This window comes from Nelumbo nucifera, chromosome 1 (assembly GCF_055504915.1).
Source record: "Nelumbo nucifera cultivar China Antique chromosome 1, China Antique-T2T, whole genome shotgun sequence".
In the NCBI taxonomy this organism is placed as follows: Eukaryota; Viridiplantae; Streptophyta; class Magnoliopsida; order Proteales; family Nelumbonaceae; genus Nelumbo; species Nelumbo nucifera.
Genome location: NC_142649.1, coordinates 80,793,885 through 80,865,973, shown reverse-complemented (window position 1 = coordinate 80,865,973; position 72,089 = coordinate 80,793,885). Strand labels below are relative to the sequence as shown.

General features: G+C 41.8%; 1 protein-coding gene and 1 pseudogene across 2 annotated transcripts; both read right to left on the bottom strand.

The window, feature by feature from the left end:
- Positions 1 to 13,262: 13,262 nt before the first annotated feature.
- On the bottom strand, positions 13,263 to 19,884 carry LOC104587174 (uncharacterized). Its single transcript, XM_010244667.3, has 3 exons — positions 19,186 to 19,884; positions 14,177 to 14,330; positions 13,263 to 14,025 (listed from the first exon to the last, which is right to left on the bottom strand). Exons 1-3 carry the CDS (start codon positions 19,677 to 19,679, stop codon positions 13,555 to 13,557), a joined length of 1,119 nt encoding a protein of 372 aa, XP_010242969.1. The 5' UTR covers positions 19,680 to 19,884; the 3' UTR covers positions 13,263 to 13,554.
- Positions 19,885 to 21,256: 1,372 nt separating this feature from the next.
- On the bottom strand, positions 21,257 to 71,311 carry LOC104588904 (RNA polymerase II C-terminal domain phosphatase-like 1; annotated as a pseudogene). Its single transcript, XR_016081145.1, has 14 exons — positions 70,460 to 71,311; positions 68,766 to 69,242; positions 63,003 to 63,259; positions 62,903 to 62,918; positions 62,733 to 62,803; positions 62,316 to 62,418; positions 61,827 to 61,909; positions 60,852 to 61,423; positions 52,922 to 53,050; positions 52,556 to 52,609; positions 42,954 to 43,167; positions 22,018 to 22,065; positions 21,849 to 21,922; positions 21,257 to 21,320 (listed from the first exon to the last, which is right to left on the bottom strand). The product of XR_016081145.1 is annotated as an RNA polymerase II C-terminal domain phosphatase-like 1 (transcript).
- Between the last annotated feature and the right edge of the window lie 778 nt (positions 71,312 to 72,089).

Sequence of the window (72,089 nt, the reverse complement as noted above, 5' to 3'; positions counted from 1 at the left end):
GCTCACATCATGGAACAGGAGATTAACAACAAAACATAAGAAGAGGTGGTAAAACTCAAAATACAAGTTAGTGCATTTGCTCAAGAGTTAAGATCACTACATTGTCATTATGAAACTAAAGATACCTATTACAATACAAATTTTCCTATTCATTTCTTTTCATCATCAAGGCAAATAACCAAATCGACTATAATTGTGGGTGATGACAAAAAATGATAGGAAACGAGTTTCAAGATTGAGATCCTGGAATTTCATAATGTTCTTCCATTCGTTCTTTATCATCATCAAGGCAAACAATCAAATTGGCTATACTTGCAGGTAGTGAATAAAGACAATGGGAAGTAGGTCTTAAAATTGAGTTCCTAGGGTTTTACGAAGTATAACTCCAAAAGAATTCATGGACTAAAATTTCATGGAGAAATTACCAATACAGAGTTTAAAGATAAAATCAAATCCGATGACTTTATTATTTGGTTTAATATTGTCAAGGGTTGCAACAAAAATTTTATATGGCTATTCTCCTCAACAACATATTTAAAGAAAAATATATTGATAGAATTAGTCCTTCAATCTTTGATGAATATCCATTGCTCAAGAGGAATATTTTATCATTCATAAGAAATTTCGAAATAATGGAAACAATATTCATCATATTGGGGATTTTGATCACATTGTCTTTATAGTGCATATAAGCTTACAATGATCCTTTTTTGCAAGCATTTCTACAAAATTTTAAATGGCCGATAAAGGAATAATTGATTTATTTGAAGTGCAAGAAATATATTTAAAAAGTAGAGATGTAATAAATATGCTTCAATTCGAACTCAATGCCACAAACCAACCAGAACTCAACACCTCAACCTAAACCAACCATATGTCATTAAACATTGATCGTGGGATTAAAAAACTTGGGCTGGGTTAGAATTGCCCTCATATTGACTTAACCAAGGCTAACTTGCACCCCTAATTTGTTCTCACTTTTTTTTTTTTTTTTTTTTCGATCGGTACCTAATTTGCATGCACTTGAGAGGCTTACGGCGTTACAAAAGTGTGCCCATGTGGCTTCTACTCTAAATACGCAAGATCTCAACCATAAAAACTGACGGAGGATGATTTGACCCGACCTCAAAGGCAATGACACGTGGATCTCACTCAGCACGAGCAACAACTTAGCGCCACAACCTGACTGCGACTAAGTAACGAGCCTGCAGAACACCTCGCTACGTCATAGCTCGCTACAACGCGAGCTCGAGGTCCCCCGAGCTACTGAAAGGGAATACTCCAAGACTATCCCAACTCGTGAGCTAGGGTAACCAGCTCGCTCCAACACTTAGGCAGAAAGACTGCCCCAAAGACAATCTCGATGAGGATCACCTCGAAGTACCCTTGGGAGCTCGCTACGAAGTAGCTCGCGACTAAGCGACGCGATGCTCTCAGGAAGCTTATATCTGACAAGACCATACCCGTCAGATTGCGCCACGTCTCTTGATTGACGGTGCAGTTCCTGCCCATTCGACAGACTGTACCCACATCTCTCGACAGATGGTCGTGTGCCTGTCCTCCCGGAACGTGTCACCCATCCAGTTGGGTAGTACCCTGCAACGGTCACCTACGCAGCCCTGGCAGGTAACGGCTGCGACAGAAGCCCAATGGCGGTTACGCCCGATTTGACAAGAATGCCCCTATAAAAGCCCCTTTGTCGAAGGGGAGAGGGATCTCTGATTGAATCTGATTTTGAGTCATCTTACTTACTCTCGAGCTAATCTTGAGAACTCAGTGATCTAGCGTGACCTACACTCTTAGCCTCTTTACACTCTTTACTTTCTCCCCCAGCGTTCTAACTTAAGCTTCGGAGTATTTCTGTCGGGCGAATCCCCCGGGAATCCTTCACCTTCCTCTTCTCAGGTCCCACCCCTTTCCAGCTAGGAGCCAGTCAGCAACCAGCTAGGAGTGCCCGGATCGTGACACATCATTTGGCGCCGTCTGTGGGAAACGCTTCAAGAAGCCTTACTCTAAGCTTTTACAGTTTCCTTTTCTGAAAACTCAACATTCATGGCTTCCTCCAGCAACGCCGGACGTGGTGCCAGCCAGAATGCTTCTGGGGAGCAGCCCCAACTTCCTACTGTATGTATTGGGCAGTTCACCGTCCCCCTCTCCGTGGACGGAGTTCCCAGTTTGAACGTGCCTCTCACAATGGCACCCACGGTTGCTCCACTCCCTTCCACAGTTGGAGCAACTTTTGCTGAACCCTCGGCTGTAACCCCAGCGGTCAACCCGAACCAGTTGGAGGATTTAATGTAGTGCATGCGAGCCATGCAAGCTCAAATGCAACAATTTCAGCAATTCCAACTCTATCAACAACACGTGCTGCACCAGGTTTCCCAATACCAGTATCAGCAGTAGTTTCCCTCTCTGCCTCAGGCCCAGCAGTCGCTTCCCCCTCGGCATCCGGCCACGAAGAAGACCAAGCCCTCCCACCGGAGTGAACGACCTCGCCGGGGAGAGGCCTCCCAGGCCCAGGATCCCGCCAAGAGCCAATCCTCTTCCCATAGCCAGAAGGAGAGGCCAGCCACCCTCGCCTCGCAGCTTGTGGGCAAGTCGGGGGCCTCCCATCCAACCAAGCCCGTATTGCCTAGGCCTTCGCGGTTCGAGTTTCCGCTCGCAGAGAATCCGTTCGAGGTTTTGGCCGCAGACTATATGCAAGGCCCTTCGGTTCAGAGCCACCACCACCAGTCTGAGCCCGTCGAGCTCGGCAACACTGAAGCATTAAGCACCAACACTGAGCCAGCAAAGCAGCAGCGAAGACGCTGGCGAGCTCGCCAAACTGCTACCCGAGTCTCTCCCGAGCTCAAAGGAAAAGAGGAGGTATGCTCAGGTGAAGTGAAAGCTACCCCTCTCCTCTCAGTTTCTTCCCCATTATCTCCAGAACTCGTTGTTGTCCCCATGCCAAGGGACTTCAAGCTCCCTCCACTGGACAAGTATGACGGATCCTTCGATCCAAATGATCATGTAGACGCCTTCTAGTCCCAGATGCACCTGGTAAGAGCGAGTGAATCCTACATGTGTGTGGCCTTTTCCACCACCTTCAAAGGGGTAGCCCGCACATGGTACCGTAACCTCGCGCCTAGTTCGATAAGAAGCTGGGCGCAGTTCGTGTAGGTTTTCACCTCCCACTTCGTCACCAGCAAAAGGTTCCCGAGAACTCAGGAAAGCCTCCTCGACATAGTTCAAAAGGAAGGGGAGTCCATTCGGAGTTACATCAAGTGGTTCAACGACGTTTGTTTACAGATACCCGACCTGGATCCCGCAGTTCGCCTCACCACAGCCAAGTGAGGTATCACCCACAAAGAGTTCAAGTGGCACGTAGTTGTCAATCAACCCAAGACCGTGACCGAGTTCCTCAAGCTCGCGGATCGGTTCATAAGGACGGAGGAGGAAATCAACCAGAAGGGCGAGCAGACCCTTGAGAAAAGGAAGAGGGAACCAAAGCCCCCAGCTCAGAGCGACAGCAGGAAGAAGAAGGACCAAGCTCGGGGGGCAAAGCCAAATCAGCCATTCTGAGCTCCAGCAGTAGAAAGGGACTATACACCCCTCAATGCGAAGCGGGCCGAGATCCTCATGGCGATCAAGGACGCCCCGTACGTGAAGTGGCCACCTCGACTAAAGGTGGACCCTAATGTTAGAAATAAAAATATGTACTGTAGCTTTCATAAAGATCGCGGTCATAGCATCGAAAGTTATAAGAACCTCCGCGATAAGATAGAAGAACTCATCCGTCGCGGATATCTAAGAAATTTTGTACAAAGTAATAATAATAATAAAGCAGGTCGGCAAGGGGAGCAGAGTAGGGACACTCCCGAGTCCAGCAAGCAAGCGGAACAGCCACAGAAGCAGCCCCCCAAAGAGAGACCAATTCGGGGGACCATCCACGTCATAGTTGGAGGCTCGATTGTGGTGGGCTATACCTCAGCTGCAGCTCGCGAAGCCGCAAGGGAAGAGCAAAACCCCCCAAAGCGGCCAAGGTTGGAAGATCCCATCTTCTTCACAGGAGATGACACGCGCGGGGTCCACTATCGCCATGATGACGCGCTCGTCATAAAGGTGAAGATCAACAACTTTGAAGTCAGGCGCATCCTCATCGACTCAGGCAGTTCAACGGACATCCTCTTCAAAGCAGCCTTCGACCAACTGCAGCTCCAGGAGAGTGACCTAAAGCCCGCGAACACTCCTCTGGTAGGCTTCAGCGGGGAGGAAGTCAGACCCCTGGGAAGGATTACAGTACCCGTGGAAGTCGACACTTGGCCTAGCACAGTGAGGCTCAACCACGATTTCTTAGTGGTCGCAACCCCCTCCCCATATAACGCCATAGTAGGTCGGCCGATTACCCATGCCTTACGGGCTGTGGTGTCCACCTACTACTTGGCCATGAAGTTCCCCACGGACTTCAGAATCGGGATAGCGCGAGGTGACCAGCTTGAGTCTCGCAAATGCTACATCGCCGTCCTCAAGGGAAAAGCCAAGGTGGCCGATGACCTCGAGCTGGAGCGACCTATGGAGCAAAGCGAGGAGCGAGCTGCGCCCACAAAAGAGAACGTCTCCATCCCAGCATCGGAGGAGGACCCAACCCAGACACTTCAAGATCGGTGCTTCCATCGAGGAGCCTCTGCGATCTAAACTGGTACGCTTTTTACTTGAGAATTTAGATGTTTTTGCCTGGTCCGCGATAGAAATGCCCGATATAGACCCTAGCATCATAACTCATAAGCTTAATACTGATCCTGTAGTTAGGCCCGTTAGACAAAAGAAACACAACCTAGCCCCAAAGCGATGGAGGGCAGTCGACGAGGAGGTCGGGAAGCTCCTTGCAGTCAATTTTATCAGGGAAGTCCATTACCCGAGCTGGGTAGCCAACCCCATTCAGATGAAAAAGGCTAACAATAAATGGCGCATGTGCGTTGACTACACCGACCTGAACTGAGCTTGCCCAAAGGACTGCTTCCCACTCCCCAGGATCGACCGTCTGGTGGACGTGACCTCAGGGCACGAGTTGTTGAGCTTTCTAGACGCCTATTTGGGCTACAACCAAATCAGGATGGACCCGTCAGGTGAAGAAAAGACTACCTTCATAACCGAGCTTGGCCTGTACTGCTACAAGGTCATGCCCTTTGGGCTAAGAAATGCTGGGGCGACCTTTCAAAGACTTGTAAATAAACTATTTGAACCATTGATTGGCCAAAAAGTAGAATGTTATGTAGACGACATGGTCGTCAGTGTGACTTAATACAAGACTTGCATTCAGTTTTTGAAATTTTGCGTAGATTTAATATGAAGCTAAACCCAAATAAGTGTGTCTTTGGCGTCACCTCGGGTAAATTCCTATGATACATTGTTAACCGGCACGGCATTGAAGCCAACCCGGACAAAATAAATGCCATCCTAGATATGAGACCACCCCGAAAAGTGAAGGAGGTTCAGAGGCTGAATGGTCGAATAGCCACTCTGAGCCGCTTCATGTCCAAGTCGGTAGATCGTTGCCTACCTTTCTTTAAAGCAATTAAAAGCAAAGGGTTTGAATGGACCCAAGATTGTCAGCTCCCGTTTGACGAACTCAAAAAGTACCTCACCAGCATACCGGTCTTAACCCGGCCCGAAGAGGGCGATGTTTTAAAGTTGTACCTCTAGGCAAGTGACGAAGTGGTCAGCTCGGTACTAATAAAAGAAGTTGATCAGGTCCAACGACCTATCTACTATGTTAGTAAATTGTTGCAAGGAGTAGAGACAAGATATCCGGAGATAGAAAAATTGGCCTATGCACTGGTTATTGCAGCCCGAAAGCTCCGTTCGTACTTTCAAGCTCATGCTGTTATCGTCCTTACCAACAAACCTCTGAGGCAAGTCCTACTCAAGCCCGAGGTCTCTGGTCGACTGACGAAGTGGGCCGTTGAGCTCAGCTAGTACGATCTCCAATACAAGCCACGAACTACTACTAAGGCCCAAGCCTTAGCAGACTTCATCGCGGAGTGCACTTTCAGCTCCGAAGTCCCCAGGCCGGTTGAGCACGAGGCCCCTAGTTCGGGCAAGCCCGGAGCTCCCAGGCCAATTGAGTCCAAGCATCGTGAGGTAGCAGCTAGTGCGACATCTCTTCTAGTTAGGCCAAGAGCAAGCTGGGATGAGGAGCCCTGGATCCTTCACGTGGATGGCTCCTCGAACCAGTAGGGCAGTGGAGCCGAGATAGTTCTGCACGGCTTAAGTGGCACGAAACTGGAGTACGCACTACGCTTCGAGTACGTGGCATCCAACAATGAAGCAGAGTACGAAGCGTTGATAGCCGGGCTAGCTCTAGCCAAAGAAATGAAAGCCAAGCACATTATCATCTGCAACGATTCCCAGCTCGTGGTCAATCAGGTCATAGGAGAATACGAAGCTCGCGAACCGACTATGATTGCTTACTTAGCCTAAGTAAGAGAGGCTCTGCTCGATTTCCAGTCACACTTCATCAGGCAAGTCCCGAGGTTGGAGAACACTGAGGCTGACGCCCTGTCCCGGTTAGCCAGCACCAGTGATAACACCATGAGAATCGTGTACATAGAGAACCTACCTTAGCCTAGCATTCTCAAGGGGGCAGAGGAGGTCACTCCTATCGTTCAAGCAGAGCCGAGCTGGATTGACCCGCTCGCGAGCTTCCTGCTACACAGGACCCTCCCTGCGGATCGCAATGCTGCTAGAAGGGTAGAGCATCAGGCGGCCAAATACGTCATGATAGACGAACGGCTGTACCGAAGATCCTACACGCTCCCCTACCTGCACTGCTTGCGACCTTCCGAAGCCGAGCTTGTACTCCACGACACTCATGAGGGCCTGTGCGGCGAACACTTGGGGGGCAGGGCCCTCACTCAGAAAGCACTATGACAGGGATACTACTGACCAACAATGAAAGCAAACGCTATTGAGCTCGAAAGAAAGTGTGACAAGTGCTAGAAGCATGCCAATATCCACTATCAGCCCGCTGCCGATCTCAAGTATCTCACCAGCCCGTGGTCTTTCGCGCAATGGGGCATCGATATACTTGGATTGTTTCCACCAGCGACAAGCCAGCGAAAGTTTTTAGTGATAGCAGTGGATTATTTCACCAAGTGGGTAGAAGCTAAACCTCTTGTAACGATCACAGCCAGAAACGTCCAGAACTTCTTTTGGAAGAACATAGTGTGCCGCTTCGGGTTACCTCAGGTATTGATTTCTGATAACGGTAAGCAGTTCGAGGACATCAAATTCCAGAACCGGTGCCAAGACATGGGGATCTGACAGAACTTCACTTCGGTCGCACACCCTCAAGCAAACAGTCAAGTAGAGGTCACGAACAGAGCTATCCTCCACGGACTGAAGGCATGGTTAGACCGAGCTAAAGGACTATGGGCAAACGAGCTACCCAGTGTTCTGTGGGCTTACCGAACCACCGAGAAGACCGCCACAGGAGAGATTCCCTTTAACCTCACCTATGGCATCGAGGCATTCATCCTAGCTGAGATCGAGGTTCCCTCGCTACGACTGGAAGCATATGATGACAAAGCAAATGAAGACGAGCTACGTACCAACCTCGACCTACTCGACGAGGTAAGGGACCTCGCATATATCAGGACCGCAACTTACCAGCAAAGAGTAGCTCGGTACTATAACGCCAGGGTCAAGAAGCAGAATCTCCGCGTCGGCGACCTGGTCCTTCGTAAAGTTATGGTACCAGAGCCCGGCATTGGCAAGCTCGGACCGAATTGGGAATGACCCTACCAAGTGAAACGGGTGCTCGGGGAAGGAACATACGAGCTCGAAACCCTTGAAGGGAAACAAGTACCTCGGGCATGGAATATTGTCAACTTAAGGCAGTATTACCTGTAACTATTGAGTAGACCATGCGTCACTCTCAGAACCTAAGGGTCGAAATGCTGAGCTAACACGACCTCTTCGCAATAAGACCTAGTCGCCTCTATGGCATGGGCGAACTATTGAGTAGACCATGCGTCACACTCAGAGCTTAAGGGCCGAAATGCCGAGCTAACACGACCTCGACGCAATGAGACCCAGTCGCCTCCATGGCATGGGCGGACTCCAAGGGTAGACTATAAGTCACCCCCTCAGCCTAAGGGCTAAAAACACCGAGCTAATCTCGGCACGATGAAATACTTAGCCGCTTTGCTAGCGAAGGCAAAGTATAAAGTATCAGAGGCATAAGCAGTTCGGGTCTGAACCGTACGAAGCATAGCTCGTCTCAATACATCGGTTGGACCGGATAAGGTACAACCTACAAACATACAGTTCGGGCATACACGGTAACTACTTCACAGTATACTATAAAAATGCCTCAAAACACTAAGGGATAGCTCGGGGTAATAATTACCGAAAAATCCTATTTCGGGTATGTATCTCTAATAGCTCTAATTTCGGGTATGTAGCTCTAATACTTAGCAGAAAAAGAAAATTTTCATTACTAATAAATAAAAACGAGCTAAAAAAGCTCGGGAAAGTTCAACAAGAAGTAAAAAAATGGGCACAACTGCCTAAGAAGAAGATTTTTGAAAACTGGGTTTTGGCACCAGGGAACCACTAGAAATCAGTCAGAAAAGCAGAAAAACAGAGCCGCCAGCCTCAAGGGTCCACCTCCTCCACCTCGTCCTCGTCCTCCGGGGAGTCAGGCTCCTCCTCCTCCGCCTGGTCCGTCGTCTCGGGAGCCAGGTCTATTGTGATGTCGTTGAGGTTGAGCCTAGAGAACTTCTTTCGGACTAACCAGCGGCAGAGCTTGAACCTGGAGCGGTACGAGCTCGAGCCATACTCCACTTGGAGGTTGTGATACTCCTGGGAGTCCTTGAAGTCCCAGACTTCCTTAGCCCGCTTGGCCTCCACCATGGTGTCGAAGTTCCGAGTTCAGTCCAGAAGTGTAGACTCCAAGTCCCGAACCTGCTGGCGAAGGAGCTCTCTCTCCGCTGCCACCCTCAACGACTCCTCCCTGTAGCGTGCGCTCTTCTCAGAAAGCCTGGCGATCTGCGCCTCCTGGTCACGGGCGAGCAGCTCTTGGGCCTCGCTCCCTTTGCGAGTCTAAAGGAGCTCACCTCGAGCCTGGTCGATCTCGCTCTGGAGCTTCTGAATGAGGACCCTCTGATTACGAGCGTCGTCGGAGTAGATGTTGGTCTGGAGGGTCATGGCATGGATGGCGGAGTTCACCTGCCAAACAAGGGACTAAGGTCAGAAAACAACAAAAGAAAGGAAAGAATGAGAAGAAAAGAAGAAGGACCACTTACCACCATACAGTGAGAGGTGGCGAGCGCGGCGAGCAACCTGGGCTCCATCTCCCCCCACTTAGCGACCTCCTCGTGGCAGATCGCCCTTCGGCTCTTCCGCCCAGCCACAAGGTGGTCATTGACACCCTCCTAGTCTCCCACTGCGAGCTGCGGGTAGGGGAATGGGCGGGAAGGACCAGGAGGAATCACCCCTTGCCTCGGGAGCTCGCCCTCCTCGAGGCCACCCTCTCTGGCACCTCCTTCAGACGGGGCCGGTGGAACTTCAGGCGGTGGAGAAACAAAGTCTGGCTCAATAGACTCGAACTCAGTGCCCCCAGAAGTAGGAGTTTGGTCAGGACGCGACCTCTTCACCTTACGCTTCTGGTTACTGGAAAAAAGGCGGCGCGCGTCAACACTAGACATGACGGCTGCCACAAAAACCACAAGGTATTAGTCCAGTAAAAAAGAAAATATATACACATATGATATATTTTTACAAGGCACTACGCGACCTAAAAGGCAACCTACCCAGACTCAGGCTAGCCTGCGCGAGCTTCTCCTCGGTCAAGTAATCTGAACAGAGAAGGCCTACAGCTGCCTAGGACAATAGTGTTTTCCGAGTTTCAAGTCCAACTCAACCTCGGGGTCCTGGATGGCGCCCCTCCAAGAGGTTGGGAAGGGCCACCCCTCGGGGTTACAGACCACAAAATAGTCCCACTTCCAGGCTTGAACCCTATTCGGTAGGTTGTGCAGGAGCTTAAAGCCACAGCGGGAAAAAAAGTAATAAGAACGCCTTTCTAGAGGCACTCTGGGAGTGGCATTCTTAATGTAGAGAATAGAAGAAAAAATATCGAGATCAAGGGGAAGATAATACTCATAGCACAGGGAAATGGTCCCAACTACATTCCGGATGGCGTTGGGATGGAGCTGGTCAATGGTGACATTAAAATGATTCAACACCTCCACTATTAGGGGGTGTAGGGGAAGACGCAGGCCAACCTCAAGTTGTTCCTGGAAAATTACTATGTCATTGGAACCATGCTCCCAGGGAAAGTTACCAGAGGGGAGACCGTAGATAAGGTCCCCAAGAAGGTGAAAGTAGTGGACTAGAGATCTGAGTCTCTCCATCGTCATAGAGGAGGGACCGAAGGTGTCAGGCTCTCTACCCCGAGAAGTAGAAGCCACATCGCCGAAGGCCTCCCAAGCCTCCGGAGCCTACTCCCAAGCTCTCCCTGAGCTCGAGGGGGCGTCGTCGTCCTGGTTACCGTCCCGGGGATAAACGTGGTGCGAATACCCAGACATGATTGACAAAATGAATAAGACTCACCGGAAAGATGAAACGGTGTGAGCAGAAGAGCTCGGGCAGACTAGATGGATGCGCGACCTTAGAATCCGAACATAGCAAGTTAGCGTGAAAGAAAATGAGGCCTGGGGGCCCTCCTATTTATAGCCATTGTGCCCCTAGATCAACGGTCCAGATTGAGACAAATCTGACGGTTTGCAATCAAGCTAACCGCACGTCTTCTGAAACTGAAATGCGATTGGCTGCACGTCTCCCATGATTGAGGTAATGACGGTTGCACGACATCCAGAGTTAAGAGCCGCTTCGACGCGTTTCTCAGCATTTGAAACATCAGAAATCCCTTGACTTCTGCGTACGCATTTAATGCGAGCAGTCAATCAAGTTTGAACTTCGGTCAAATCCACCCGTCGCACTTCATGAACTCCTCACGCTAAGGTAGCATTCTTAGCCCGAGGAGTGGGGGGCAATTGATGGAGGTTGATTTGACCCGACCCCTTGAGACAATGACACATGGACCTGACTCAGCACGAGCAACAGCTTAGCGCCACAGCCTGACTGCGACTAAGTAACGAGCCTGTAGGTCAGCTCACTACGTCATAGCTCACTATAGGGGGATCTCGCTACAACGCGATCTCGAGGTCCCCCGAGCTACTGAAAGGGAATACTCCAAGACTATCCCAACTCACGAGCTAGGGTAACCAACTCACTCCAACACTTAGGCAGAAAGACTGCCCCAAAGACAATCTCGATGAGGATCACCTCGAAGTACCCCTGGGAGCTCGCTACGAAGTAGCTCGTGACAAGATAGCTCGCTGCGTGTAGGGTATCTTGCGACTAAGCGACGTGATGCTCTCAGGAAGCTTCTATCTGACAAGACCGTACCCGTCAGACTGCGCTACGTCTCTTGACTGACGGCGCAGTCCCTGCCCATTCGATAGACTGTACCCACATCTCTCGACAGATGGTGGCGTGCCTATCCTCCCGGGACGTGTCACCCATCCAATTGGGTAGTACCCTGCAACGGTCACCTGCGCAGCCCTAGCAAGTAACAGTTGCAACAGAAGCCCAATGGCGGTTACGCCCGATTTGACAAGAACGCCCCTATAAAAGCCCCTTTGTCGAAGGGGAGAAGGATCTCTGATTGAATCTGATTTTGAGTCATCTTACTTGCTCTCGAGCTAATCTTGAGAACTCAGTGATTTAGCGTGACCTACACTCTTAGCCTCTTTACACTCTTTACTTTCTCCCCCAGCGTTCTAACTTAAGCTTTGGAGTATTTCCGCCGGGCGAATCCCCTGGGAATCCTTCACCTTCCTCTTCTTAGGTCGCGTCCGTTGCCAGATAGGAGCCAGTCAGTAGCCAGCTAGGAGTGCCCAGATCGTGACACATCAAAAACCATGAATGCTTGTATGGAAATGGATGCGGTCCAATATGCATCGATATGGAAATGTATCAATGCCTAGTTTGACAAAACTATATATTAGCTTTTAGATTGTTTTTGAACTTTAATAAAAATTGAAAATTATAATTATATAAATTTGGAATAAATGATTCAAATTTTAATTTTCTCCAAAATTTTAATAAAAACTAAAAATTATAAAAATAGTTAATTTTATTTACCTTAAATGGTTTATATGCTTTGTTAACATATAAATTATATGTTAAAAATGAAAACATATTTTTTGTTTAAAAAAATAGATCAATTATTCATATAAGACAATAAATAATTTTTTTTAACAAAATTAATAAAAATTAAAATATAGTGATAATTATTGTATAATGTGTACATGTTCTATAATCCCGATATTGCTTATTGTAATATTTCTCTTTATATACCTATTAAAGTGAGAATTTCTCATCTGTTTACACCTTATTCATAGATAATTCAACTTTAGATTTAGTGTTATTAATGTATTTATGTGATTTGTATACATTTCCCTATTATATCCAAGTTGTCCTTATCCATTCGTTTCAAAAGTGTATATGCATCCATATCCATACGAGTTATTTGATATAACACTTGATGCCAATACTTTAATCCTTAATTCAATCGTCCAAGTCACAATAAAAAAAAAAAAAAAAAAAGAAAACAGATCAAGCCAGTCAACTTTTTTTCGGCTATATGATGGGTTAAAGGTTAACCCAAACTAGGGGGCATTCTACAACATGAATTTTTTGTTTTCATTTGTTTTTGAAATTGCCACATCAGGAAAATAAAACAAAAAACATGTTTTTGAACTCAATTTTTGTTTTGTTTCAAAAAAAAAAAAACAATACATGTTTTTAGAATCAACAAAATAATAGTTTTTAAAACAAAAACAAATCTTTTAACATAGAAATTATATGATTTATGGAATATGATGTTAAATAATCAAATGGAAACATGTTTTTTATTTTAGTTTTGAAAACAAAACAAACACAACCATTCATGTTCATTGTGTTTTTGTTTTAAGAAACAATCTATTTTCAAATCAGATGGTTTTGATTTGTTTTTGCCTTTTTGGAACCGGCAACAAGAAAAATCATTCACATTAGAACACCCCTGGATTTGTGACCAGACCAGCAATCCAACTGGCCGGGTTAACAGTGGGTTGAAAACTTGAAAATACTGCAGTAGGTCAGCAATGGATGGATAGACTAGAGAGGCTTACAAAATAAATAGAAAGAAAATAAACATGCAAAAAACTGCATCATAAACAAACCTGAGTCTCTGATTTTAATATTAAATGAATTCCTGCCAAGATAATGAAATTCTAAAAAACACAACTGTAGCACCGTAAACCCACCAAATCCTAGACCTAAAAGCACAATGAGGTTCTCTACAGTTCCATGCCGCAGAGAGCGTAAACTAGATATCTGTTCTTATTCTCAGTAATGAATGACGTGGTCAGAAAGTATGCAAAGTCGATCCAATCCATGGAAAGGCAAAGACAAATGTAACTATAAAAAAAAAAAGAAGAAATAACTTGTTGTATGCCATCATCATCACGCAGCAATAACTGGCTCAGGCTCTGTAGCTGGTTGGTCCTCTGCTGCAGTAGGAGCGTCTACCTTGGAGTCTGGGATACCATTCACAACAGCATCTTTGGCAGCTCCTGTTGCTGCTCCGGCTGCAGCTGGTGCAGCATCCTTGGCATCCTTCCCATCCTTGGCGTCCTTGGCATCCTTCCCATCCTTAGTTTCCTTACCATCCTTGGCAGGTGGAGAGGGTGGTGGGATCATGTGGGGGGGAGGTGTGTGCTTCAGCTTCAGGAGTATCTGCCGCATCCTAGAAAGATCAGTGGGCTTCCCAGGCTTCGGGCCCTGGATAACTACAATGGATGGCTTCTTTTCTTGTTCCTTTTTTCCTCTCTTCTTCTCAAGATTAGGGACCTCATATGGAATGAGCTCTGCTATTGCCTTCCAGTATTGTTTGTCCGCATTTTTGTGGAACTTCTCTTGGTTAGCCAAGTATAGCTGCCCAAATAGAAGATTACTTGCATTAGGAATAAAACTAAATAATTAATTTAATTTGTTTTGTTAACCAAAAAATAAAATAAATTAAGAAAATCCAAAAGCGCAAAACTAGAAAGGAAAGGTAGAAGCAAAAGACTTAGGGCAACTCAACCTTTTCCCTTTCTCTGTTCTGTGCCTTGTTAGTCTCACAGTTGACTTTTCTTTTCTCATAGAAAGTTCGTTTGTATTCTTCAGCTTCTTCAATAATCTGGTTGCGCATCTCCTTCTCCCTCTTCTCCTTCTCTTCAAGATGGATAGCATTTTGGCTGCACCAATCCATAGACAAAGCACAATTTTTATGAGAGGTAAACCTCCACAATAACAAAGTAAATATCTAATCAGCCTGATGGATCTCAGGAAAGAATTTCTTGGCAGAAGTACTTGTCCAAGATTAGCCAGTCGGCTATCCACTAAGGATTGGGTAGACTCTCTGCTGGGCTCTTTAACTAGCTTTTCTATTTGAACTTTGCTGAACAAATTAGAAAGTTTAGCTAAGTTTTTAGCTGAATTGGATAGTGGCAAACAATCCATTGTTAGATCTTTATTCTTTAGCTTTTTTAGTTAATTCTTTGTTCTCCTATGACCTGATTGTCATATATTAGCATTTAGCAAGAGAAAAATATAAGACATACCAACAAAAGAATCAATATCTTTGACTCATACTTCGGGCTGAAAATAAAGGCATGTGCTTGCTCCATTCTGAATGACCACAGAAGTTTCTGCTTCTAATCAATTAAAAACACTCTTTTAAATAAAAAATCAGACTTACAAATCCTAACAGTAAAACCCGGGGGGGGGGGGAAAGAATAGGTATTTGATTTGTCCCCTTGTTCCACCTTTTCAAACCCCAAAAGGCCAAAACATGTCAAATGCTGGTCTTAGCTATCTGGGGTCTTGGGAGGGGTAGACTGGGTACATTCGTAACCTTTGACATTTTTTTTGTTGGAAAAGTAGCTGCCCTCACGTTTCTCATGCTTGCCAGCCCAAGATTTTACCACTACACCTAGTAATGGTAATTATTTTATATTATTGTTTAAAAATTATAATAGCTTAAAAAACTTCAGGCATCACTAACAATTGTTTTACTTATTATTTTCTTTAACAGGAGCATAAAGTTCAACCTTTTTAACAAAAAAGTTGCTTAAACAAAACAGTTTTTTCCCTTTTTTTTTTCATTTTGAGGGTCTGGGACTTGATGTATTGGTTCATGTGCCTATCAATCTTCAACCCATGTGTAATTGCAAAATAGTAACAGCATAAAGGATTTCCCCTTTTTTTCATTTTGAGGGGGCTGAGGCTTCATGTATGTATTTGGTTCATGTGCCTATCAACCCATGTGTAATTGCAAAATGGCATGAATAGCCTTTAATGAGTCACATTTATATTCTGAATTTTGTAGTCATTGCATGTACAATTTACGAGTTAAGTTTTCTTTGAGCCAAAGTATGATAGCAGCAATTCTGTAATTTATGTTTTTCATAGTTCTAGTAGGATTTGCCATCTAAAGAGCGTCTATATATGTCTGCGTCAAAATGTAGTTAATACTACCCAAGTTATTTTGAGTTATCAGTTTTTACTTTTTACAGCCTTCTGCATTAGTGATGAGTGATTCTCACACCCTAGAGTGACCCTGCTTGGATGAGTCTTGGTTTTTTTTATCTCTTTTTTCCCTCTACATTTTCCTCTAATTTTGCAAGCAACTATTACAGTACAGCCATCAATGGCCTATAAACACTTCAGAAAGGAGTTCACTCAGCATTACTAAAAGTAGGAATAGATCTATAGCCAAATGTTCCAAGCCTTATCCTTTCACTAAATTCTCATAAAAAGAAACACACCTCTCTCAATCACCCCTGCCTAGGTTGGGCGAAAACCTAATCTAATCCAGCTTCCCTCCATCTTTGTAACCTCATAAACATGCCCTAGAAATAGTTTTTGAAAACTCTAACCCCAATTCTAATTTTCCAAATATCTCTCAGTTCTCTCATAGAAATTTAATCTTTTCATGTCCAACTTTCTTTGGTTGTCTTCATATTAGGCCAGCCTTTACAAATCTTTATTACCATCCATTCTACCAAATTTAATCTTAAAACAACACCTAGAACTATAGTTTCTAGAATTTTCATGCTTTCATAAATGTGCACAAAACTCTACCAAACTTGGTTACCTTTTGCACATAATTTCCTTCTATACCTCATACAAAATTTAATTGAAAAAAAAAGAAATCCATCCATATACTTAATTTCCATATTCAATGAAAATATGCAGTCCTCAATGATATGACCTTCTACAACTCCCTAGATTTAGTACTAAAATCATTTATAACCCCTATCCTTGACAGTCAATACCTCCTAGACTTGCCTTTAGGTATACCTATTCTACATCATTTTAGTATCAGCAGTTGGTCCAGTTGGTTTGGCATCAAATAATGTCAAAAACACCTAGTTGCAATCCATCCTACATCAGTTTGGTCAAAAGCAGGTGGTCCTACATCATTGGTATCATAGTTCCTATTTGTTATCTTTCCTACATAAATTTGGTATATGAAGAGCAATTGGTCCTACATCAGAGCACCACCCATCTTTACTTAACCAGGCCAATTAAGTTTATATAATTTAGTCTACCGATCCAAATAAAAAAAAAAAAAACAGAAGAAGAAGAAAGAATGAAAGAAAGAAAGAAAAAAGACAACTTAGTGGGCCCTTAAATCATTTATCACTACTTCAACCCATGTTCTTTTTGGCTTGCTCTTGCTCTTCTGGCTCCAACTTGAATAAGCCACTTCTTACTGGTGCTATTGATGGTCTTCTCTGCATGTTCCCAAACCATCTCCGTCCACTTTCCCTCATTTTATTAGTATTATACTATTATTACCTATTGAAGTTACTAACTTCTACGTTCTTCAGAGTAATTATGTTTCTAATTCTATCATCTCTATCATCAGAAAAAATATTCACATTTCCAACACACTTTTTTTTTTGGACAGTTTCTCTTTTGATTGCCCAACCACACATAATTGTTGACCTTTATAGATGTTTTATAAAATTTTCCTTTTAGCATAGGTGGTATTTTCTCGTCACATAAAACTATGGATGCACCCCTCATTTTGCCCATCTTCTATTTCTATTGGCAACATCCTCCTCAATCTCTCCCTTGTTATGAATTATGGGACCAAGGTAACAGAAGAGATCATATTAAGACATCTCTAGGTTTCCAATTAGTATACCCTGAGAAGAGATGATTTATAAAATTGTAGAGGTTCTCCAACAAATCAGGATATAGGCCTCTTTGCAAAACATGCATGAATAGAAAATCTAAGTATAGCTGAAGTCTTGACTAGGCATTTTGGAGTCCTAACGCCTAGACAACCAACTAATAGGGTGGTATACCTAGAAAGATGTTATGTCTCTTTAATGTATTGATATGAGCAACCCATTTTCAGTTGAAAGGAATGTAGGCATTAATTATGCCACTCTTGGGGGGTTGGTCACGAATACATTTATTTTAGCAAATGATGCAGTTACTTCTACTTCTAATACAACCAATCCATCAAGCAATAAAATAGCTGATCAATGATAGCTATTCTCTCATACAGTGTTGCAAAGTATATAATAAGCCACCTCCTTGATTCCTCTGCAAAAAGTGAGGACCTGAACAGTATCAGCTAAGGATGCTAAAGTTCCTTAGTCCTAATCCTCAAAACCACTTGGAAAACAACTCTACTTGTGGATATCATTCATGGTCATCCTCTAATTCCAACAAGTCAAGTTTCCCAAGAGAATTGAAGTCATTTCATTATTACTGACATGTCCACTTCAAGAAAAAGTTGATCATAAATTGTTCTTCAGCCTCTGATTTTGAACTTCTCTAAGAGGGAAATGGTAGAGAACATGGATTGATTAGATATTTAGGCAAGTGCACCAAGATCAAAGGACTCAAGCTGCAGAAGTTTGCAGGGACCTAATCCTTTTTTTTTAACAAAATTAACTGTGAATTTATTCACTCAAATAGGCACATGAGAATGTACAGAAGCCAGAAAAGGCTGAGGCAGAATTACAAAGGCAAAGTACTGTCTCTAAACAAATTTTCACTATAAGCCCCTGATTTAGATATGCTGTCAGCTACAGTGTGGGACTGGGATCTATAATACTTTGAACAAGATAATATGGAGCTATGCAAGAGAATGAGATATGCTATGCTAGAAAACCGATGATCAATGTTGGATCCCCTATTTGAGAAAATACTCTAGCTAAGAGTTAGCACTGACCCTTGTACCTAAATGTTAATTGCACGGAACAGGGGAATTGGAATAGATGTGGGATGTATTAGTGTCGCCTAAATAAGAAACTTGCATCTCGAAACATATTAGAGGTAGTACTAGTAGAATATTGCTAATATCAAGGGAAAAGTACGAATACACATGATGCAGAATTCTGAATTCCAGCCACCCCCTACGACTAGCCCTCTCCCCCCCTATAAACCACATCCTGCCCGTGAATTTGGCATCAATTCACGGTCAGGATGCATTCCCCCTGTACTTCGTGGCTAGTAAATTCTGAGCTGGGCTGATCGGTATTCTCCCTAATATCAATGGTTTGAGGTAGACTGCTCATCTGCGTTAAAATTTGGAAAAATCCTAGGCTGTTATCTGTTTGAGGAAAGAATCTATCAGATCAACTCAATTGAATTTGGAAAAATAAAACACTTACACCTGTGATAACCGTAGATGTGAATTCGAAGAGAAAAATAGAAGTTTTGTATGATGTCAACCAAATTTGGTAAATTTTTATTCCTATATAATTGGTCCAAAAGAAAAGGATCCTCATTCAATATAACAGTAAATGAATACAAAAAATTTGGAACCCCTACTCAAATTTCAAAACAAAGATGGAATAATTTAGCTTATGAAAATTTTCCAATCACGAAACAAAGATGATAATAAATAGAATGAGAGTAACACAAACGGATCTGCGTGTCTTCCGTTAGTATCAATTGAATAATCATAAATCAAGAAAACAAATGCAATGTGCATCTCAAATTGGCAGTGTTTTTACCGGATCAACACAATTGAGACATAAAATCAAAGAAGAAGGTATCAAATCGAATAATTCGGGACCTCACCGTCGCCATTCGCGAAGGGCAAAACCTTCCTCTTGCATTTCACTGGGAGGGGGAAGCACGGGTCCGTCGGTGGTGAAGATGTCATCCGTGTCTGCACCGAGATCGTAAGGTTTGCCATTACCGTTGGAAACAGGAACCGACGAGAAAAGGGGCGGAGAGTAATCGGGAGTGGGATCTTCGGCTACGGAGGAGCTAAAACCGTAGATTGGAGGAGAAGGTGGAACACTGTCAAAGGAGTGGGAGACGTGTTCGACAGTAATCTCTTCTTCAATGGGGAAATCATGGTTGTAATCAGAGGTTGGAGGTGGAGGGATGTCGTCGGCTACGTCAATGGGGTCTACCTTCGAGTCCTCGTCGGCGGCGAAATTCGTATAGGAGTCGAAGCGTTGGGAGGGGAGGCGAGGGTCGTAGCCTAAGTAGCCGTCATCGTCAAAGGGGCGAGTTGAACTCCTCACCTCTTCTCCATCGTTCATGAATGTATCAAATGACGACATTTCTGTGCTTCTTACCTTCCTCTGACTCTGTGACTATTGTCCCTCTCTCTTTCTCTCCCCTCTCTCTGTGTTCCGGAAAAGAACGAGTCCTTTTTCCCTTGCTATCCCTCTGAGTCTGTCTTTCGCCTTGCAGATTGTTCAGTGGAAAACTGGAAAAACAGACTTGAGGAGGAATTTCTCTCTCGTAAGAAGGAAGGAAGAGGTGGTGGAACAGGAAGTAACAAATATGAAAATGAAATGGAAAGTCGGTCGGTTTCCTTCAATTACCAAAATGCCCTTTATTTTATTTTGAATGACTAAATGCTCCACTAAAGTAAACTATTAGCGAATCAGTTGAAATAGAAAGTCCGTCGGTTCTCTCACTCTCACCCTCCCCCCTGGGTGAGTGGGTGGGTCTGCATTCAGATTTTTACGGGAGAACTAGAAGCAACCAAAAAAAAAAAATCAAAAATACTGATCTAGCTCAGTTTTGCAGTCTTTGGCTCAAGTTCTGGAAAGCTGCCAAAGTTTGTAATGTTTTGTCTTTACACGTGGCTTTTGAGGATGTCTTGGTGGTTGGTAATAATGGTCCAAAGTTCAAATAGGCCCAAAAGTTCTAAAGTAAATTGATAAATTCTAAGCTCCATCCAGTAAAATCACTTTTGCTACAGTCATTGCTTAAAATTTCTTTTAGATCATCAACTCGTATTCAAGTGTTCAGGATCTTCAGGCACATACATGGAAACTATATACTACACATCACAAGCAAATGAGAACATTTGTACAAAAGTTAATCAATCTGTCAATTCAACAAAATCAGCACTGAGACCATTCAACATGGTCATGCAACTACAGTTGCTATTTTTTTCCCTTTCTACAGGACAAATGGCAACTAAATCAGCTGGTTGAGACACATCCATGATCCATCCCTTTAAGCTGCAGGCAATGATCCTCAAAAGGAAAAACCAAGGAATCAATCCTGACTGCTGCCAGACCTGTGAATCCCATACACAAACGTTATCTCAAGCAATGTTGGCTCTTTCAGGGTCTCGCTTGCTGACAGTACAGATACTCCTCTAAAGCTCAAGAGAGTAATACCAGAAACTAAACTCTCTTCATCAATATAGTATTCCTTCATAAATGTAAAAACCGAAAGCCCCCGAAAGAGAAAAATCTTAACCAAAGTCATCTCTCCTGAAGACCATGGAACTTGAAGTGATGGCATGATACACATAAAGAGATAGCTGGGGAGTGGGGATCAGCAACCTTCTCACATTCTGCTGACCGATGGTGATGATTTTTTGAAGATAAAACATGAAATTTATACCTGTAGTGTAACTCTGCTGTTTATCAAGATCATCTATATCTCTTCCCTTACTTTTCAAAAGAATTTGGTCAGTTCAGTGTCAGATCTATCCAATGGGATTTCAGCATCACAGGAAAGTCAAAACCACATTAGTAGTATTGGTTTGGTGGAGAATGGTAGTGATATGGATAATGCTGCCCATCATGTGCAAATGTGCAGTAGAGATGACAACTCTACACCCATTATTGGACTTTTGTCAATGAGGGGTCTTCTTGGAATATCTGATGGAAGGTATCAACTGCAAAACTCGTGAGAATTCTAACTTCAGCTGTTTACTTGAGATCCCTTGTAATGACCTGAAAGAAATTAGATATAATCAGTGCAAGAGTAAAAGGGTATAGAAAACCCTAATTCAAACACATCACATAGCAGCAAAGCCCTATAGTATTTTCTTTTTCTTGGTGTGCAGTTTTTTTTTCCCAATGGTACATTATATACAGAACTATGGACTAAGACTATCAGTCTATCACAAGTTCTTTTACCCCGCCCAAACTACTATAGCACACCTGGGGTGTGATTGGGGTTTTGCATGCTAAAGAAACTGTGCTGCATGCTTCAACATGGATTCTACAGATCCTTTCAATGCTCACCCTTTCTCTTGTTAACTTTGCCCATCACCCATCCCCAATTTCCAAAACAAAGGGATGTTATATTTGTAGGACAACTATTATGCATAAAGAATTTGTGGGTTAACTCTTAACACCCAAAACCAAAACCAGATCCAAAGTCCAAACATGCCTTTAAAATTAGAAATTTTCAAATGAATACTACAGTAATAATAACCACCAATCAATCTAAAAACTGTAACAGGTGGAAGTATCCACCTTGGAGAACCTGGACGTTTCAGAGTATTCTGACGAAGCATTAACTTTAGATTTCCAAGAGCTTCTTCAGCAACCTATGCAAAAAGATAGCCAAATTTGTTCAGATTCATGTTCATATTAGTGTCAGTAAGGTTTAGAAATAACAGAATAGATTGTATGATACCTGCACCTTGGATTCATCCAATGAGGACCCAATTCCCTTCCCTGCTACATCAACCTATAAAATAGTCCCAAAGGGAGAAGGACTACCAATTAGAAAAAAGGGGCATCCAATAGTCAAAAGCAGCACTATAACTAGATTACCATATATACGACCCATGGGTAAGTATTTGGTGGTAGCAATTATGAAATATAGATAGCATATAGTCATTAAAGTGCTAAGTTGAGATTGGCAACAGTGAATCACCTTGTCACCTAGGTGATGCAAGCAACTAGGTACTCGCTTAGATTACATCTAGGTGACATTTTTTTATATAAAAGGTCTGATTAGTTTTAGCTCATTTCCCTAGGAATGGCAATGAGGTGGGTTCAGGGCGGGGATAAAAGTTATCCTCCACCCCTGATCCCCGACGGAGACAGGTTGTCCACGGGGACCCAAATCCCTGAAATTTTTTAATTAACAGTATTTTTTGAAAAATAAATAATTTTTTTAAAATATAAATAATATTTTAAATATATTTTGATATATATAATAATATAAATAATATCATATATACAATAGTATATATTTAACATGAATAAAATAATATATAAATAATACCATATATGTAAATATAATCGGGGTCAGGGCAGGGCGGAGACTTCACTCCCCATCCCTGTCGCCGCCCCGTCAAGGCAATCCCCATCAGGTTAGAGAGGCTGGGTACCTGGCGGGGATGGGGAAAATTGCCATCCCTACATTTCCCTATCTTTTTATGAATTAATTTGTTTCTCTAGCAAGATTCAAACATCTAAATTCAAACTGAACTCATTGTGAACTTGACTCCAAATTGAAGTATCCTAGGACCATTGAGTCACCATTTTTAATTGCCAATCTTTTGATCATAATGGATAGTCAATAACCAGTCAACACAATCCTTAGGCCACATAACTCATCCAAGAGACAGCCCAGTTTCCCAGCAATTAAACTGTCAAAATGCAAAGCCATGTGTAGTAAAAACCAAGGTGCAAACTTTTGGTTCTACCACAGACACCATAATCAGTCCCTTTATAAAGAAAAAGGCAAAGACAATTTTGAACACTTTAAAAATTCAACCTTAGTTCAATGTGGGACTGACTCCAATTTGTAAGTAGCATGAGGTTTACTTCACTGAAAATTTCAAGTGCAAATTCAATCATATTTTAAGTTCCTTCACCTTAATTGAGTTTATCAAGTAACAAATCAAGATCTCATGGTATTTAAAAGCATGGCTTTCAAAAATATAAAAAAAATTATACTGTATTTGTTATGGGCCCGAGAATAGGATCTCGTCACGGGTCGGTCCACGGGGAAAACCTCCTGTTTTCCCTTGTTCCTCCCTTTTCTTGAGGAACCTATTTTGGCACCTTAATGGTGATTTGTTCAAGAGATCACCAACTCTCCTCTGCTCTCTTTCTTGACTGAAATTTTTTATACCTTTATTGAATAATATCAGCTCCTTAAATAGGAGATTACAAGAGATAAGAGTCCTACTTTTAGGAAGACTCCTTTCTAATTAGGAAGACTCCCTACTAATCTACCCTACTGAACTGATAAGATAAGATAAGACTCCCTTAATCTATCCTACTGAACTGATAAGATAAGAACTGTATCTAGCTAGAATTAGATAAGATGAGAATCAGCAAATCTTGCTCCCTTTACTGCTGCTGCCGGCAGTGATATGTCTTCCCAATAAAAGCGTCCACATCAGTATTGATGAGGGATGAGTGGATGAATGTTGTGGATGCAGCTGCAGACAGTAGCAGTACAGCAGCAGTAATGGGCGTTAGATTCAGTTTCTTAATTACGCAGTAGCATTATTATTTCCTAGGTCTTTTAGAAAGTTTCTTAATGTTTCTTTTAGAAAGTTTCCTTTTAGAAAGTTTCCTAATGTTTTTAGAAAGTCTCTTAAGTTTCCTAATGTTCTTAGAAAGCCTCTTAATGTTTTTAGAAAGTTTCCTTAAGAAGGACTCTTGTAATTCCTATTTAAGGAGCAGATGTTATTCAATAAATCCATCCAGAAATTCAGTCAAGAAAGAGCAGAGGAGAGTTGGTGATCTCTTTAACAAATCACCATTAAGGCGCCAAGATAGGTTCCTCAAGAAAAGGGAGGAACAAGGGAAAACAAGAGGTTTTCCCCATTAACCAACCTTGACGAGATCCTATTCGTGGGCCCATAACAATTTGGTATCAGAGCAAGGCGTCATGGGTGACTTTGAGCAATTGAAGACTAGTGTTCATGATCTGGAGCACAAACTCGTGGAAAACAGCAAGGAGGTGCGCGAGATCAAGGACGACGTCCGAGAATTGGGGCGCCTGATGGAATTATATTTTTCCAGCAAGGAAAAGAGTTCAGAAGGGGCTGCAACCACAGACGTCCGCCGACCAGATGCGGCAGAATCGTCCGGCGAGCAGCAGGTCGTTGCCCAGGGGGTTGCGGTCGTTCCCAAATACAGCAGGCTGGAATTTCCTTCCTATAATGGAACTGGAGATCCTTTGGGATGGCTATACAGATGTGAGCAGTTCTTCTGCAACCAATGAACAGAGGATAGGGACAAGGTAGGCTTAGCCGCATTCCACATGACAGAGGAGGCGCAGCTCTGGTTCTATATATTGGAGCAGGAGGAACCTAGGCTCAGTTGGACCCAAATCAAATCCTACTGCCTTCTCAGGTTCGGGCCCCCATTAACAAGCAATCCATTGGCGAACTAATCAACCTCAAACAGACTGGAACTGTGGCTGAGTATCAGCGCCAGTTTCAGACCCTCCTCACAAGAGCATCTTCGGTACGACCAGACCAACAGGTTGACATGTTCACCGCAGGGTTAGCAGAAACTTTGAGGGTGGATGTGGAGATGCAAAATCCCCCCAATCTGGTTACTGCTATGAATTTGGCCCGCGCCTTTGAACGCAAATTGCAACTCAACAGCAGAAGTATCAGTATAGGGCGGCCTCAAACAACATGGGTAACCCCGAACCCACTCGGAATGGCTCCATCTTCAGCAACCAGCCAAGAACAGAACCCACAGACGAGCAACAATTCCAGATCGGCATCCAGTGTGGGAAGCAGCGTTGTTGCTCCCCCTATTAAGCGCTTTGTTAAGTTGACTGATTTTATGTATTGTTGGTCCGGCTAATAAGTGTACATGTTAGTATTGGGCTTTAAACTGTTTGGTATTGGGCCTTATTATTGAGCCTAAGTCTGTTTAGTGTTTTAATCAGTCTGGGTGTCCCATCACTAATCAGGGGTGTTAAAGTGAGCCGAATAGGGGTAGTTTAGTCATCTTATGTGTGTTAAGTAGTTTGCTTATGTGGCAGTTTTATTAGAGTACTCTGCCCCACACTTAAGTATGGGCAATTTAGTCTTTGTAAAGGTTATTAGAATCTAATTAAGATTAAGGGGGTCGACTGTATGGGGAGTCCATCAGATTTCAATAGACCCTTATTTTCTTACTTCTTCTCTTCTTCTTCCTTCTCTTCCTGGTTCGAGTTACTGTAGCAGCATTCGAAACATGGTATCAGAGCCATGTTCCTGACCTACTTCAGTTGGTAAAGCACCTCAGCAGTGTTCGTGACTCTTCTTCCTACGTTTCTGGTCAGTCAATGGAGAGAATTGGTTCGCCCTAGGTCTGAAACCTCACAGCTTGTCTCTCTCTGCTGCGCATATTCTTCTTCATCAAGAAAAGTGACTTCAGCAGTGAATGGTTGGTTGAGAGTCTCAAAGGAAGGTCGGTTATCTCTTCTTCTTGTGTTGCTGGTATTTCTGGGTAGAAACCCTTCATGAGGCTGTTAGTATAGTTCAGAACCTAGAGAACTAGGTTCATTGTTGCCCTAGAACGGGCTGTGTGTACAGTAGCCGAATGGTGTAGGGGCTGCTGTAAGTTGTTGAGTGGTGTTAGGGCTGCTGTAAGTGGCCAAGTGGTGTAAGGTGTAATGCTGTGACCTAGCCGAACTTTTGTGGTTGTGTAGTGCCCTCTCAAAAGTGTTAAACTAGTTTGAACTGGGTGTAACAGGTTTGACTATGTTGTAGTGCTTGTGTTGCACAATCCTTGTTGAGTGGTTGTAAGAGGGCTTATATGTTATTAGTGAGTGTTAAATTGATTCTTATGTGGTTCGTGGTGTTGTGAAATCAGCAGTAGTGTGAATAAGAACAAGGCGTGTGTATCCACTATTGTGTTTAGGGGTTGCTATAAGTGCCAGAACATCAATTTTTGGATAACAGCAGTCAGCTTGTTGCTGAGAATTCAGGTTAGAGGCAACTGTGAAAGGTACCATGGCAGCAATAGGAGATGGGTGTAATGATCAGAAACCTAGTGTGGTGGTTTTCCCTGACTACCTACGTGTACAGATGACCTCAATTAAACTGAATGGGGAGAACTATGTTCCATTGGCTAAGTTGAAAAACAGCCCACTTGGTGTATGGAACTGTTTGAGATTAGATGCAAACCAGAAAATGAACAAACAAGAGAGGAAGAGAAGAGAGAGCTGGCGGCAATGAGTGTTAGAGAGTAAGAGGTTCAAACTTAACCCCTCTCTAACACTCTAAACATCTTATTAATAAGTTAATCTTTGACAAATTACAGAGAGGCCCTTGAGTGAGCAGGAAAATACAAAAAACAGACTATTACAGAGTATGGGCCCAGAATAAGGCCCACAACAGAGAGAAACATAACATAACATAAAATGACAATCTATGGGCCATTCGGCCCATCTTCTCTACACTCCCCCTCAAGCTGAGCATAGATGTTAATCATGCCCAGCTTGCCAGTGTCATGTTGAAGCCTTGCCTTGGAAATGCCCTTGGTGAGAAAATCTGCCAATTGTCCTTCAGAAGTAATGAATGGAAGACACACTTCACCGGAGGAGACTCTTTCACGAATAAAGTGTCTATCAACCTCAATATGTTTGGTTCTATCATGTTGAACCGGGTTGTGAGCAATGTTGATGGCAGCCTGATTATCACAGTACAACATCATGGGTTTGTCATGATCTACCCCAAGTTCTTCCATTAAGGACCTTAGCCACAACAATTCCGAGACTCCATGTGCCATGGCTCTATATTCTGCTTCTGCGGAGGATCGAGCCACAACTGTTTGTTTCTTACTCCTCCAAGAGACAACATTACCAGCCACCAGACTGCAATACCCTGAAGTAGATCTTCTATCATCAATATTACCAGCCCAATCAGCATCAGTATAGGCTTCAAGTTTCAGATGACCATGTTTGGCAAATAGAATTCCTTTTCCTGGAGAGCCTTTCAGATAGCACAAAATCCGTTCTGCTGCTGCCATATGGGTATCTCTAGGAGCATGCATGAACTGGCTAATGCAACTGACAGCATACGCAATATCTGGCCTAGTCATGCACAGGTACAAAAGCTTCCCAAGAAGTCTCTGAAAGACCCCTTTGTCTTCCAACAAAGTTCCATCCGAAGCTGAAAGTTTGTGACTCATATCAATAGGAGTTGCAGCTGGTCTTGCACCCAATTTGCCAGTTTCAGACAACAAATCAAGGACATATTTCCTCTGGGAAATAAGAATCCCATCCCTGGATCTGGCAACTTCTATGCCAAGGAAATATCTCAACTCCCCCAGATCCTTAATCTCAAATTCTGTACGGAGGAAAGACTTAAGGCCCAAAATGCTTGAGGCATCATCACCAGTCACTATAATGTCATCAACATACACAATGAGATACACTGCTAGAGACCCACTTTTCTTCACAAAAAGAGTATGATCTGACTGTGTCTGAACATAGCCGAATTTAACAAGTGCAGCTCTAAATCTCTCAAACCAGGCTCTAGGAGATTGTTTGAGGCCATAAAGAGATCTCTTCAGTTTACATACCTTTCCTTGCATATCTTTCCCATACATTCCTGGAGGAAGACACATGTAGACCTCCTCATGTAAGTCACCAGTCAGAAATGCATTCTTTACATCTAACTGATAGAGAGGCCAATCAAAGTGAGCTGCCAGAGATAAAAGAACCCTCACAGATGTCATCTTAGCAACAGGGGCAAAAGTCTCCAGATAGTCAATCCCATATGTCTGTGTGTAGCCTTTGCAACAAGTCTGGCCTTGTACCTCTCAATAGTCCCATCTGCCCTGTATTTAATGGTAAAAACCCACTTGCATCCAACTGGATCCTTCCCTTCAGGCAAATCCACCACCTCCCAAGTACCATTTTCATGTAGAGCATCCATTTCAGCCTGCATGGCATCTCTCCATTCTGGAATCCCAAGAGCTTCTGATACAGACCTAGGAATGGGGTTAGAAGCAACTGAAGAGAGGTAGGCACAATATGAAGGGGAAAGTAGGTCGTAAGAAAGGTGTTTGGAAATGCAGTGTGCAGTACACTTCCGCTTTCCTTTCCTAACAGCAATGGGGACATCAAGATCTGGGAAGGAGGATTCCAAGGGAGCTGAAGCAATACCTGTTATCTCATCTGTGATTGGGAGGGTATGAGCCTCATCTGTTGTAAGGGAAACCACTTGCTCATTCCCGGATCTCTGCCTTTGATACACTTTGGGATTATGGGTAGGACGAGGAGGTAAAGAAATAGGAGCACTAGGACAAGAAGAATGAAGTGGCTGATCCTCCTTTGATTCATTTTGTGAGGATACAGATTTGTCAAGAGACTGAACTGGGACAGGAAGAGGAAGAGCAAAAACTTGTGACAGACTCTCCCCCTGTTGACAATGTCCTTCCTGAGAGGAACCATAAAAAGGAGAAAGTTCATCAAAGGTAACATCCATAGAGACATGTCTGGTGCCAGTCTTTGGATCAAAACAGCAATAACCCTTTTGTGTGGGGGAGTAACCAAGGAAGATGCATTTGTGGGCTTTTGGTTCAAACTTGTGTCTCTGCACACTTGGAATGTGAACATAACAGATACAACCAAACACACGAAGAGGAATTGGGAAGAGATCCTTATCTGGATGAAGAAGACTGAAGGGGGATTTAAACCCTAAAACCCTGGATGGCATACGGTTTATGAGATAGGTAGCAGTAAGTACAGCATCACCCCAAAATCTTGTGGGAACATGTGAGGCAAATAAGAGGCTCCTTGCAACTTCAACAATATGTCTATTTTTCCTCTCAGCAACTCCATTTTGTTCAGGGGTTCTAACACAGGAGCTTTGGTGAATAACCCCCATGTCAGAGAGATACAAGGATAAGCTCTTCTCAAAATACTCTTTTGCATTATCAGATCTGAAAACCTTAATTCTGGTACCAAATTGAGTTAAAACAAGCTCATGAAATTGCCTCACAAGTCTCAGGACTTCGTCTCGGGATTTCATTAAGTATATCCAAGTGAATCTAGAAAAGTCATCAATAAACAGGATAAAGTATTTGTAGCCCCCCATAGAGGGTAAGTGGTAAGGCCCCCACACATCAGAGTGTACAATATGAAAAAGAAAAGAGGATCTTTTACTGCTCACAGGGTAAGTTTTTCTACAATGCTTTGACAACTGACATGACTCACAATTGAGACTGGACACACTGACTCCCTTAAACAGTTTGGGAAACAAATGACTTAAAGCAGAAAAAGGTAAATGACTCAACATAATTTGACTAACAGACTCTGAAGAAGTAGAACCAAAAGCAACATTCTTGGGATGATCAAAGCATTGGCCAGGGGTGTCAAGCAAGTATATTCCATTCGCTTCATGGCCACTCCCAATCACCTTCCGAGACTTCAGGTCCTGAAACGCACAGTGAGAAGGGAAAAAGGTTACACAACAATCCAATGACTTGGTCAAGCTACTTACAGATAACAAGTTGGTATTTAACTTAGGTACATGAAGAGTGGAAGATAAAAGTAAAGAGTCTGTAGGCTTGACAGTTCCCTTGCCAGAGATGGGGGCAAGAGAACCATCAGCTAAGGTGATTTTGTCACGACCAGGAAGCAAATCATATGACACAAACAAAGTGGAAAGGTTGGTCATGTGATCAGAAGCACCTGAGTCAATGATCCAAGGGGTCTTGGGATTACCTGAGGTAGATGCATGGTTAGCAGAAGCCCTTATACCTGAGTGAGCAAATGCAGTGGTGGCTGGACTTCCAGAAGGGTTGGATGATGAAGTTACACCTTCAAGCTGGCTGATCATCCTTCCAAACTTCTCATATTCAGCTTTCATGGCTGCCAATTGTGCACTTGCAGACTCAAACTCTGTATCTGTACTTGTGGCAGTATGTGCACTTCCTGTCTTTCTACTGTCATTCTTCTTCTGGAATCGGATAGGAACAAGACTGGGATGCAATTTCCAGCACTTGTCCTTAGTGTGTTTCGGCTTCTTGCAATATTCACACACCACCTCCTTCTTTCCTGTGTCACTGGGAGCTCCTGTAACCCCTTTGGGTTTGATTCCCATATTTGCAAAATGATCATTGATACTGACCCCTTGAACCTGCACTTTCCTCCTACTTTCTTCACTGCTGACCAAAGCATATGCTTGAGACAATGAAACATCTTCCTTGGACAAGATGTTTTGCTTTGTAATGTCATATTCAGAATTGAGTCCTGTCAAGAACTCAAAGACCCTATTCCTTTCAACCAATTTCCTATATGTTTCAGCATCCTTAGAGGTATCCCATGTCACGGCCTCTATCAAATCAATCTCTTGCCATATAGATTTTAGGGCTGAGAAGTATGCTGCAAGTGACTTCTCCCCCTGTCTTAGAATCTTCACATCACTTCTCAGTTTGTAAGCTCTGGCAACATTCAACTTCTGGGAGTAAGTTTCTGCAACACTATCCCAGATTTCTTTAGCCGAGTTCATCCACAAGTAATGTTGGCTAATCTGTGGCTGCATTGAGTTCACAAGCCACCCAATCACTGTGTAATTCTCCTGCACCCATTTCTCATAAGAGGGATCCTCCTCTGGGGGAGCTTTCTTGCTCCCAGAGATAAACCCCCACTTTCCTCTACTGCAAATATGAATTTTTACGGATTGTGACCAGGCCAAATAATTGGTTCCATCCAATTTAACTGTAGTTACAGCCAACAAGGAATCAGTTGTAGTTCCCAAATTATGTCCATATTTAGCAGTGCTCTTGTTCTCAATTTCTGAGAAGTCCATTATGTAACAGCTTCAATTAGGGTTTCGGCAGGCCTTTAAAAGTGATCTGATTTCAAAGAACTCAGATTGAGTTGAAACAGTAGCAAACACAACAATTCACAAACTCAGTTTAGAACTGACAGCCGTGAGAACCAAGTTCGGTGGCAGCACTTTCAAAGAGGAGAAACCCTGATTCAGCCTTCAAGGAACAATCAGTAGGCCTCTAAACAATATGTATTCTTGGTTCCTAACAATAATTTCCCAAGGAGAACAAAGAAAACAGTCCACAGTACCTAAGAGGACTTTTTACAAACACTATGTATGCAACAGTCAACACTTCACTGTTAACAAGCAGAAATCACTTCAAGAACACCTTGTCTAAGTCCAAGAAGTAGCTGAACTAAGTAGAGGCTTATACCACTTAATTTAGATCAGTTTTTTTTTAGCAGTTTGGAAGCCCAATAACAGCCGAACCACACTTCCAGAATAACCCAGAAATCAGTCCAGCAACAGTGGGCCGAATGGAGGTGTTTTGAAGGCTTTAACAGTCCTCCCGGATAACAAAAGAATAACTCAGCAAAGAACTGAGAAAAGACTTACAGCAAGAGAGTCTCTGGTTTCAACTATAAACCAGGCCGAACACTTGTTCTCTGAGATAATTTCGAAAGTCCTTTTCTCTGATTTCAAATCAGGCCAAACAACTTGCTCTCTGATTCTTCCTGGTCACCGAACCCTTCTCCAAGTGTATAGAAACTTGGGCACCCTCCAATGACCTCCAAGAACCAGGCAGATGACTGTAAACTTTCAGCCCTAGAACCTCCTCATGTAGTTGGCTGAACTAGAACCACATGAGGGACACACCAAGCAATGACCCGCTCTGATACCAAGTTGAAAAACAGCCCACTTGGTGTATGGAACTGTTTGAGATTAGATGCAAACCAGAAAATGAACAAACAAGAGAGGAAGAGAAGAGAGATCTGGCGGCAATGAGTGTTAGAGAGTAAGAGGTTCAAACTTAACCCCTCTCCAACACTCTAAACATCTTATTAATAAGTTAATCTTTGACAAATTACAGAGAGGCCCTTGAGTGAGCAGGAAAATACAAAAAACAGACTATTACAGAGTATGGGCCCAGAATAAGGCCCACAACAGAGAGAAACATAACATAACATAAAATGACAATCTATGGGCCATTCGGCCCATCTTCTCTACAGGCTAAATCTGTGGAAGTTTTCCTCAAGGCAAAGAGGAAGGTGAAGCACATAAAAGATGAGAAACCATCGGCTGGCTCCCCAGGGTTTGATGATTGGAAACAAGAAGATGCTCAAATCATGACTTAGCTATAGAACAGTATGGAACCAAAAATTAGTGCCAACTTCATGTTTCTTGATACGGCTAAGGATACATGGGAACATGCTAAGAAGTTGTATTCTGGACAAGATAATACAACAAGAGTATATCAACTTTATCAGGAGTACTTTGATTTGCAACAAGGAAACAAAACACTAGAAGAGTACTATGCCAGCATGAAGAATATAAGGAATGAACTCAATGTCTACCATCCCCTCACTCCAGATATTAAAGTTCAACAACAGCAAAGGGAACAACTAGATGTTACAAGATTCTTGGTGGGGCTGAAATCGGAGTATAAACCAGTTAGAGCCCAAATATTAGGGAGCTCCACCCTTCCTACACTTGAGGAAGTATTCTCACGGCTTCGCAGAATTCCTTTGGGACAGACAGAGAATCCCACACATTCTGATAGATCAGCACTTGTGACAACCAGAGGAGGTGGACACAGTACAAGAGGGGGAGGACATACCTCCCGAGGTGGCCGTGGCAGTTCCATGATTGGTCGGGGTGGTCGTGACTCAGGGGGAGGCCGTGGCAGAGGGAAGAATAACTCTGCAAGGAAGTGTACTCATTGTGGTAGGGAAGGACACACAGTGAATTTCTGTTATGACCTACATGGCCCTCCCTCCAAATGGGTTAATCATGCTGTAGCAGGTGAGGTTGACATCAGTGACAGTAAACAGGCAGACCGTACTCCTCTTCCATCTACATCTACTTCTGGGAGGGAGATGGTGAGTGTACCGCGTGATGAGTATGAACGGTTCCTTCAAACTACTTCACAGCATACCACTGCCACACTTGCCCACTCAGGTATTGCTTGCATGTCATCTAAAACCTCTCCCTAGATTATTGACTCTGGAGCCTCAGATCATATGACCGAGACTCCAGGTGTGTTCTCTTCTCTTTCTGAAACCTCCACATCATAAACCGTTACACTTGCCAATGGGTCCTCATCTCCCATCTGTGGTGTTGTAATGTTGACATGGCTTCTATGCCCTTATCATCTGTTTTATATGTACCTAAGTTTCCATTCAATCTTATGCCTGTTAGTAAAATAACCAAAGCTCTTAACTGTTCTGTTACTTCTTTCCTTCCACTTGTGTTTTTCAGGATCTCAAGACGGGGAAGAAGATTGGTGGGGGGCATGAAGCTGGTGGATTGTATTATCTTGACGGTGGTGGATCTTCAATTGCTCTTCAGACTTCACTTACTCCTCTACAATGGCATTGCCAACTGGGACATCCATCTCTCAAGGCTCTCAAGATATTGGTTCCGTTATTGAGTCATTTGTCAGTTTTGTAATGTGAATCATGTCAGTTTGGGAAACATCATCGTGTGTCCTTCAGTCCAAGAGTTGAGAGTCGTATGTTGAGTCCTTTTTCTTTGGTTCATTCAGATGTTTCGGGTCCATTCAAAATAGAGTCGTATAATGGGTACAAGTATTTTGTCTCCTTTATTGATGATTGTTCAAGAATGACATGGATTTACTTAATGAAAGAAAGAAGTGAATTATTTTCCATTTTTCAAAAATTACATGCTGAAATACGCACACAATTTGGTGTTCCAATCAAAGTTCTCCGTTCAGATAATGGCCGTGAATACTTTCTTACTTCATTTCAACAGTATTTAGAACAGCATGGCATTATTCATCAGACCTCATGTGCATTCACCCCTCAACAAAATGGGGTATTTGAACGGAAGAACCGTCAACTTCTTGAAACTGCTCGGTCTATTCTTCACCACATGAATGTTCCTAAACGGTTTTGGAGTGATGTTGTACTCACTACATGTTTTCTCATTAATCGGATGCCCTCCTTCATTCTTCATGGTTGGTCCCCCTTCTCTATCTTGTTTCCCACATTATCTCCTTTTCCATTAACTCCTCGTGTCTTTGGTTGTGTGTGCTTTGTCCACAATCTAAGTCTTGGAATAGACAAGCTAGATGCACACTCAATTAAATGTGTCTTCCTTGGCTACTCTCAGACTCAAAAAGGGTACAAATGTTATAATCCCATTACCCGAAAGTGTTATGTCTGCCCTGATGTCACCTTTTTTGAGTCTGTACCCTTCTTCTCAAGTTCTGAAGCTCCTTCGTCTCCACCCTTACTTCCTATTCCTCTTCCTGTCAGTGATCCAGTTCCAGATGCTGTTGTTGGAGTAGACTCATCACCTCATCCAGTGCAGATCACCACCGAACGACCACCAATCCGACAAGTGTATACACGTCGAACGACACCGGCCCCTCCTCCAGCTTCTACCTCATCTGTGGATCCTCTCATGGCTCCTATTGCTGAACCTTCAGACCTTGACCTACCCATTGCCTTACGGAAAGGTAAACGCAGTTCTACCCTCCACCCCATTTCCAATTTTGTTTCATTTTCTTGTCTTTCTACCTCACATCGCCAATTTGTTTCACTTTTGTCCTCTATTTTCATACCGAACAATGTTCAAGAAGCTCTTAGTTCACCTGGATGGCGGCGGGCAATGGAGGAGGAACTTTCTGCTCTTCAACATACTCAAACATGGGAACTTACTACTCTCCCACCTGGTAAGCATGTTGTGGGCTGTAAATGGGTGTATACTGTGAAATACTTGCCAGATGGTAGTGTGGAGCGTCTGAAGGCCAGACTTGTTGCTAAAGGTTACTCACAGTTGTATGGAGTGGACTACATAGAGACATTCTCTCCGGTGGCTAAGATTGGTTCTGTTCGTGTACTAATTTCCCTGGCAGTTATGTATGATTGGCCTCTGTTTCAGCTTGACATAAAAAATGCCTTCCTCCATGGTGATCTGGTAGAGGAGGTATATATGGAGCAACCACCTGGGTTTGTTGCTCAGGGGGAGGATGGTAAGGTGTGCAGACTGAAGAAGGCAATTTATGGGTTGAAGCAATCACCACGTGCTTGGTTCGGGAAGTTCAGCGAAGTGGTGAAGAGTTTTGGAATGAAGCAATGCCAGGTTGATCACTCAGTGTTCAGCTATGACTCAGAAGCTGGGAATATCTTATTAGTGGTCTATGTGGATGATATTGTCATTACTGGCAGTGATAAATTGGGGATTGGCAAACTAAAGGTATTTCTGCAAAATCATTTTCAAACAAAAGACCTTGGAACATTAAAGTATTTCTTGGGAATAGAAGTTGCCAGGTCAAAACAAGGTGTAAATCTGTGCCAAAGGAAATATGTTCTTGATCTATTGGAATTAACATGATTGTTAGGTGCAAAACCGGCTAAGACCCCTATTGAACCAAATGTTAAGTTGAACAGTGATACAGGAGAAGTATTTGAAAATCCTGGAAGGTATAGATGACTAGTGGAAAAGCTGAACTATCTGACTATTACGAGACCCGACATCTCCTTTGCAGTCAGTGTGGTGAATTCATGCAGAACCCTCGTATACCTCACGGGGATGCAGTTCTTAGAATTGTAAGGTATCTGAAAGGAGCTCCAGGCCGTGGGCTATTGTATAAACCAGGAGGAAAACTTGAAGTAGTTGGGTATATAGATGCAGATTGGGCAGGCTCAGTGAATGACAAAAGATCTTCTACAGGCTATTGCACATTTCTTGGAGGAAATCATGTGACATGGAAGAGTAAAAAGCAGACGGTTGTGGCCAGAAGCAGTGCTGAAGCCGAGTATAGGGCCATGGCACACACTACCTGTGAATTAGTGTGGTTGAGGAATCTCCTAAAAGAAATTGGGTTTCACATGGATAAACCTATGAGATTGTACTATGACAATCAAGCTGCACTCCATATCTCATCCAACGCTATCTTTCATGAGAGAACAAAGCACATAGAGGTTGATTGCCACTTTGTGAAGGAGAAGGTTCTTGCTGGAAAGATAAATACAGAACATGTGGGCTCGAATGATCAGTGGGCAGATATTTTTACAAAAGCTCTAAGCTCAGGGAAGGTGAACTACCTATGTAACAAGCTGGGATTATATAACATATATTCTCCAGCTTGAGGGGGAGTGTTAAAGTGAGCCGAATAGAGGTAGTTTAGTCATCTTATGTGTGTTAAGTAGTTTGCTTATGTGGAAGTTTTATTAGAGTACTCTGCCCCACACTTAAGTATGGGCAATTTAGTCTTTGTAAAGGTTATTAGAATCTAATTAAGATTAAGGGGGTCGACTGTATGGGGAGTCCATCAGATTTCGACAGACCCTTATTTTCTTACTTCTTCTTCTCTTCTTCTTCTCTTCTTCTTCCTTCTCTTCCTGGTTCGAGTTACTGTAGCAGCATTCGAAACAAGGGGCATTCCAGACATTTCATGTAATACTGTACTGTAATCTACTATAAATAATAGTATTGTTGACTGGGTTACTCAGTTCGACATTCTCAGCATTTGTTTGCCTTCACCTTTCTTCTACTACTTCAGCTGCAATCTCTCAGCAAACATGGTATCAGAGCATTGAGCGGTCTTCCGGTTACAGTTGATGCCAACTCTTCTCTCTTGCTTGCTTTCTCTCCTCTTTTTTTTCTAATTGCTGCAGAAAAACCCTAGGGTTGCCGTAGAACATAACATAATTCGAATCTAGGGTTTCTCTTGGCTGTAGGGCACAAGGGAGGTAAGACCCAGAAGTTGATGCCCTACTAGACTGCTTCTAGTAGCTAGAAGCCATTTGGCTGCTAAGAGAGGTCTGTATAGGACAGACCTAGGTTGAGGACTGATTTTAGCAGTCCTAGTATTGGTCGTAGGGGTGAGCCTCTTTACAGCTGCAGAAGTCGAAGCCCAAGTGAAGTCTGCATAGTGCAGTGGTGGAGAGCTCTCAGTTTCAGGTCGGTTACTTGCTCACAGAATTCCTCTTGGTGCTGTAACTAGTTCACTTCAGGACTGTGACCACTTTGGCTTGTCTGAAACTGTGTTATCTACACAAAGTCTGCATCCAAGATGTCTTCAATATCTGGAGAGGTCTCTTCTAGGGATAATAGACCTGGTGAGAGGTCTTCAAATCTGGAGAACCCGAATCTGCACAGCTTGCAAATTACAAGTGTGTTGCTGGATGAATACAACTTCAAGGAGTGGTCTGTTTCTGCAATGCTTTTTATTACTTCCCGTGAACTCACAGGTTATTTAGATGGGAAGAAGAAGGAACCTGAAGTTGGCAGTGTGGAGTATGCAGTGTGGCGCAAGGAGAATGCCACAGTTATGTCCTGGCTGCTTGCTTCTATGACTCCTCGAGTTGCCTGGACTGTTCAACACTTTCCCACAACAGCTAAGATTTGGGAAAAAGTGTCCAAAACCTATGGACAGAAGAGAAACAATGCTAGAATAGACAGGTTGAACCAAGACATTGTTGCTTTAAGGCAAGGGGATATGACAGTTGCAACATATTTTGCAACTCTAAAAGGGTTGTGGGAAGAGCTTGATCACCACTTGATTCTGGATTGGGAGAATTCCAGGGACAAGGAGAGACATGATAAGAAGATTGAAGAGAGCAGGGCCTTTAAGTTCTTGGCTGGACTGGACCCAGTGTATGAGGGCATAAGGTCACAAATTCTTGGAAGAGATGAAATGCCCTAGTTACATCATGTTTATTATCTGGTAAGAAATGAAGAGGTCAGGAGAAAGGAGATGCAAGTTGACACTCAGAAGCAACCAGTTGAACAATCTATAGAACATTCAGCCCTGATTTCTACAAATCAAAAGGGGAACAGATATCCAGACAAAAGGCATCTTAAGTGCACTCATTGTGGAGGTGAAAGACATGTAAAAGAAAGTGTTGGGTCCTGTACCCTCACCTAAAGCCAGCTACATTGAAAAAGGACAAGAAGGGGCAGAAGGGTCAAGCGGCAAGTGGGAACCTTGCCACTAGTAACAATGGTGATAGCTCACAGAGTATACAAACAGTGGCTTCTTCTTCCATGGGGCAGGTTGCTAGTTCCTCCGGAGCCAGTACCTTGGGCTTCATTGCTGATGAGGTAGAGGTCCTTAGCCAGGCTTTATCCCGTCTAAGGAGTAACTCTTTTGCTTCCTCCTCTCTTGCCAGATCAGGTATAGTCTCTACCTTTAGTGCAACTAGTCCTATTGACTCTTTGTCTTGGGCTATTGATTCCGGTGCAACTGACCACATGACACATATGTCCTCCTTATTCTCTTCATATCACTTGTTGCCTGGTCAGGATAAGATGAGAGTTGCTGACGGGTCTTTCTCCACTATCTCTGGCAAAATGGTGGTTGACCTAAGCAAGGACCTCTCTCTTAAATTAGTTTTGCATGTTCCTAATCTTACCTCAAACCTTTTGCCTGTTTCAAAACTTACCAAAAATTTGAACTGTAGCATAACCTTTTTTCCTACTCATTGTGTCTTTCAGGACAGATTGACGAAGAGAACGATTGGGAGCGGTCATGAGTATGGAGGCCTCTACTATTTTGATGCAGACATCGGTTCAGCCTTACAAGCATCTGCTGCTAGTGGTTCGGAGAATGTGGAGTCAATAGCTAGGTTGCATCTGTGGCATGCTAGGCTAGGTCATTTACCTTTTTCTTCATTGCAAGTGTTGTTCCCCGAATTGTTTAAGGGCATTTCAAGTCAGAGTTTAGTCTGTGAAGTATGTCAACTGTCAAAACAATATAGAACTGTTTATCCAGTTTCCAGTAATGAAATTCAAGCTCCTTTTGATTTGGTTCATTCTGATGTATGGGGCCCTTCACCTATTGTTTCTATTGATGGCTTTCGTTACTTTATCAGTTTTATTGACCACTACTCTCGATGCACATAGATCTACCTGTTAAAAGGAAGAGATGAAGTGCCACGGATAACCATGGCATTTTGCAAAATGATTGAAACACAATTTGACAAGAAGATTAAGCAATTCCGGTCAGATAACGCTGCTGAATATTTTGAAAAATCCTTGAACTTGTTCATGGAAGATGCTGGCATGCTACATCAATCATCTTGTACTAATACCCCTCAACAGAATAGGGTTGCTGAGCGCAAGAATAGACATCTATTGGAGACAGCTCGAGCCTTACTATTCCAACACAAGGTTCCCAAGCACTACTGGTCTCAAGCTGTACTTACTGCATCATATCTGATAAATCGGATGCCATCTAAGGTGTTGGGTATGAAAACCCTTTTCTCTGTTTTGTGTCCTACCCTTCCAGACTTTCCTCTTCCTCCTAGGGTCTTTGGTTGTGTATGTTTTATACATGTAAAGGATCCAAAGAAGACCAAGCTGGATCCTAGGGCTACGAAAGGAATCTTTTTTGGGTACTCTCCTACACAAAAGGGTTACAAGTGTTATGATCCTGTCACCAAGAGATATGTCACCAGAGATGTGGTCTTTTTGAGTCTCAACCCTACTTTCAGTCTTCCCAGAATCCTCTTCAGGGGGAGACTAGTGGGATGGAAGAGGATTCTTGTTCTCCCTTCTTTTTTGTTCCTCTATCTGCCTCGGGCCTTCCATCCTCTCCTTCTACTCCTCCTAGTTGTGGCATCCCTGGTGAACCTAGTGAGGCTCCCACTGTGCCTACTACCTCTCCTGATACTGCAGATGTTCCTGAGGGCTCTAGTAGGCAACAGAAAGATATAAGAATCACCTACAACAGAAGAAAAAAGGGCCCCCAAACTCATGACAGCAACCAGTTGGACTCGGATCAATCTGTCTCCTCAATCCAAGGTAATCCCAACACACATACTTCTTATTTGGATCTTCCTATTGCTCTTCGTAAGCCTATCCGTTCTTGTACTACTCGGCACCCCATTGCTGATTTTGTTTCTTACACACGTTTATCTCCATCCTATCACTCCTTTGTGCCTGCTCTTTCTTCTGTACATGTTTCTTCTAGGTACTCAGAGGTTGTGTCTGACCCAAGGTGGAAAGAAGCTATGAATGAAGAGATGAAAGCTTTAATGAAAGCAAGGACTTGGGAATTAGTGGATCTTCCCGAAGGGAAGAGCACTGTCGGGTGCAAGTGGGTGTTCACTGTAAAGCATAGGGAAGACGGGTCCATTGAAAGGTACAAGGCCCGGCTTGTGGCAAAGGGGTTTACTCAAAAAGAAGGGATTGACTACAAAGAAACCTTTGCTCCAGTAGCGAAGCTCAACACAATTCGGGTTTTACTGTCATTAGTAGCAAATTTTTCATGGGAACTCCATCAGCTGGATGTGAAGAATGCCTTCCTAAATGGTGATCTTCATGAAGAAGTATTTATGGACCCTCCACCAGGCTACGACTTTGATAGAAAGGTGTGTAAACTGAGGAAAGCATTATATGGCCTAAAGCAGTCTCCTCGTGCATGGTTTAAGAGGCTTTGTGGGGCCATGAAGAAAGTGGGGTACACTCAGAGTGGTGCAGACCATACCTTGTTCATAAGGAGATAGGATAGCAAACTTACAGCACTCATTGTTTATGTGGATGATATGGTGATTACTGGGAATGACCTAGAAGAGATCAAAAGACTAAAGGAGTTTTTAGCCTCTGAATTTGAGATCAAAGACTTGGGCCATTTGAGATACTTTCTTGGGATTGAAGTTGCTAGATCAAGAGAGGGAATCTATATATGTCAGCGGAAGTATGTACTTGACCTCCTAGAAGAGATAGGCATAGGGTGTAGACCAGCAGATACCCCAATAGAACAGAACCATGGTCTACAGGAATCAGTAGGGGAGGACTACTGTGATAAAGAGAGATACCAAAAATTGGTAGGGAAGCTGATATATCTATCTCTCACCCAACCAGATATCACTTATGCTGTGCATGTTGTCAGTCAGTTCATGCACTCTCCAAAGATCCCTCATATGAGAGCAGTTGAAAGGATTCTTAGGTACTTGAAGACTTGCCCAAGAAAGGGAATTCTGTTCAGAAAACACAATAAAATTGAAATTGAAGCTTATACTGATGTTGATTGGGCCGGTTCTGCTAGGGACAGAAAATCAACTTCAGGATATTGTACATTTGCTGGAGGGAACCTGGTTACATGGCGGAGTAAGAAGCAGAACGTAGTTGCTAGATCAAGTGCGGAGGCTGAATATCGACCTATGGCTCATGGTGTTGCTGAACTTTTGTGGCTCAGGACCCTTCTTGGTGAGCTTGGCATAAAAGTTGAGGGTCCTCTCAGGCTGTACTGTGACAACAAGGCTGCCATCAACATTGCAAATAACCCAGTGCAACATGACAGGACAAAACATATTGAGATTGATCGACATTTTGTTAGAGAAAGAATTGTCTCGGGAGAACTCTGCATTCCTTATACTCCATCCGAGATGCAGATTGCAGATGTGCTGACTAAAGGGTTGGTTGCAACAAAATTCTTGGACCTTCTTGGCAAGCTAAACATGACTGACATCCATGCTTAGCTTGAGGGGGAGTGTTAAGTTGACTGATTTTATGTATTGTTGGTTCGGCTGATAAGTGTACATGTTAGTTAGTATTGGGCTTTAAACCGTTTGGTACTGGCCTTGTTATTGGGCCTAAGTCTGTTTAGTGTTTTAATCAGTCTGGGTGTCCCATCACTAATCAGGGGCATTCTAGACATTTCATGTAACACTGTACTGTAATCTACTATAAGTAATAGTATTGTCGACTGGGTTACTCAGTTCGACATTCTCAGCATTTGTTTGCCTTCACCTCTCTTCTACTACTTCAGCTGCAATCTCTCAACAAACACGCTTGTCCAGGGCTGAGATGGTGGAACGCAGGGCGAGGGGACAATATTTTAATTGTGATGAACTTTACTCAGCAGGGCACAAGTGCAAGAGACTTTTCTGCCTCCTGGTGGAACAAGAGGAAGATGAGGATGAACCCTCTTCATTGGAACCCGATCCAGGAGGGCAAAATCATTCCACTTATCCTGGATTCCTTTGACTGTGTTTCAAGACACCTATCCTGAATTCGAGCTTGAGGACAAGCTCTTAGTCCAAGAGGGGAGTAATGTTGTGGATGCAGCCGCAGACAGTAGCAGTACAGCAGCAGTAATGGGCGTTAGATTCAGTTTCTTAGTTACGCAGTAGCATTATTATTTCCTAGGTCTTTTAGAAAGTTTCTTAATGTTTCTTTTAGAAAGTTTCCTAATGTTTTTAGAAAGTCTCTTAAGTTTCCCAATGTTCTTAGAAAGCCTCTTAATGTTTTTAGAAAGTTCTTTTTTAGAAATTTCCTTAAGAAGGACTCTTGTAATTCCTATTTAAAGAGCAGATGTTATTCAATAAATCCATCCAGAATTTCAGTCAAGAAAGAGCAGAGGAGAATTGGTGATCTCTTTAACAAATCACCATTAAGGCGCCAAGATAGGTTCCTCAAGAAAAGGGAGGAACAAGGGAAAACAAGAGGTTTTCCCCGTTAACCGACCTGTGACGAGATCCTATTTGTGGGCCCATAACAATGAATACATAACTCATTAACTACTCAATCAGTCTGATATTCAAACATGGTAAGAAACAAGTTCAGGGAAAGCATTGCCAAACTTTGCTCCAATGCTAAATAATCATGTAAGAGAATCCACTGCAACCTTCAAGAAATTAAATTGGGGAATGAGAAAACAACAAAGTGCAAATAGCTGGCAGCTTACTAGTTCCTTAAGTTCAGAAAGAGAATCCACTGATTTCTTGGATCCCTCCAGCCTTGTGTCCACAAACTTGGAGGGCTCTGATGTAGTTGAGAACAATAAAGAGTCCTCCTTGGGGAAATGTAGACACCCAAAAGAATTTGTGTCCTTCAAAACCCCATTCTCATTTGCACCTCCAGGCACAGAGCCAGGTCCAGACTTCACATGTGATAGACACCTGTCTGCAAAACAATGTCAGGTGGTCAGAATAATCCCAGCAAACTTCATGTGAATACACTGCCTCCATAGTACAGGAGAAGAAAAGAAGAAATATAAGGCAAACATGTTTCTATATGATCATTCATTTCAAACACAATTATAGAACAAAAACTATGTACTTCTGAACATCAGCCATGGAGTGACAGACTTTTAAAACTAGTGACGATTGAATACATTAGAACTGTGTTTAGTTTGAAGGAAAAGGTAGGGAAACCTACACAAAATTAGGCACTTCTGAACATCAGCCATGGAGTGACAGACTTTTAAAACTAGTGAGTATTAAATACATTAAAGCTGTTTTTGGTTTGAAGGAAAAGGTAGGGAAACCTATACAAGGTCCCTACGTTTTCCTTCAAACCAAACACAGCCAAAAGGAAAAGATAAAGCATCAGACTTGTCACCAAATAGAAGAAGAGCAAGTTCAACTGGATGCAGATTATAAAAACAAGAGAACTTCTCCCAAGAGACTAAAAAATTCACAAAACTGATTGAATGATGTAATGGAAACTGGTGCCTGATGAATATTAAAATAATATAAGATATATGTGTACTGTGGCAAGTCTAAGTCGGATTAAGGTTTGACTAAAAAAGTATAAAGTGTATTGTTCTTACTGGCCAAATTATTAATAGAGCAATTGGTATGAACTTATAACTACATTACACCCACTGATGTCAATTACATTAATGCTTATATATAATAAAAATTGAATTGCATGTTAAACCTAGCATTTTTTAAATCTCCTCAAGAATAATTGAATATTTAACTAAAAAGGTAAGGAGGTTATTCCCAAATGAATACAAATAGACATATTTCATAACATAATATAAATAGCAAAGTAATACAATGAAATATGGGAACGGCTAATGAAGTTGTGAGAATGTGGATTTATATTTAAGGACTTTGGAGAGAGACACTGATTAGAAATATAAAATAAAGAAGATATCGCAGAGTAACATATCCCATGTAGCTCTGTGCTGGATGACATGAGAAAATGATGACGAAAGAGCTAATCAAAAGTAACCTCGCGGTGTCATTCACAGCATCATGTTAACAAAGGTGTGGAATCGCCAACCAAGTGAGGTTTGGCAGCAGAGGATCTCATTGGAAAGGGAACCTCATAGGAGCAGGATCCCAGGATATACCATGCAAGCATAATATGATGAGGCAACCTCACCAGCATGAGAGCTGTCTTGTAAAATACCTCGTGCAAGGGAAAACCTTGTTAAAATAATTTAGTTGTTGGTGTTAGGGTCTGTTTGGCTAAGTGTTTTTTTATTTCGTTATTTCACTTCTGTTATGTCTGTTATTGTACTCAGGGGCACGAGGGTCTTTTCCCTTATTATTTCTGCCGCCCTATATATATTATAATAAAGGCTGGCGCCGCCAGTACTGTTACATTGCAAATTCCTTCTCTTCTCTTCTCTCTTCTCTCTTCTCTCTTCTCTCTTCTTCTCTTCTCCTCTCTTCCTGTTATTTCTGGCCGGCCATACTGTCAAGATGGTACCAGAGCGGGAATACTGACTAAAGAGAGCAGATCAAACAACCTTTACTGAGAGAACAGATCGAACAGACTTGCTGAACCTGGGCGGAACAGAGATCTGAATCTGGACTGAGGAAAACAGCTCTACAACTGGTACAGTTCTTCCGTTTTCTCTTCTTTACCCTCCTTGGTTGTGTACCAAGTGAAAACCAAATGAATCTGGGCTGCTGAATGCTGTCGGATCTGTATACCTCTCTTTTTTTTTGGATCGTGTGATCCTGTTCATGTGTTAAGACGACTGTAGGTCAAGGATGACCTGCCATCTCAATAATTTGACTTGATTACAAGTGATAAGGATCTCTCCTGCTGATTAATGGCTTTAGACATTCTGGAAGGCTGGTAGGTTGGGAGTGTTAAAACCGTACAGGTCTGAAATCCGCCGAATATTGCCTCTGTTTTGTCCTGAATTTGGTACTGTTTATGCTCAGCCTGTTTTTAAACCCAAGTGTGTGGGTGTGGACTGAGTGGAGCATTGTTTTGTGGAGTAAGGAGGGGTCCTAAGTCCTTTGTTTTGTCCTGAATTTGGTACTGTTTGTGCTCAGCCTGTTTTTAAACCCAAGTGTGTGGGTGTGGACTGAGTGGAGCATTGTTTTGTGGAGTAAGGAGGGGTCCTAAGTCCGGTGTTTGGGACTGATTATCTGTTTTGACCATGTCGTCTGATAATTCTGCTACTTCAGAGATTTCAGGGAGCCACAATGGAGTGAGTGGGGGGATGGATATGAGTTTTCCCATGGCTGTTATTCCCTTTGATGGTCTGAACTACCTTGAGTGGTCTAGGGGAATAAAACTCTACATCACTGCTAGGGAGAAAATAGGATACATCAATGGGAGAGTGAAGGAACCGAAGTATGGAAGTGCTGAATATGATAGGTGGAACCAAGAGAATAGTATGGTGATGTCTTGGCTCTTGGTTTCCATGCTGCCACAAGTAAGGAAGACTTTTATGTGGGCTGAAACTGCTTGTGAGATATGGGAACAAGCAAAGTCCACCTATTCAGAGTAGAGACACTATGCCAAGATATATCAACTGCAAGCTGAATCCTCTACTTACAAGCAGGGGGAGAGGAGTCTCTCGATGTACTATTCTGATTTGACATCGATATGGAAAGAACTTGATCACTATCAGAATGTGAATTGGAAGTGTGATGAAGATGCAAAGGCATATAAGTCACTTGTATCTCAACGAGTTTTTGCCTTCCTCCTAGGGCTGAATCCTTCGTATGAGTCCATCAGGGTGCAGATCTTGGGTAGTAAAGATTTGCCATCAGTTCAGGAGGTGTATGCCTTGGTGCAGTCAGAAGAGAGTAGAAGAAGTGTGATGAATGGTGTAGAAGGTGACTCTCAGAAAAAAACAGATGATAAGAGCAAACTTTGGTGCACTCACTGCTAGAAGACACGACACACGAGAGATACATTTTGGGATCTCCATGGAAAACCTAAATGGGCACAGGATTTGCGTAAGAAGTCAACACCTGATCAGGGCAAGAAACCAGGCCAGTAGAATCAAAAAAGGTACAACTCAGCTAATATGGCGTCGACAAAGACTACTTCTTTGGTAACTCAGGAGAGGCATCCCAGTTCTGACCCTAAGGAAGATATTATCAACTCCTTTCGTGAACATTTGGAATTGTATGGTAGGACTCTCCGCCAGATGGATTCTGGTTCTACTCCCTCTACTTCGTTTGTGTCTACATCAGGTAATGTTGCCACAACCTTCCATGTGTCATCTCCTACCACTGATTCTCCTTGGATTATTGACTCCGGAGCCTCAAACCACATGACCAGTAAGTCAAATTTGTTTCAGACATAACCTTCTCTCTGGGAGAGATAAGGTAAGACTAGCTGATGGTTCTTTCTCTACCATAGCTAGCCGAGGTACCATACCTCTCCCACTTGGCCTTACCCTTCCTAATGTACTACATGTTCCGAAATTACCTATTAATTTGTTGTCCATTAGTAGTCTAGCTCACTCCTTGAACTGCTCAGTCACTTTTTTTCCGTCTTCATGTGTGTTTCAGGATTTGGCCTCGGGGAAGACGATTGGTAGAAGAAGCATGGTGGATGGTCTCTACGTGTTGGAGAATAATGCTGGTCTTGTGGCTACAGAGTCCATGATTTCGTCAAGTGAGAGTCAAGCCTATTTATGGCATAATCGTCTAGGTCATCTTTCTTTTGAGTCATTAAAAGTTATGTTTCCAAAGTTGTTTTAGTCCTTATCAGTGAGTCAGTTACAGTGTCAGACTTGTCAATTGAATAAGCATTGTAGAAGTTCTTTACCTTTGCGAAATAAAAGATCTGAATTTCCATTTCATATTGTTTATTCTTATGTTTGGGGCCCTGTTACTCTACCTACTGAGGCTGGCTATAAGTACTTCATTACCTTGATTGATGATTATTCTAGATACACTTAGGTTTACCCTATGCGATCTCGAGATGAAGTGCCAAAAATTGTGAAGGATTTTCAACGCATGGTGTTCACTCAGTTCCAAACGGAAATCCATATCTTCCAGTCAGACAATGCGAAGGAATATTTCCATAGTGATCTCACGGAGTTTTTTGCTTCGAGTGGGTCACTTCACCAACAAAATGGTGATGTTGAACGGAAGAACCGCCACCTTCTCGAAGTAGATCGTGGCTTATTAATTCATATGAATGTGCCAAAACGGTTTTGGATGGATGCAGTCTTGTGTGCTACATATATCATCAATTGCATGCCCTCTCGGCTACTAGAGTATAAGGCCCCACATCAGCTTTTGTTCACTACAGCCCCGTTGTCCACCATTCCGATGCGTGTTTTTGGGTGTCGTTGCTTTGTCCATAACCTGTCCCCTACTCGTGGTAAGCTTGATCCTCGGGCTATTCCTTGTGTTTTTCTTGGTTACCCTTTATCTCAAAAGGGGTATCGCTGCTATGATCCCACCTCTCGCAAGTACTATGTCTCCATTGATGTATCCTTCTTTGAGAATCAACCTTTTTTCTCAGTTTCTCCTCAGAGGGAGAGTAGGATTGAGGAGAAACAGGCGACTCAAACTCAACTACCTCCTTTACCCGATCCTCCTTCATTCCGGGTTTTTCATCGTCGCCATAAAAGCCAACAGAGTTCAAGAGCCGTGGAACCTAACACTATGCAACCAACATCATCGGATTCACCCGAGGCAGATCCGTCTCATCAGCCAGGTACACTTGCTCCTGTTGATATGTCTGTTCCTCTAAATGTTGATTCACCTGTCATCAATGATCTTAATATTCCCATTGCTAAGAGAAAGGGTGTTAGGTCTTGTACCACTAATCATCCTATCTCTAATTTTGTGTCCTATGATCATGTTTCACCTTCATACCGTGCCTTCCTTTCTTCTGTGGACAGTGTCCCCGTTCCTAAGAATGTGGCAGAAGTTTTGTCTAAACCTGAATGGACAGATGCAATGCAGGAAGAAATTGATGCTTTACACAAAAATGGCACTTGGGAGTTGGTAGACCTTCCTGAAGGGAAGGAACCAGTGGGTTGCAAGTGGGTGTTCACAGTGAAACACAAGGCTGATGGAACTGTTGAAAGGTACAAGGCTAGACTGGTAGCAAGAGGCTTTACACAGGTATATGGAGTGGACTATGCAGAGACTTTTGCTCCAGTAGCCAAGATGAACTCTATCAGGATTCTTCTTTCATTGGCAGCAAATCTTGATTGGGAACTTCACCAGTTGGACATCAAAAATGCTTTCTTGAATGGTGACTTGGAAGAGGAAGTGTACATGATCCAACCCCCAGGGTTCTGTGCCAAAGGCAGTGAACAAAAGGTGTGCAAGTTAAAAAAATCTTTATATGGGTTGAAACAATCACCTCGGGCTTGGTTTAGTAAGTTCCATTTAGTAGTTCAACAGATGGGGTTCAAACAATGCCAGTCAGATCATACTCTATTTGTGAAAAGAGGTGAAGGTAAAATTGCAGCTCTTATTGTGTATGTGGATGACATAGTGATCACAGGAGATTGGGAGGCTGAAATACAGAGACTAAAAAAATTCTTAGCCACTCAATTTGAGGTGAAAGATTTAGGCCCCTTACGTTACTTCCTTGGAATTGAAGTTGCCCGCTCTCACAAGGGCATCTTTATTTCCCAACGGAAATATGTACTAGACCTACTAGAAGATACAGGCAAGTTGAGGGTAAAACCAATTGATTCGCCAATTGAATCTAATCATCATCTGGGAGACAGTCAGGGAGAGTTTTTGAAAGATGTGAAGAAGTTCCAGAGACTCGTGGGGAGACTTTTGTATTTGTCTATGACCAGGCCTAATATTGCCTATGCAGTGGGTGTCCTTAGTCAATTGATGCACAACCCTAGGACAACTCACTTTGAAGCTGTAGAGAGGATCTTGAGATACCTCAAGAAGTTTCCGGAGCTGGTTTGTTGTTCCAGAAACATGGTCACTTAAAGGTGGAAGTATATACTGATGCAGATTGGGCAGGAGCAGTCAATGACCGAAAGTCTACCAGTGGGTATTGTGCCTTTGTAGGAGGAAACCTGGTCACATGGAGAAGTAAAAAACAAAGTGTGGTGGCTAGATCTAATGCTGAAGCAGAGTATAGAGCAATGGCTCATGGGGTTGCTGAAATCATGTGGATAAGAAATCTGTTAGGTGAACTGGGTTTCACAGTGAGCAATCCTATGTCACTCTACTGTGACAATAAAGTTGCCATCAATATTGCTGCTAATCCAGTCCTGCACGATAGGACGAAACACATTGAAGTGGACAAGCATTTTATCAGAGAGAAACTTGAAAATGGAGAAGTGTGTACACCATATGTCAGCTCAGAAGAACAACTTGCAGATATCTTCACCAAAGGTCTTCATCATGTGCAACACAAAGATTTGTGTGACAAGTTGGGCATGATTGACATCTATGCTCCAACTTGAGGGGGAGTGTTAAAATAATTTCGTTGTTGGTGTTAGGGTCTATTTGGCTAGTTAAAGTGTTTTTTTTATTTCGTTTTTTCACTTCTGTTATGTCTGTTATTGTACTCAGGGGCACAAGGGTCTTTTCCCTTGTTATTTCTGCCGCCCTATATATATTATAATAAGGGCTGGCGCCGCCAGTACTGTTACATTGCAAATTCCTTCTCTTCTCTTCTCTCTTCTCTCTTCTCTCTTCTCTCTTCTTCTTCTCTTCTCCTCTCTTCCTCTTATTTCTGGCCGGCCATACTGTCAAGAAACCTCATACTCGGGGTGAGACATGTGACCACCTCAGGGAAACCACGACTGGTTGTACCTGATGTCCATGCAGACACCCATCACATTTGGAGTGGCTTCCAAGAACGCGGCATGGGAGAGAAACTAACAGAATTTGCTTCCCATGTGTTCGTTAAAGTGAAGAAGATTCTGGAATATGCATCTCATGCACGTAGTTCAGTTCCCCGGTTCTATAAATAGGGAACAAGAGGTCTGAAGAAAGGATCCTTCCTTTAGCCATATTGAGTTCTAATTTCCCCTGTAACTCACTACCAATCCAACCTTCTGAGCCCTTAGCTCTTCTCATCTTTAAACACTTCTCTCCCCAACTTCAGGACCAACAAACCATCCTCATCTGGTAGGCTTACAGAAGTTGTATAGCTAAGATGAAATACGTGAACAAAACATTAGAGTAGACATCTTTAGCAAACAAAATCATAACTCACAAATGGAAGCACAATTTATTGGGTTATATTCCAATTTTTGTTTGCTACGCTTACAAAAGAAAGGAAATTAACTCCCCAAAAGAACAGAATCACTAAGGAGGGAAGGTAACTCTCATACAAAGAGCCCTATTAAATCTCCCAATCCATTTTGTTTTATTTACTGCTCCAGCATCAGTAATCGACCAAATGGAGAAGCTGAAACTAGACTTCCTATGGAATGGCACAAATGATATCAAGAAGTTCTATCCTGTGGCTTGGAACCAGGCGCGTATGCCAAACTAAAGGGGTGGTGTTGGAATCTGGTCTTTGAATCCCTTAAACAAAGCTCTGTTGGGAAAATGGCTGTGGAGATACAGCATTGAAAAGGAAGTGCTATGGAGGAAACTGATATAAGAAAATTATGGGGGCGATGCTCTTGACTGGCAAACTGAGACTCCTCGAACAGCATATGGCTTGGGTATATGGAGAGGGGTGATGAAAGTCCATGAGTTTTCCAAATATATCAAATTCAAACCAGGAATGGGCAACAGGACCCACTTTATTGAAAGAATGTATGGTGTGGCCAAAGACTCCTCCGTGGTGCTCATCCTCAGATTTTCAATATGGCAGCACAGGAAAATGCATTAGTTCAGGACTGTTTCCTAATTTCAGCAGGTCAAGCAGTGTGAACTCCAAAATTGAGAAGGAATGTGCATGACTGCAAGTTACAAGAATCGATCTATCTATTGGACTTGATAAATAAGATCCTCCTCCTCTGTCCAAATCCCAAAAAACAGATAGGATGGTCCGTAGGACAGATAGGCCAGTTCTCAGTTGGATCTTATGATAATAAATTAATAGAGCAGGGAGGAGCCAAAGTGGATTGGAGTTGGATTTGGAGATCCAAGTCTCCTTTTAAAGTGATATTCTTCATGTGGACAGGCATCTTGAACAGAATTCACCATCGATCCCTTGCAACCAAAAGGAGTACAATTGACCAACCTATGCAGTCTCTGTAATGAAGAAGAATCTGTTGATCACTTATTAATTTACTGAAAGGTTTCTTACAATATCTGGTCACATGCCTACAAGTTTTTGGCGTACACTGGATGACCCCCAAGGATCTAAGTCCGTCCTCATGGCAGATAAGGAGCCTCAAATAAGAGAGTATCCAGATTATGGAAGATGGTCCCTTTAGATCATGTGCTGGAGTTTATGGCAGGAAAAAAAAAATAGCAAGATCTTTAAGGTGTCCACAGAGGTACTTATCGGTAACATGGACAGGCTTCTAGGTTTTTGGTCAAAGAACCTCAAGGAGTTCCAATATTTTAGGTGCCTTTTGGCAAGTCTTTTTTGAAAGGTCTTCTGGAAGATCTGACAGCCAAAAGACGTAGTGGGCTGTTACATAAAGATCTTGGCAGCCCACACGTTTGGTTGGAGGCACATCTTTCCGCACAAAGACAAGACGAAGAAAGGCAAGAAGCTCGATTTCTAGCTTCCCAAAATAAGCTCGAGTCGATCTTCTCGCGTCTTTTTGGGGCACAGTCTTTCAGCAGCTAGATATTCTCCCAAACAAACGGGAAAAGACGAAAATACAGACTGCCAGGATTCTAAACAGCCAACAGCCCGCACAGAAAGACATGCCAAACGGGGCTAGTTTCTCTGACTTTGGTAAACAATGTCAACAGATTATATCTTACAATGATTTTGTAGTCTCAAATAGCTATATGTACATATGTTGATATGCTCTTTGGGTGGAGAAAATAGCCCATTTTCTGACCATGGAGGGTTCCTCTCAATTAAGCCAACTGAACTTGAACGAGAGGATATCAAAACAGGAGTATTACCTCCTCAATCTCTTAAGCTATATTCTATCAAGTAAATATGTAGTCTAAAACTGTAGACTGCCTACTTTAACATAGTATAAAGTTTTCTTGTCAGAATTCAACAATCAACACCCCACCCAAGTGATATCATCTCCCAGGTTAAACTACAAACATGATTGTGGTCCTAACATTTAATCAAAAAAATTTCACTGGCTTCCAAAACAAAAACAAAAAAAAGAAAAAAAAATCAGTAGACAACTGGCCAAATAAAACAATAAAACCCACAAATTTAACATGTAATGTTTTAGAATCATAAATATTTCTGTAAATTAACCTGAACAAATAACTGCAACTCCATGGTAGCAACCAGACCGTGCCTGAAGTCCACCTACAAGTAACAAGATGAATCAGGAAAAAATAGTAACTTTGAATTTTTTTTTAAATAACATGTTAATAGAAAAATGAGAAGATAGAAGAGCATAACAGTCTTAAATATAGTGAAAATATGTACTAGACAAGCCCAAAGAAAGACAAAAGGTCATAGAGAGAAAAGCCTGCATGGGAATATATAGATAAGGCCTTCCAAGACAGAAATCTTTCCAAATGCATGTCTTTTGGCCCATGCAACTGCTTGGGGGAGGGGGGGTTCTGAATACAAAACTCGGACTCTTTACTGTTATACTTGAGGATTTATTAATACCTTGGTTCCACACCTCAGTGCAATTTGTCGTATAAACTCCAGCAGGAGATTCTGGATACTGCAGATTACCACGTTCTGAATAATGAAGATCCTTGTTGGTGGAAGATGAGTGTCCAAGAGGATCCTCACCTTTAAAATGAAACTTTCAGAAACGATCATACATAATGACAAATGAAGTCATCAACCATTAAGATAAACAAGGATTACCAGCAAATGATTAAAAACATACAGGAAGGAAAACACAAAACATAACAATTGACATCTTACCAAGCCCATCAAAACATATCACTGAACGGAAAACCAAGAACCACGTCAACTTTAGCTTTACATGACTCAACAGCCCTTCTAATCAAAACTTGCCATGAGAAGACATGCATGAAGAAAGTACCATAAACATGTTTATATAGCCTGAAAATTTCTAACCTTGCTCTTAGAATTGCATACTCAACTCAACTCAAGAAAGCTTTGTCCCAACTATATGGGGTCAGTTACATAAATTCTGTTCTGCCATTCCACTCTTTTCAGTGCCACTTACATGGTTAGATATGGATTCTCAAATCAATTCACAATACCTCAACACATGTCTATTTTGGCCTGCCCCGTGTTCTTCGAGACTCTTCAACTTGCAACAGGTGACTTCTTACTAATGCTGTAGATGGTCTCAACTATATGGTATATGTATACCATGGTAAGAAATCTAGAATCTTGATGCCACCAAGACAGTGTGATGTGCACCCAAGAGTTCTCTATTGCATTGACATAATTGTATCATATTTTTGGACTTTGTTTCTTATTATTTAGAAGTAAAGTACTACATATTTTACATTTTCTACCAGTTATGGTGAAGCATGAAAGTTCCTGAAACTTGAACAGGTTAATGATCAAAGGGGCAAGAATCCTTAGTCAGCAAGTTTACATACTATATTCAAAGTAAATCTAATTTTAAAATCATGTAGTTCAGAACAACATAAATCTTGTCATAAAATATGCAACTTTCTTGAAGGTCTTGGCCAATTCATAAAATAATTCTTGATATTCTTATCCTTCTAGTTTTTTTCATTATTTTCAACACCCATGTTTTATCCTCTTTTAACCAACTTGACTTCCGTGACCCTATGTTTTCTTTTATGCATATTACAGTTGTAAGCCTGTTCAAAATATCATCCATTGTGCTTCAAAACCGACGGATTTTGTGGTGCTCAGTTGGTGTTTGGTCTTGTTAGGTTGAAGCTTTTGTATGTATTGATGGTTCGGCTGATAAGAGTTCTTATTAGCCTGTATTTGAGTTTAAGTTGTTATGTACTGGGCCTGTGTTAATGGGCCTAAGTCTGTTTAGTGTTTTAAGTTGTCTGGGTGTCCCATCACTAATCAGGGGCATCCCAATCATTTTATGTAACATTGTACTGCACTTTAATATAAATAATAGTACTGTCGATTGGGTTAGTTCAGTTCGACATTCACAGCATCTCTTGGTCTTCTCCTCTCTTCTACTGCTTCAGCTACAGCACTTCAGCTTTCATGGTATCAGAGCATTAAGCACCTTCCCGGTTACAGCCAACGCCATCTCTTCTCTCTTGCTGCCTTTCTTTTCTTTTTTTTTTTCTGGGTTGCTGCCGTGAAACCCTAGGGTTGTAGGAGAACAAAACAAGGTTCGAACTTAGGGTTTCCCTTGGTTGTAGGGTGCAAGGGAAGTAAGACCCAGACGCTGATGTCCTACTAGACTGTTTCTAGTAGATAGTAGCTATTCGGCTACTAAGAGAGGTCTGTATAGGACAGACCTAGTTGAGGACTGATTTCAGCAGTCCTAGCAGTAGCCGTAAGGGGGAGAACTCTCTCTACAGTTTGCAGTACTCGAAGCTCAAGTGAAGTCTTCATAGCATAGTTGGGAGAACTCTCTTTACAGTTGCAGTACTCGAAGCTCAAGTGAAGTCTGCATAGCACAGTGGTGGAGAGCCCTTAGTTTCAGGTCGGTTACCAGCCCAGAACACCTCATTTGCTGCCGTAACTGAACTGCTTCAGAACTGTGTGACAGTCTCAGCAAGTCTGAAACAATGTTGCGAGCTGTCAGAACCTTCTTCAACTCTGCAACTAGTCTCTCTTTCAGCACTGTGATCACTTCGGCTAGTCTTAAACAATGCCATCTACACAGAGGCTGCAGTCAAGATGTCTTCAGTATCCGGAGAGGTTTCTTCTAGGGACAAAGAACTTGCTGCAAGGTCTTCAAATCTGGAAAACCCTAATCTGCACAGCTTGCAGATTACAAGTGTGCTGCTGGATGAGTACAACTTCAGGGAATGGTCCGTTTTTGCAATGCTTTTTATTACTTCCCGTGATCTCACAGGCTACTTAGATGGGAACAAGAAGGAACCTGAGGTTGGCAGTGCAGAGTATGCTGTGTGGCGCAAGGAGAATGCCACAGTTATGTCCTGGTTGCTTGCCTCTATGACTCCTCGGGTTGCCAGGACTGTTCATCACTTTCCTACAGCAGCCAAGATTCGGGAAAAGGTATCTAAGACCTATGGACAGAAGAAAAACAATGCTAGAATCTACAGATTGAATCAAGACATTGCGGCCTTAAGGCAAGGGGATATGACAGTTGCAACATACTTTGCAACTCTGTAAGGCCTTTGGGAAGAACTTGACCATCACTTGATATTGGATTGGGAAAATGCCAGGGGCAAGGAGAGACATGATAAGCAGATTGAAGAGAGCAGAGCCTTTTAAGTTCTTGGCTGGCCTGGACCTAGTGTATGAGGGTATAAGGTCACAAATTCTAAGGAGAGATGAATTGCCCGAGTTACACCGTGTTTATTATCTGGTGAGGAATGAAGAAGTCAGGAGAAAGGAGATGCAAGTTGACTCTCAGACTCAACCAACTGAACAATTTGGAGAACATTCAACCCTGGTCTCCACTAAGGGAAACAGACATCCAGACAAGAAGCACCTTAAGTGCACTCATTGTGGTAGTGAGAGACATGTAAATAAAAAGTGTTGGGTCCTGTATCCTCACCTAAAGCCAGCTACATTGAAAAAGGACAAGAAACAACAAAAGGGTCATGCGGCAAGTGGGAATCTTGTCACCAACAACAATGGTGACAACTCACAGAATATACCAACAGTGTCTTCTTCTCCTATGGGGCAGGTTGTTGATTCCTCTGGAGCTAGTGCTTTGGGCTTCACTGCTAGTGAGGTAGAGGTCCTTAGCCGAGCATTAGCCCGTCTAAGGAATAATTCTTTTGCTTCCACCTCTCTTGCCAGATCAGGTACAGTCTCTGCCTTTAGTGCAACTAGCTCTATTGACTCTACTTCTTGGGTTATTGATTCCGATGCAACTGACCACATGACACATATGTCCTCCTTATTCTCTTCATATCATTTGTTGTCTGGTCAGGATAAGATGAGAGTTGTTGACAGGTCTTTCTCCACCATCTCTGGAAAGGGGGTGGTTGACCTAAGCAAGGACCTCTCTCTTAAATCAGTTCTACATGTTCCCAGTCTTACCTCAAATCTTTTGTCTGTTTCAAAATTTACCAAAAATTTGAACTGTAGTATAACATTTTTTCCTACTCATTGTGTCTTTCAGGACAGATTGACAAAGAGAACGATTGGGAGTGGTCATGAGTATGGAGGCCTCTACTATTTTGATGCAGACATCGGTTCAGCCTTACAAGCATCTACTGCTAGTAGTCCAGAGAGTGTGGAGTCAATAGCTAGGTTGCATCTGTGGCATGCTAGGCTAGGTCATTTGTCTTTCTCTTCATTAGAAATGTTGCTTCCCGAATTGTTTAAGGGCATTTCAAGTCAGAGTTTAATTTGTGAAGTATGTCAAATGTCAAAACAATGTAAAACTGTTTATCCAATTTCCAATAATGAAATTTGAGCTCCTTTTGATTTGGTTCATTCTGATGTTTGGGGCCCTTCACCCATTGTTTCCATTTATGGCTTCCGTTACTTTATCAGTTTTATTGACCACTATTCTCGATGCACATGGATCTATCTGTTAAAAGGACGGGATGAAGTACCACGGATAACTATGGCTTTTTGCAAGATGATTGAAACACAGTTTGATAAGAAGATTAAGCAATTCTGGTCAGATAATGCTACTGAATATTTTGAAAAATCCTTGAACTTATTCATGGAAGATGCTGGCATGTTACATCAATCATCCTGTGCTAATACCCCTCAACAGAATGGGGTTCCTGAGCGCAAGAATAGACATCTATTGAAGACAGCTCGAGCCTTACTATTCCAGCACAAAGTTCTCAAGCAATACTGGTCTCAAGTTGTACTTACTGCATCATATCTGATAAATCGGATGACATCTAAGGTATTGGGTATGAAAACCCCTTTCTTTGTTTTGTGTCCCACTCTTCCAGACTTTCCTCTCCCTTCACGGGTCTTTGGCTGTACATGTTTCATACATGTGAAGGATCCAAAGAAGACCAAGCTGGATCCTAAGGCTACAAAGGGAATATTTTTAGGGTACTCTCCTACACAGAAGGGGTACAAGTGTTATGATCCTGTCTCCAAGAGAAAGCATGTCACCAGAGATATGGTCTTTTTTGAGTCTCAACCCTATTTTCAGTCTTCTCAGAATCCTCTTCAGGGGGAGACTAGTGGGATGGAAGAGGATTCTCATTCTCCCTCCTTTTTTGTTCCTCTATCTGCCTCGGGCCTTCTATCCTCTTCTGCTACTCCTAGTTGTGGCATTCCGGGTCAACCTAGTGAGGCTCCAGTATGCAACAAAAAGAGATACTCACATACAACAGAAGGAAAAAGGGCCCTCAACCTCATGACAGCAACCAGTTGGACTCAGATCAATCTATCTCTGCAATCCAAGGTAATTCTGACTTACATACTTCTGATTTGGATCTTCCTATTGCTCTCCGTAAGCCTATTCGTTCTTGTACCACCCTGCACCCCATTGCTGAATTTGTTTCTTACTTACATTTATCTCCTGCCTATCACTCCTTTGTGTCTACTCTTTCCTCTGTACGTGTTCCTTCTAGGTACTCAGAGGCAGTGTCTGATCCAAGGTGGAAAGAAGCTATGAATGAAAAGATGAAAGCCCTAATGAAAGCAAAAACTTGGGAATTAGTGGATCTGCCAGAGGGGAAGGGCACTGTTGGGTGCAAGTGGGTGTTTACTGTAAAGCACAGGGAGGACGGGTCCATTGAAAGGTACAAGGCCAGACTTGTGGCAAAGGGGTTTACTCAAAAAGAAGGAATTGACTACAAAGAAACCTTTGCCCCAGTAGCAAAGCTCAACACAATTCAGGTTCTATTGTCACTAGCAGCAAATTTTTCATGAGAACTTCATCAGCTGGATGTGAAGAATGCCTTCCTAAATGGTGATCTTCATGAAGAGGTATTTATGGAACCTCCACCAGGCTATGACTTTGGTAGAAAGGTGTGTAAACTGAGGAAAGCATTATATGGTTTGAAGCAGTCTCCTCGTGTATGGTTTGAGAGGCTTTGTGGGGCCATGAAGAAAGTGGGGTACACTCAGAGCGGTGCAGATCATACCTTGTTCATAAGGAGACAGGATAGCAAACTTACGACACTCATTGTTTATGTGGATGATATGATGATTACCGGGAATGACTTGGAAGAGATAAAAAGACTGAAGAAGTTTTTAGCTTCGGAATTTGAGATCAAAGACTTGGGCCATTTGAGATATTTTCTTGGGATTGAAGTTGCTAGGTCAAGAGAAGTAATCTACATATGTCAGCGGAAGTATGTTCTTGACCTCCTAGAGGAAACAGGCATGATGGGGTGTAGACCAGCAGATACTCCAATAGAACAGAATCATGGCCTACAAGAATCAGTAGGGGAGGACTACTGTGATAGAGAGAGATACCAAATATTGGTAGGGAAGTTGATATACTTATCTCTTACTCGGCCAAATATTGCTTATGTTGTACATGTTGTCAGTCAATTCATGCACTCTCCAAAGGTCCCTCATATGAAAGCAGTTGAAAGGATTCTCAGGTACTTGAAGACCTGCCCAGGGAAGGGAATTCTATTCAAAAAAAACAATAGAATTGAAATTGAAGCTTTTACTGATGCAAATTGAGCTGGTTCTGTTGGAAACAGAAAATCAACTTCAAGATGAACCTGGTCACATGGCGCAGTAAGAAGTAGAATGTAGTTGCTAGATCAAGTGCGGAAGCAGAATATCGAGCTATGGCTCACGGGGTTGCTGAACTCCTATGGCTCAGGACCCTCCTTAATGAGTTTGGCATTAAAGCTAAGGGTCCTCTCAGACTGTATTGTGACAACAAGGCTGCCATCAACATTGCAAATAACCCTGTGCAACATGACAGGACAAAACATATTGAGATTGATCGACATTTTGTTAGAGAGAGAATAGTCTCGGGAGAACTCTGCATTCCTTATACTCCATCTGAGATGCAAATTGCAGATGTATTGACTAAAAGGTTGGCTGCAGCAAAGTTCATGGACCTTCTTGGCAAGCTAAACATGATTGACATCCATGCTTAGCTTGAGGGGAAGTGTTAGGTTGAGGGTTTTGTATGTATTGATGGTTCGGCTGATAAGAGTTCTTATTAGCCTGTATTTGAGTTTAAGTTGTTATGTATTGGGCCTGTGTTAATGGGCCTAAGTCTATTTAGTGTTTTAAGTTGTCTAGGTGTTCCATCACTAATCAAGGGCATCCCAGTCATTTCATGTAACATTGTACTGTACTTTAATATAAATAATAGTACTGTCGACTGGGTTAGTTCAGTTCGACATTCACAGCATCTCTTGGTCTTCTACTGCTTCAGCTATAGCACTTAAGCTTTCAGGTCTTAGTGTGGTGCTTTTGAAAAAAAAGGAACCACTATTTTAAACAATGAAAAGAGACTCTTCTGAACAGAAAAATCAAAAAATGTGTTTTATAACCAGCAGGTAACTCCCCAGTTTTGCACAGTTATCAATACCAATTTCAGCATGTTGCGACAAAAACAGTTCAGCTTCTAAAAGCTACATTTTTTTTTGTTTCTAAAAACAGGAAAAAAATTTGGAAAGAAGTCAGTTGTGTTTACTGCCATATTTGCAGGAGCACTGAGAGATAGCAACAACCATATTTGCCTTAGATTTTCAAGCCCAGTTGAGCAAAACAATTCTATAAAGGCCTAAATCTGGTCTGCATGCAAGGATGGATGAATAGAGTAGTAAAGAGAGCTGTCTAATAGTGACATCATGGATGCGACGTGAAGAAAAATTCCTTGGGCTTATAGGCCTTTGGTCAGACAGGTGCAAGGAGTGGCAATATTTTGAATAGCTCATTCAAGTGGATGCCTAGTCCTGCTAATATCTTGGCTGATGCCTTGGCAAAACAGGGGCAACAAGGGAGAGTATTGAATGGGGAATACCTGGGTCGGGATTGTATGTGTAAAGTTTTCTCTCTTTAACTTAATGATGAAGTCAATGATAGCCTTGTTCCTCTTGCTTACTACCCAACCTTTTTTAGGGAGTTCTTCTCTTAATTGAATGCAATCTGTTTTGTTATTGACCAAAAAAAAAAAAACTGGTGCTTCTTTTGAGCTCTCTAAATTTCAAGTGTCATCCAAAACGAAAATATGACAGACTGAAATTTTTATCAACAGGTTGCTTTGCACCATTCTCACACTCTTGAATTTGTGATTTAACCCAAGAAATACAGCCATGCACAATTTTTTTATGATTCAAGATAACCTCAGATTTCTACAACAAATTTACAAATTTGGACTGCAAATTTTCCAAATATAGGCATCATTTACACATACAATTATATTTCTGACAGTGAATGGTTTATCCTCATTTGGTCATCTACTTGATGTGCCTACAGATCAAGAGATTTTGTAATTATTATGCTTCATCAACAAGTTTCTCTTTACTCTCAGAAATCAATCTCAAGATTACAAGGTGAAACCATCACTATTTACCTCTTTAGTCAATCTTTGATTTTCATTAAGAGATCTATCAGAGGGAATAGGACTCTCTACTCTCTGAAAGAAGGGCAGATGATGAGGCTGGTGCTTATAAAAAGGAATTGCAAGGAATCCAATGGGAATTTTTTGGGCATTGTGCGATTTAGTTGTCTTGGGCTCATCTCTTCCTCTGATGGAAACCAACTTCCACATGAGTGGACTACTGGGACTGAAACTTGTAGACGAGGCCTTACTGGAAATGGAGGTTCACTTGAGATTTGCTCTCTTGTGTCTTGCCCTTGTTGCAATATAAGAAGCCGCCTCCTTGTATCAGGATCTAATTCTGATTCGAGGACCTCACCCTCTTCTCTTGCTGGAGAATTTTGCAAGCTAAGTTCCAGAGAGCCTACTTGAACCAATGGTTTAGTCAATGATGCAACATCAGGAAACAGATTATTTATAAAAGGCATAACTAGCCCTTGAGAAGTTGGAAGTGAAACTGAACTCGATGAAGATTTAACTGCATGCTGGAGAAGAGGTAACATTGGTTCCAGAGTACTTACTACAGAAGAAGCTGGAACTGCATCCTGAAACAAGTATATTTCAAAGTTATATTTTTAAACTGCCATTAGATTTTAACAACACGTGGTTGCAGATCTTTCTTCAATTGAAATGCAGGACGGTTGAGTGGTGAGTGAGACACCATAGCATGTATGAAGGAAAAGGTTATTTAAAAATAGATTCGTTCAAAATAAATGCATAAGTACAATTAAGTTAAAAGATATGACTTTCCAAGGATATACCTACATCATCCCACTACCCATAAAATCCTGAAAAGCCAAGCAAGGACCTCTTATCCTTGTTTTGGCTATCCAGGACTGAGATATCTGTCCCTCTAAATCTTCTCCAAAGAAAGGTGTGTGCTTGTGTGTGTATGTGGAGAGAGAGAGAGAGAGAGAGAGCAGGTTGAAAAGGCAGCAGTAATACAACCTTTGATCTCCTTTCAACCTCAGTGTCAGTCATGCCCTCAAAACACAGTGGATCTCTGTTCCATTTGAAGCAGAAGTATCATCCTGAACAGCAATTCAGTTAAGGATGTTAAATGCAAAATAGGTGAAGGAGAAACCTAAAATTCAATTCTAGCAGATCACCAGGAGCTATATTTGGTGCACATGTAGGGGCAACAGTTAAAGGTTGAACACAAAATGCACCATAAATATACAAGGAAAGGCCTTTCCTAATCTATCAGTCCTCATACAGTATAATGAAATGCAATTGATGGTTCAACCACCAATTCAAATCAACACTTATAGAAGACATCTACTATGTGGGACCATCAGGTGGCAGGTCACACCACCAGCAAGAAAAGCTGCAAGTTTTGCTAAGATGTTAGTGGTCACATTGAAGTTAGAACCATCCAGATCTTGTTTATTCCATAGATAATAATGAGTAGAAAGCCCAAACCTTATCATGGTTTACCTCTGAAATTAAATAGTTGCTCGCATCAGGAGAAGGAAAATCTGCCATATCATCTTCATAGAAAATGTCAGGAATCCGTTGTAGAAGTCCTTCATCAAACTCCCTTTCAAAAACAAAATTGACCAAGGTTTTGTCATGGCAAAAATGCCACAAGCCCACATCCAAGTAAATCCAGAACTTATAAAGTACTGTTACCACCTAACATAGAACTAAAAATGCTCCAAAGATGCAATTTTCTTATCAACAACCCAGAAGTGATGTGTTGCAAAAGAAGATATGCCCTTGGGAATGGAGAAAAAGGACTTTGTTTAGCCAACCCCATGTAATTGGGATAAAGGCCTTGTTAAGTGGAGTTGAGTGATCCAAATAAGCAAATTCTTAACAGGTAGACTTTATTTGGGATGTCTGTAGCCTTACTTGAAAAATCCACCTCTAACATTGCAAGCAACATTTCTTGCAACACAAAGAATTGGGATAGTATTGTTTGCCTGCAAGGAAGAGAATAATGATATGGAGAACTTGTTCGTGCTCAGAGTGAATATTAAAAAAAAAAAATATGCTATTGGAGAATCGCAGTATAAAATGACTGATGCATACTTGTGACTAAACAAAATGTGAGACAAAAAAATAACTTCAATACTGAGGAAAGAGACCAGATCACAAGCTATATCTTTAACCATCTTTCACCTCTCACCTCTGTAGAAAATAATATGTGATTGTGAAATGAACATACCAGATTTGACACACACTATGTGATCCAGTAGTTCTTTTGTATTGATCAAATTTGAATCTGGATCAAGGAGCCCCCACATTTCTAGAGCATAATCCCTCTCAGACATTGTGCATACATAAACCTCAAATCGCTTGTGACCTCTTGCAGTTAGGTAGCTCCGGAGATCCTCCCATGCAGGTCTAAGCCTCACGAGAACACTTGTATCACGAATCTGCAAGGTAGCAAATGTTTTATTATGGATGAAATGCTTCAACTGGACAGTGCATATATCCCTCATTCTCATCATCCCTAATGTGAATACTTGGAAACTGTGATAGAACAAGAATTAGAAGAAATTGATGTCTTTCTATTGAGAAAGTAGTACATATATATACAACCTTATAGATACTAAAAAGGAAGAAAATCCTACAGCCTTGCAGATACAAAAAAGGAAGAAAATCCTACAGCCTTGCAGATACAAAAAATGAAGAAAATCCTACAGCCTTGCAGATACAAAAAAGGAAGAAAATCATACGGCCTTGTATAATCAAGCTATTCCTAATTGGGCTAATACTACATATTTACAGCCTATAATTTCGTAACACTCCCCCTCAAGATGGAGCATAGATGTCAATCATGCCCAGCTTGTTACAAATATAAGAAATCCGAGCTCCATTAAGAGCTTTTGTAAAGATATCTCCTAATTGCTCTCCAGTCTTCACATATGCTGTAGAGATCAAGTTTTGTTGAATTTTCTCACGAACAAAATGACAGTCTATCTCGATATGTTTAGTTCGTTCATGAAAAACTGGATTCGAAGCAATATGAATCGCAGCTTGATTATCGCACCATAGCTTCGCTGGAACTAAGACTTTAAGACCGACCTCAGTTAAGAGTTGAGAAACCCACATAACCTCACACGAAGCTTGTGCCATTGCTCTATACTCAGATTCTGCACTAGATCGCGACACCACATTTTGCTTCTTACTCTTCCACGAAACCAGATTACCACCAACGAAAACACAATAGCCAATAGTGGACCTTCGATCAATCTTGGAACTTGCCCAGTCCGCATCAGAAAAACACTCAATGTTACTGTGACCATGATTCCGATACAGTATCCCCCGTCCAAGAGCTCCTTTCAAGTAACACAAGATTTGTTCTAAGGTTGCCCAATGATGCACTGTAGGAGAGAACATAAATTGACTTACAATACTAACTGAGTAAGCAATGTCTGGACGAGTCACTGTGAGATAGTTCAACTTTCCAACTAATCTTCTATATCATTCAGGATCATCAAAAGCATCTCCATCCTTTGTGAGTTGCTGGTTAGGAAGCATTGGAGTACTGCATGGTTTGACTCCCAGTTTCCCAGTTTCTGTTAACAGGTCCAAAACATACTTCTTCTGAGACAGGAAAATGCCTCTTTTACTCCTTGCCACCTCAATCCCCAAGAAGTATTTTAAGTGCCCCAAATCTTTAGTATTGAATTGGCTCTGCAAGAAGGATTTCAAGGATGAGATTCCCTTCATGTCACTTCCAGTGATAACAATATCGTCTACATATACAACAAGTAGAATGATGCCAAATGTGGACTGCTTATAGAAAGCAGTATGGTCAGATTTGCACTTCCTCATCCCAAACCTCTCTACTGCCTGACTGAATTTTCCAAACCAAGCTCGAGGACTCTGTTTTAGTCCATACAGCGATTTTCGAAGACGACAAACTTTCCCAGACTCCCCCTGAGCAACAAACCCAGGTGGTTGCTCCATATAAACCTCCTCCTGAAGAACTCCATGCAGGAAAGCATTTTTAATATCAAGCTGGTAAAGTGGCCAATCATATGTAACTGCCAGAGAAATAAATAATCAAATTGAAGTCAATTTTGCCACAGGGGAGAAAGTATCAGAATAGTCCACTCCATATGTCTGTGCATAGCCTTTGGCCACCAGGCGAGCCTTTAGGCGAGCCACTGATCCATCAGAATTAAATTTGACTGCAAAGACCCACTTGCATCCAACCGCTTTCTTACCAACAGGTAAATCGACCAGATCCCAAGTACCATTCTCAGTCAAGGCATTCACTTCCTCAAGCATGGCATCACGCGACCTAGGATGGGATAAAGCCTGGTGAACAGTTTTGGGAATCCCTACAGAATCAAGAGAGGCAACAAACGAACAAGAAGTAGAGGACAAACGATCATAGGTAACATAAGAGGAAATTGGATAAGTACATTGGCATTTACCTTTCCGAAGAGCAATAGGTAGATCAATATCACTAGGCATTGGATCTGATGACGAAGAAGAGACCGGTGCCGGACTTGTCACAGGAGGATTAGGTCGTCGAGAATAGACTTGAGTAATAGGTAGTTTTGGTTGAGAAGGTGGGGGGGGGGGGGGGGTATTGGAACAACACTAGCGTCTAGACCGGTGACATGATACACTAGTAGATCATCATCCTCTTGTGGACACACAGGTGTAGATGGAGCAGTAAAGAAAGGAAGATGTTCATGGAATGTAACATCAGCTGACACAAAGTACCTGTTCAAGAGAGTAGAAAAACACCTGTACCCTTTTTGGAGACGAGAGTATCCCAGGAAGACACATTTTAATGACTTGGGGTCCAATTTGGAAACCTGCGGACGAACATCACGAACAAAACAAGAACATCCAAAGATACGAGGTTCAACAGGAAACACAGATTTATTAGGAAACAGAATCTTATAAGGGATCTGATCATTTAGAACAGTGGAAGGCATGTGATTAATCAAAAAACACGCTGTAGAAACAGCATCAGCCCAAAACTGTTTAGGAACATGTGTTTGAAATAAAAGAGCCCTGGCAGTTTCAAGAAGATGTCTATTTTTTCTCTCAGCCACTCCATTTTGAGATGGAGTATCAACACAAGATGATTGATGGAGAATTCCATTATGAGTCATGTAAGTCTGGAAGGAATCAGATAAATATTCTTTGGCATTATCACTTTGCAATGTTTGTACAGACATATCAAACTGGGTTTTTATTTCAGCACAAAAGGTTTTAATGTAAAAGCAACTCAGAACGAGATTTCATTAAATAAAACCAAGTCATATGAGAAAAATCATCCACAAAGGTAACAAAATATCGAAATCCAGTCTTAGACATAATAGGACAAGGTCCCCAAACATCTGAATGTACTAACTCAAAAGCATGACTAGCCCTTTTATTAACTCGAGAAACAGAGGATAGACGATGATGTTTTGCAAACTGACAAGACTCACAATCTAAAGAAGATACATCATGAAACTGAGGAGATAACTTCTTTAACAAAGGTAAAGATGGATGCCCCAACCGACAATGAGCTTCAAAAGGAGATAAAGTACTGGAACAGGAAATGGTCTAAGGTTCCTGGTATCCAAAATGTACAGACCTCCTGATTCTCGTCATTTACCAATAATCCTCTTCGTCATAAGATCCTGAAACAGACAATGATCAGGAAAGAATGAGATACAACAGTTAAGAGTACGAGTGAGTTTGCTAACAGATACCAAATTAAAAGAAAATTTTGGTAAACTCAATACAGATGACAAAGAAAGTGTTGGTGTGGGATTGATAGTGCCAGAACCAAGGACAAAAGAAATAGAACCATCTGCTAAGGTGATTGAAGAAGGAAAAGTGTGTGATTGGAAAGTGGAAAAGAGACTAGGATTACCTGTCATATGATCTGTTGCACCAGAATCAATGACCCACTGAGAGGAAGAAGAAAGAAGACATGTATTGGTTTTACCTGACTCAACAAGGGCAGTGATGGACTGAGAGGAGTTCTTTAATGCCTCTTGATACTGGGTAAATTTCGCATACTCATCTGCAGAAATTGTAATGGTCTGATTTGACGATGGATGAGGAGCATCACTCGTAGTTACAACATGAGCTGACTGAGACCCAGAAGACTTCTGGTTTTTCTTTAGCAATTTCTGGCAAGTCCTTTTAGTGTGTCCTGGTTCATGACAATAGTAGCAAATTACTCCCCTGTGGCCTGAGTTCCAGCATTCCAACCACTATTACTGCAAACTCTGCTACTATTCTGAGAACGAGACCGGCCAGTTGATCCACTATTCTGACTGACAAGTGCACTAGGTTGTTGTGCAGGTGAGGTATGGGAACCAGTATCTGTACGAAGGACCCTAGTAAAGACCTCTTTTAAAGAGGTAATCTCAGGATTAGACAAAATCTGTGACTTAGCACCATCAAATTGAGGATTAAGGCCAGCCAGAAAACTCATAATAGCCATCTGTTCACGTTGAGTCTGTTGAACTTTGATATCAGTACTGAAAGGTAACAAGGCGTTCAATTCTTCATAAGTGCGCTTGAAATTCATGAAATAGGTCTGAAGAGACTGATCCTGTTGTTCAGCCCGATAAAATGTCTTGCAAACATAAAAAATACGGGAAATATTTTCTTTACCAGAGAACAGAAAAGCCAAATATTCCATTAGTTCTTTTACAAACTCACAGTGAGAGACATGACCAACGTACTCATTCTCAATAGAATTGCGGATTTGCAAAAACAATTGAGCGTCAATCCTTAGCCATTCAGTGCGGGTCTCATCAGTAGGAGGGTCCTTAATCAGATGGTTGTCCTTAGAGATACTCCATAAATACAAACGAACTGTCTTACTCCAATCTAAATAATTAGTTCCGTTTAGTTTTTATTCAGTGATCTTAGACAGAATGGGGATAACACTAGGCATAGCCAAGTTCTTTTGTTCAACCGCTATCATAAACACAGGAAAATAAACTTTTAACAACCAGCAAAGCCAATAAAACAAAATCGGCAGCAGATGCAACACCCAAACAGCAAGAAACCACAACTGGCAGCACCGAAATATCAATTGTATAAAAAGAACAAAGAAGAAAGACTTTCCTGATGGGCAAACAAACACCACAGGAGTAACACCGAGGCTGCTGTGTTACTCTCCGACCTGTTGCAGACTTGAAAGCCCTCTCGCGATCGAAGTGAAGAAGAGATGGGTGAAGGTGGGTAGGCCGATCTGGGATTCCACTTCCACTGGTAGGGGCGGTGAGATGCAGATGTCACTCGGAATGGGTGACCTAGAGATCGCAGCTGCTGCTCACTTGGGCAACGTAAAGAATTCAAAGCTGCTCACTTGGGCAGCAAAGGGAAGAAAACCATAAATTAGTTTCAGACTGGAATTGGTGTCTCCTGCTCTGATACCATGTGATAGAACAAGAATTAGAAGAAATTGATGTCTTTCTATTAAGAAAGTAGTACATATGTATACAACCTTGTAGATACTAAAAAGGAAGAAAATCCTACAGCCTTGCAGATACAAAAAAGGAAGAAAATCATACAGCCTTGCAGATACAAAAAAGGAAGAAAATCATACAGCCTTGCAGATACAAAAAAGGAAGAAAATCATACAGCCTTGTCTAATCAAGCTATTCCTAATTGGGCTAATACTACATATTTACAGCCTATAATTTCGTAACAGAAACCAAAAGTAAAGCATCTGCTCCAACTGGGGAAGGGAGACCTCCTGAATAATAGTCCCATAAGTAGGCATATATGGTCATTTAAAAGATGCATATGATGCAGTACATCTTTCTTGTGTCAATCCATGTTTGTGCATTTAATCATATCATTGCATGAGCTATGATTTCAGGATTGAAGTATAGAGCATGGTCCAATTGGGTTATGGATTTAACCTAAGTAAAGGATTTGGATTTGGTGAATACATACCCCAGGATTTATGCGAGTCAAAATAATGTTCCTCTCCTGTAACCTTATAAGTGGACGGACAATTGGTTGATGGTTGTCAGACAAAGCTGGAACAATCTCAGATCGAACTTTGATCACCTTTCCATTGTCAACAACCTGATCATTTTCTGCATATTGTTTCAAAATAATCTTGTCATCCTTATAGCGCTTAACCTCTGCTAACATGCCAGCAATGCGTTGGGGATCCACCTCTGTATTTATTTTCTGCTGTAAAGCATCAATTCGATCCTCAAATGATCGCATTGTGTTTGCAACTATAAGTGTTTTATCAAGATCAAATACCATGCCAAGACATCTAAGATTTAGCATGACAAGAGAAGAATTGAAAAGCCCTGGTGCAACACTAAAACCCCAAAAACATAAATATTGTTCATCATTCTTCCTAGATGACATGGCTACCAAATGGAGTTCCTCCTTTCCTAGTGGCATAACTGCAGTCTGTAAACCAAAAATCAACCAACACAGGGCATAGTAAGTGAAAAAATGCTTTGAGAAGTTGAAAATAAGCACATACAGGGATATTTCCAAAAAGGCAGATTTATCAAAGCATGCATGCCAGTATTTATATATATATGGATGTGGATGAATTATACAATAAATACATTTATCTCTCTGGATGTTTATAGTTCAAATAGATAGGTGATATAATATTACAGAAGAAATGAAGAATCATCTTAAGACACGCTCAAACGCACAAAACTATCACAGTTAGATTATGCAACAAAAAAATAGTATATCAACTGCCAAATAAAGAAGGGTATTAACAACTTTTATCCACACACGTTCAGAATATAAATTTAAAAATACCTGCACACACACATATAAGCAGTTTGTACTTTCGAATCCATGTGCTTATTTTGTTAAACATGGAAAACTATTTTGACATTATTTCTATCAGAACCATGCTTTTAAAAATAAGTAACTGTAGCAATTATTTGTTAGATTGGATTTCATGAAGTTTCAAGTGTCATGTCAGTATTCCTTGTTGCCATCAAAATATCAGCAGAAACATGCCCCCATTCAATTCAGATTTATTTAGAGTATAAATATAGCATAGACATATAAGTAGTTAACAATATCCCAAAATTTATCAGCTCTTTAGTAAAAATGTTCCCCCAGAATAACCATTTCAACTAAAAGTCCAAAAACTATGCAATGCTATCAATAAGAAAAATGGCAACAACCTCAGAAAAAAACAAATTCTCTCAAATATGTCCAAAACACTGTAATGAACGGCACTCTGTTTTTCAAATCACCACAGAGTTCAAACACACGTTACCCAGTCTAAGCCTGGGAAGTAAATAGCTTTGAAATCATTCCTCAAGTTTATGAAGCAAGCTCTTCTTCTGATCTTTTTGTTTTTTTTTTTTGACAGGTAAATCTCTTCTAATATTCTGTGTAGCATCAACCAGTTCATACAAGGTTCTAACTATATCTTGAAAAATTAAAATAATTGTTAAAAAAAACAGATAACAACAATACTAACAACAAAACATAAGCTACTACTTAATGCACTGGAATCATTGGAGTTTCGCTATTATTTTCATAGAGGCCTTGTTCATTTTGTTCAGAATGCTTGGGTACAAAAAAGGTGTCATACTTGGCACGGATTTTTCCTTCTGTTGAGTTGCTTTTCATTTTGAGTTTGGCAGTACCTTGTTCTCTCTGAGACAAGAGGAGTGCAAAGAAAACAATGGCGAATCCCCCGATTCTGATTTGGACTTCACTTTGAGGCAAACGCCAGAGGGGGCGATAGTGTGAAGGACTGCCAGTGGTGGGCACCTTTCACTCGGTAGTGAGAAGTGAGAGATCCTGATTTCCTTGTTCGTCATGTCGATTTTCTGGTTTTGGGGATAAATCTCCACTTCTCCAAGTAGAGAATTCCCCTGATAAATCACTGAGTTAAGCATTTTAAAAGAAAACTAGGAAAATAATTTCCCTCTTCCAACTCAAAAACCCTCCTTGGATCAAACGAAACAGACTAAAAACTCCCCTTCAATGATCCTTCTGTCCAGTAAAATCTGATATTTTGGGTCAACATTAGAGGAGAAACATGGGTTTTTTCAGGGGTCTAGATATGGTATTTTCTCGTCCATTGAAAGAAAAATCGTCATGGATCCTTAACATTTGAGTTGATTTCATCTGGAATTTCGATTGTCTTGCCTTCTCGCTGATCTATGATGCGATAATAGGCAGTTTAAAAGCTACTACAGAAAGAGAATATTGAATTTTCGTTTTTCTTTGCCTCGTGCTTCTGATATTTTAGGTGCAAGAAGACGATCCACGACTAAGAGAGGTTTAGGATTGATAAATCGACCTATTGGTTGGTTGAGTGAAGTTCGAAGAGGTCTATGATTTTGGGGTTCAATGACGATGGAAGAGAAAATTAGAATCCCTAGTAAGTCCAACTGTCCAACATTCCAACTTGAACGAAAAAGCGAGAGATCACAAGGGAAAATTCCTAAACAATACTGTACTTGTCTCGAGTGATAAGGTCCCGAACTTTAAAATGCTGCATCCAATACCTAAACTTTAAAAATGCGGTAATTCAATATCTAAACTTTTAAAATCTGATAATGCAGTATTTATGGTTAATCAGTCATTAAATGATATTTGAAAAGTTAAAAATGTCCTTCAAATGTCATATAATTCTCTTTTTATCGATCATTCAAATGATGACAAAAAAAATTAAATAGTCTCAAATCTTATTCCCTTCTATTCAAAAAGAATTATAATTGTTTAGAAGAATCTAGAATTTGGGACTGTTCATTTTATTGTCAATATTTGGATGGTTGATAAAGAGAATTAGATGGCATTCTTAGGGTATTTTTGACTTTTCAAATGCCATTTAACGGTTAGTTAATGATAGGTATTGGATTGTCACATTTTGAAAGTTCGGATACTGAATTATTACATTTTGAAAGTTTGGGTATTGAATTATCGTATTTTAAAGTTTGAGGGTCAAATTGTCAATCAAACCAAAGTACAAAGTATTGATCAAGAATTTTTCCTAATAATAATAATAATAATATGGTACTTTAAGACAATATGTAAGGGTAGTCAATTTTGCAAATAGTAGGGGTATATATTGTCTAATGCTATTCATACTATTTCTAACAATTGACTACCTCTACCCCTACTGTTATCATCCATCAATTGACCTATAAAATTTTAGGACAAGTATGGACAGGCCCATTGCAGACTTTTGATTTCTACTATAGACCTACAACATTTCAAAATATCAATTGCCCCTACCCTATGCATCAATGCTTGCCGATAAAGGCA

Bases quoted from the DNA above. Each gene is read 5' to 3' on its own strand.
- LOC104587174 (XM_010244667.3), bottom strand. From the start codon at position 19,679: ATGTCGTCATTTGATACATTCATGAACGATGGAGAAGAGGTGAGGAGT. The intron at 14,331-19,185 runs GTGAGGTCCCGA...GGATTGGTGCAG, and splicing joins GCCCTTCGCGAATGGCGACG to CCAAAATGCTATCCATCTTG. The intron at 14,026-14,176 runs GTTGAGTTGCCC...CTATTTGGGCAG, and splicing joins AGAACAGAGAAAGGGAAAAG to CTATACTTGGCTAACCAAGA.